Here is a 72089-nt window from a genome sequence, read left to right as displayed (position 1 = left end):
GGGGGTTGTTTTTCACGGGTAGGACTTGGCCCCTTAGTTCCAGTGAAAGGAACTCAATTCTTCAGCAGACCAAGACATTTTGGACAATTTCATGCAACCAACTCTGTGGGAAAAGTTTGGGGATGGCCGCTTCCTGTTCCAACATGACTGCGCACCAGTGCACCACATTAAGACATGGAGCGAGTTTTGTGTGGAGGAACTTGACTAGCCTGCACAGAGTCCTGACCTCAACCCGATAGAACACCTTTGGGATGAATTAGAACGGAGACCTCTTGTCCGACATCAGTGCCTGACCTCACAAATGCACTTCTAGAAGAACACACTACTAAACCTATATATATATATATATATATATATATATACAGCTTAGTTTTATATACATAGCTTTGTTGTTTATAAGAACACATGTATGAGTGTGTGTGTATATATATATATATATATATATATATATATATATATATATATATATATATATATATATATATACACACACACTCATACATGTGTTCTTATAAACAACAAAGCTACATCTTTTTAATGGGTGCCCTAAATTTTGAACATACTTTTCCAACCATCAAAATGATAATGATCATATAGTCATAATGACGCTATTTGGACATAAAGGTATTTTATCGTTGTATGTGTAATGGGATGCAATTTACAAGAACAACTCTTTAACAATGTGAATTTATTTTGGCGTGCAAACACTATGTTAAGCACTAAATAAACTTCTGCCCTTTGCTGTTGAAAATAGCCATCATGTAAACAACTCAAGCACGTTGAATCTTCTGGGAACTTTCAGGACAACAGTAAGGCTGGGAGTGCTTTTCTAGTTCAAACGTTTGAGGGTGGGGATGTGCCTTTTAGATGTGTTGAGTGTAGAAAGAGGTTGTCTATTGCATCAAACCATTTCTGTCCCCACTGATTGGACCAAAGCATTTGTCTTCTCTGGAATTTAAGAAATAAGTATTTTGGCAGCATATGTCCAAACAAAAGTTATTCTACGTTTAGTGATAGAGTGAGACAAGGTCAAAATGAGACTCCCTCAAGGAGTGATTCTGAATGTATCTTATTTTGTGTCTACCCAGAATCAAATTTTCTTCTCAAACATCTGGACCAGTATGTCTTCAAATAGCCTGTTCCTTATGTCCAGTCATCAACGAGTCCTCACTCTTCTTAACACTTCACCACATCCTCATTTCCAGCTGTCTGTGAGTTGTCAAAACTATTTTAATTGAAGGAGACATTCCAAGATATGTTATTATTCAACTCCCTCCTTCTTTCATGTGCATCTGAAATCCGACAACTGAAGCTTAGGACCCTGGATGCATTAATATGTGAAATATTCTTAATATTCTTTTTAAGGCAGCACGAACACTTATTCTAGGATATCTAAATCCACTCTAGGATATCTAAATCCACTAAAGGAGGGAGGGCATTTTCACATTTAGCTCCTAAACTCTGGAATAGTCTTCCTGATATTGTTCGAGGTTCAGACTCGCTGTCCCAGTTTAAAACTAGATTAAAGACGCATCTTTTTAGCCAAGCATTCACATTATAAATACGTTTTATACTACAGTTAAATCGGATCAAAAGCATTAATATTCTGAACAGCAGCTATGCTAATTATTTCCCATCTGCTTTTCTGTTGTTATCTCGGGACACTAGTCCCGAGGTAACTAGTTCGTCAGCTCCAGTTTGTATCCAGCCTCTCATGGAGACTTCAGATGCCCCAACACCTGTGAAGAGACGACTCAACGCCAGCGTTGTTATGGCCTAAAATAATACATGATTGATTAACTTATTCTAACATTTTTCTTTAACATTCTCTTTCTAACATTTTTCAATATACATTTATGAAATGCACTTTCTGTAAAGCTGCTTTGAAACAATGTGTATTGTGAAAAGCGCCATACAAATAAATTTGAATTGAATTGAATTATTTTAGTGTTCGTGATACTGATTTTAAACAACAGTTCAATAAATTAGAAGTTAATGTTTTGTTGTATTTTTTGTCAATGAAAACTATGACACATAATAAAGCCACAGCAGAACGACCCCCATACAGCGTTGAATCCACACCTACCAGATGTGGCCCGGATCTGGGCCGATACTATAGCCGCGTTTCCACCGCTTCCCCAGGAACTAGGAACTTTGGGGTGGTACTCAGTGTGTTTCGACCGCAGGAAACGGGGTCTAAATGAAGTTCCGGGTAAATATTTCCCCCTCCAAATGGCCCTGCTCGCGAGGTAGTACTTTTTCAAAGTTCAGGAACTTTCGGGGGTGGGACTTGGGTGCTGAACATGCCGATTGGTTAAGCTCACGCAGCATTTTATTTCAACCGGCTTTTGTCTTTTGCGAGGTTCGTTCTGCGTTCAGTAAATATCAGTCTTGCTCTTTCTGTCCGATGGCGCGCGTTAATCTCAGCCATCTCACGGTCAATGTCCGTAATAGCTGATAATAACATTTGTTGTCTTATTTTAAATCTAGCTTTACGAGCTTTCAGAATACGCTTTAGTAGCAGTGCTCGTCTCTTTTCCGCCGTTTTGTTAATTAACTCTTTAGTAAACCAATACATAACCAGCAAAAGCAGCGCTGCTTGCATCTCCTCCTATACTTGTTATTGTTGCAGACAGTATCGCGCAAAAATGATTACTGTCCGTCGGTGACTGGGAGGAGCAGTCGCGCAAAGTCCCACGTCTCTGGACTAATTTGCCTAATCTTCACGGTACTTTAGACCGCAGTGGAAACGCAGACAGTAGCAGGTCTGGGGGAAATAAAGTCCCTGTAAAAAAAGTTAATTTGAATGAATTTGCGTTTTGGGCGAATCAATCGGGTGAACCAATGATTCAATGGCCCATTCATAAAGAGAGCCATTTACTTAATTCCTAAATTAATCAGCCATTTGAATGAATCGAATGAATGAATGAATTAGAAGGCTGCATCCGAAATCACGTATACTCTCTTGAGTAGGTACTTACTTAGTAGGTGTTTACTTCACAACCGCTAAAAAAGTATGAAGACCTACCAGTTACGTCACTTTACTGCCATTCACAAATCCTCTCCCATGGCCTCATGGGATGGTAAAGTGTCCGTCGCATACACACATCAGAATCTTGCCGGAGGTAGTAGGTCACCCGGGTACTTTTTGCCTACTCTTTTATGAGTATTCTGAGTTCGGACATACTTATTTGATCACATACTGCTTTTCGCCTACTATATAGTAGAGAAGTATGCGGTTTCAAATGGCTGTGTGTGTATATATATATATATATATATATATACACTGTTAGACATTTATAAGAGATTTTACAGTAACTTACTGGCAACACTGTTGCCAGTAAGTTACTGTATTTGAGATTTACAGTACAATAACCGCATTTCAGTTTACAGTAACTACATGTTACTGTAATTTTGTAATACAGTACTGTTACTGTAAACCTTGGTTAACAGTGCATTAATCCTAATCCTATTCAATAATTAATACTTACTGAATTACATTAATTCTTACATTAATCTATCCTACAGAAGTAATCCAAACAGACAATTATTATGAAATATAAAATTCTTTATTTAAAACATTTTAAGTGCTTTAATTTAAACATGTAAATGTGTGGAAAAAGTTCACTTTAAAACATCCTCGAATCAAATCTTATTTTCAGAAAATCATGTATAAAAGTAATCAGAGTGCATTCAATATCACTTATTTTACATTTTATTTACATTTACATTTATGCATTTGGCAGACGACTTGCATTGCATTCAAGATACACATTTTACATTTTGTCAGTTCTTGCTTTCCCTGGGAATTGAACCCATGACCTTGCTAGCGCCCCACACTATTGTTTGAGCTACAATTTTAAAAACAGAAAATAGTTGGTAGAATACTGTAAATAGTTGGTTGAAGAATACTGTAACTTTGGTGCAAAATACACATATACATGAATAAAATATAAACAAAGAGCAAATTAATTCTGAAACAAGTTATCACAACACAACACAAACACAAGTTTAATGTCTGTACCGATCTGTGCCATCTTCCACTTTGGATGATTTCAAACAGGAACCAGGATTCTGCTCCATTATGGCAAGAAGTCCCTCTAGATAAGAATGATATGAAGTTAGTCATACAATTTGAGTATACACAAACATTTTACACTGTTGGAATTTAATAAAAAATAATAATCCCATTACAATTCATCATAATGGTAAAATACTATTTTATAGACAGTTAACACTTTGAGGTACACCTAGCTCAACGTATGCTGTCTAGTCTAATCCAGTCCTACAATGCCTTCATGAAGATGTGAAATGAAATGTTCAGTTTTTGTTTTAGCTGGTGATTCAATGTTATGAATATTTTGAAGAATGTACTTTGTAGTGATGCTGAACCTGATTGCATATTAGAGAGGTGTCTCTGTTATTAGCTTAACAAAATTGATATTGAGTAAAAAACTAAAGAAAACTGTTAGTACATAATAGTAGCAGCAGCACAAACTACATGCTCCAAAAAAGTAATATTACTGAATCACCTCAACATGATTTCACAAACTATTTAATCAAAAACAACAATGTAACCTTTTATTGCAGGATGGATTACATGTATACTGCATTAGCTTTAGTAAGGTATCCTCAAACTTAATGCTACATTCACACGGGACGCTTCTCATTTACTTTGAATGGTTGACGTCATGCATTGCTGAACTGAATTGTGGGTTCCGTCGCGTCGCTTCACTCACGTTGCAAGCGGCAGAAGTTGAAAGGTGTGTTGGACATCAGCTGTGGCTGGATGCAACCAATCGGCGAGAGTAGCCACGTGCAGGCGAGGAGGAGCTGCAAACGGAGACGTGAAGTCTGACACTTTCTGCTTCCCGCAGTGATGCTTGCACTGTGTTTGCACACTTTATCAGCTGAAGTGAAATAAATGCAATATTTGTCAATGCACAGATGTTTCAGAGACATTTTTTGTCATGTAAAACTTTATAATACAGCGTGTGTTTGTACAAGAATAAAGTTCAACATACAAGCCTAAACTATCAATGAAGTGGGGGTCTACGTTTTTCATCTGTTTTATTTTGATAAACATGACAATATAACAACGCAACTACATGAAAAGAGATTTAACTGTTATAAAAAAGAGATTTGTGCGCATTAGAGGAACTGAAGGTTTTAGAATAAACACGAAACACATGTGATCGCTGTTATGCAGAGAATCTGGCCAATCGTGGAACGGCTGTGTCATCATCAAAGTCCGTGCAGTCGCTCTGGAGAAACTGCACCGGCTGTATTAGCCGACTGCTCTCGAATCGCTCTCGAGGTGCTTTGATGCCATATGTCACTGTCACGTGGCGTTGGCGCTGTCTCAGGTCAGACAAAGTTTCTAACCGGCATGACGCCCTGTGTGAATGCAGTGTAAGTGTCTGTGTACATTACATATCCTATTAAAAAAGTGTCTCACCTAGTCCAAGTTTTTCCATTCAAACTCCATTAGGTGGCGAAGGAAGGATGACACTCTGTTGTTGATTACAGTTGTCTTCCTGTTCACAACTTCCCCGGTCTTCCGACTCACTCTGGTTTTGGTGGTGCATCTTGTTCCCTCCTCTGGGTTTTTCCTCACGAAAAAAACTTAAAGCAAGAGAAAATTAAGAGAATAAAGATATTTTAAATTTCATCACCCTTAGTGCCTTTGCTTTAAATGTTTTTGGTAACACTTTAGAATAATGGTCCGTCATTAAACGGATAGTTCACCAAAAAAAAAAAAAAAGTTAATTGTGTCATTTAGTCACCCTGTTGTTCTAAACCTTTTAAAGAATGTTTGTAAACAGACAATTTTGAGGCACCATTCACTTCCATGGTAGGAAAAAATTACTATAGAAGTGAATGGTGCCTCAATCTGTTAGGTTACAAACATTCTTCATCTTCTTTTGTGTTCAGAAATGTATTCAGGTTTGCACTTGAGCAACATTATTCTAAAGTTTTGCCATGTTTTTTTCATAAATTATATTTCATCTGCCAAAATCATCCAAAAATTGTCCAGGACTGCTTCAATTCCAGAAAATAAAATTATAATCTGTCAGTCCTGGACAAACACAGTTTTGGATTATTTTAGTATAATATAATTTATGAAAAAAAACATGGTACATGGCTAGTTACAGCTAAAAAGAGGTGGAAAAACTAAATAATTGTGTGATTCTGTTAAACAGACCCGACTAAAACATACAAGAAAAACTTTGAATTATCAGTAATATGTGGAGAAACAAAGAGGACTAACGTTACTTACCGTTGTATGAGTTCAGTGTCGCACAGCACAGGCAGGCTCCTGGTATTCTTATCTAAAATGTCAAATAAATAATGTCAATCCAAATGTAAACTTTGTTTGTTAACGACATTATGACAACTAACGTCGTCCTAAATGTACGCTTAATATGCTCGATAAACAAAATCTTCATTGTATTGGTAAAGTTAATTCAATAAACTCACTAACGTTAAGTCTTTTTAAAAATAAAACGTTAGGTTTATGTTACCTCAGTTTTAGTACCAAAGCTGAAGCAAATGATAACCTAACGTTATGTAAAGTATGTTGTCCGGGCCGTGAGCTCTCTCCTCGGGCAGTAACGTTACACACGACGCTGGCTGCACTGGTTCCTAATCTAATTCAATAAACTCATTTTTTTTTTAAATAAAACGTTAGGTTTGCCTCAGTTTTTAACAGCAAAGTTTAAGCAAATGATAACCTAACGTTATGTAAAGTATGTTGTCCGGGCCGTGAGCTCTCTCCTCGGGCAGTAACGTTACACACAACGCTGGCTGCACTGGTTCCTAATCTAATTCAATAAACTCTTTTTTTTTTTCAATAAAACGTTAGGTTTGCCTCAGTTTTTAGCAGCAAAGTTTAAGCAAATGATAACCTAACGTTATGTAAAGTATGTTGTCCGGACTGTGAGCTCTCTCCTCGGGCAAAACTTAGAACGCTGCACCGGTTCCTAATCTAATTCAATAAATTCATAAAACGTTAGATTTACCTCAGTTTTTAGCACCAATGCTGACAAGCTAAAATTGGGGTGCAGACAACCGCGGATAGTACAAATCACACTTACCTTGCTTGTTTGCCGTTCTCACGGGGGATGAAAAAAATCTTCGCGTGGTGTACTGCGGACACAGCTCATATGTTCTCTGGAACCGTGAGTTCTCTCCTCGGGTGAAACTTTCAACGCTGCACTGATGGTTCCTAATATAAATCTAAAGCAAATCCTGTCGATCCCAATTGTGCCAAATAGGCCGTTGTGGTAAATACAGTATTATACTTTATTTTTTAAAAATACAGGAAATCACTGTATTTGGTGTTTGACGTCATAGAAAATACCCATGATGCAACGGGATTTACAGTTATTTACTGTAAAGAGAACTTACAGTATTATACTGGGTGATATATAGTAAATAACTGTACAAATTACAGAAATGTCTAACAGTGTATATATATATATATATATATATATATATATATATATATATATATATATATATATATATATATATATATATATATATATATATATATATATATATATATATATATATATATATATATATATATATATATATATAAAGCAGCCACTATATACAGTAGTAGTAGTAGTAGTAGTAGTAGTAGTAGGGAAGTATGCGACTATATACTTCCCTACTATATATTACTATATATGCAATTTCAAATGGCTGCGTATTTTTTATATTCATATATTGATAAAAAAAACATTAAATGGTTAGTTCACCCAAACATGAATATTCTGTCTTCATTTACTCACCCTCATGTCCTCAACCCAAATGTTTATGTGTAATAAATTCTGTATTATTTCTATAATATGTCTTTCTAAAGCTACTTTTTGCAATGTTTTGTTGTAATGTTTTAATTTGATGCTTTTCTCATTTATCACAATAATGACTTTAAATGATCTTTTGGGGCAAATTTTATAGCCAAATTTAATGTGCGATTAATTTGTACGAGAAAGTTGCAATAACATTGTCAAACATGATTTCAGTAAAAAAATAAATTTACAATTTTCAATCAAACCCATGATCAGTTGAGCTACATGATATATAGAGCCACAAAATACTTAAAGATTTGGTTTATATGAGTTCAATCTCAATAGCGTGAGAAATTGAGAAGTATCTTCAAAAATGTTGAACCTTCTTAAATGTATTGTATGATTATTTGTAACATATCCTCTCATTATTATTTCTGTCCAGCAGAAGAATTCAGTGCCACTATTCCACAGACAGAAGAGAGGATGAATAGAGGGAGCGACGACATAAAGAGCGGAGATAGAGATCTGCAGAGGTAGCACGTGCCCTGTTGACCTTCTCACCGCATCCAATGAAGAACAAGACTGACTAACTATTGAACCGACCTTCCCTAAGCTCCATGGCTCCATGAGTGTGCCTCACCAACTAAAGTGCTAAAAACAACATTTCACGCCGTATTACCCTCAATAACTTTAAAATCCCGTCACTAGAGAACGCCGCCAGATAGTAAATCCTTATTACCCAAATAAGGGTTCTTTTTCACCCAGTGTTACTGCAGTTCAGTGTACTTTAGCTTTATAAACATGGACATGAGATATTTTTGTAGTGATGATACCATAATTTTCCATCCTTGATATTTCCCTTAAAGTAATATATATTTATCCCCGAAATGCCACAGATAGCCAGGTTATGATAAGAATCCTCACTATTAGTGCTAATAATGTGCTTAAGGATTTTAGTCCAAAATTAGTAATACTTTTAAGAAAAATGCACTTAAGGCAGCCGCCATGTTGAGATCACATGACCAGCTGAAATACTATCACTTTGGTAACCACACACTTCTGCTTTTTGATTCTACATTCACAGAACTCTTACTGAGTCTTATTGATAGGGCTGTGGATGTGCTCAGGGTTTGTCGATCACATATATAAACAAAAGCTTTTTACTAACCATGAAATTCCTCTTAGGTTATGGTCTGTTACATTTCAAGCTGCATTAAGATAACAAAGTCTGGCTCGATGCCGTCCCCCGCTGGTCTTGAATCAGCCTACACACAACCAGGACAACAGACTTGGGGGGGAAAAAACTCGTTTTGGATCTTGAGATCTTTAAAGCGCATCTGTCTGGCACATTTTCTCCCTACCGCACCTTGACCACCTGTGTTTATACACCTCTGAGACTGAGCGTGTTGTTTAAAACTGGGCTCTTTTGTGGGGGGTCCGCAGGCGGACGTAGCTTATGGCTAACGCTACGGCACGCTTGAATGGGTGCTTAGAGTGACCTGCAGTGAGGCGAAGGTGTGGAGGCTGAAGATGCTGGAAGGTCATGTGGTGCTGGCTGGGAGGGTTCCTTACGAGAATGTGGTGTGAAAATAAACTTAGCATGACATTGGGCGTGGGGAAGGAAAGACACCAAGAAAGAATTGAATTGATGTGGAATTATCTCTCTAATGAGCTCATCCTTTCCGCTGCCTCCTCCCAAGTGACAGACTGGATGAAAAGCTGTCTTTCTGAAGTGAAAACTGTTTTAAGTTTGAATGGAGAGTAGTTAGCCGTTAGCTAAGTCATATTTGAGGTAGGCCTATGTGTTTGTTTGCCAGGTATTGCACTTAAAGGAACACGTCGACTTTTTGGGACTTTAGCTTATTCACTGTATCCCCCAGAGTTAGATAAGTCCATACATACCATTCTCATCTCCGTGCATGCCATAACTCTGTCTGACGCACCCACCGCTAGCCTAGCTTAGCACAAAGACTGGAGGTATGCGGCTCCAGCTAGCCTACTGCTCAATAAGTGACAAAATAACGCCAAAATTTTCCTATTTACATGTTGTGATGTGTATAGTTACATTGTGTACTAAGACCGACGGAAAATTAAAAGTTGTGATTTTCTAAACCGATATGACTAGGAACTATTCTCTCATTCCTGTGTAATGATCAAGGAATTTTACTGCCTTACCATTAGCAGCCTTAGCAGCGGTGCAATAATATTATGCAGCACCTGAAAGTAGGCTAATTTCTGTCAACCAAACCAACGTGTAACAGACTTCATTGTGATTTATCTTATAATTAGTTTTTTTGTGTACATTTGACATTTCTGTGTGTTTAAATAGGTTTAAGGTCTGCATTATCTGTCTTAAAATGTAGGGACTTTTATTTTGACGGATGTTGTAGTCTACGGAAAGATAGTGAGAGCTCGCGGTTCATCGGAGTGGTTAGGCAGATTTAAAGTTTTCAGTTTGTTAAGCACCCCCCGAAAAGGCATTAGGTGTGTATGTGCTTGTTTACTGTCATTTGTAATGAGTATTTTTGTGTATGTTAATGATAATTATATGAAGAGAGAGAGAGAGTTTGTGTACGAGGTGTTAATGTGCACTTCTTTGCTTTATTTGTTCAGCTAAACATCATAAAGTCTGGCCATCATTCGGACAGGTCCGCTACACAACGTGACAACCTGCTTGCACAGAGAGCGTGCTGGGGACTATTTTAAGGTGATGCATAATATCATTGCGCCACTGGACTTATCTAACTCTGGGGGATACGTTGAATAAGCTAAAGTCCCAAAAAGTCGGTGTGTTCCTTTAAAGGCACAATATGTAATTTTTGACGCTAGAGGTCGCTTATTCAAAACAAATGCGTAGCTTGATGACGCCACAGAATTTTGTGTTTTTGTCTTCACCTCAGCCGGTGGAAAAGAATCCGACGGGACCCGGGCAATGTATTAAAGATTTATTAACGTTACTGTAGTATGAAGCAGGGTGGGGCTGAAAGCTGTTGGAGCGGAACGAGGCTGCTGGAGCGATTGCTAATGAGAGACAAGTGCATCACATGGCTGGAGAGCAGGAGAGCTTTTATAATACCACACACTTCTGCTTACTCATGCGTATGTGGAGTAACTCAGAGCGGTTTTATTATATTAGGTACATTTGAGTGTGTTAAAAGTTATGTTATAATGCTACACTTGTTGCACACTGCAGTATGCTAGATCGATACTTATACTTAGATACTTATTGTTAACCGAGGGTATTTTTAACATAATTCTGGGTTATATTGTTGTCACATTTTTTATTTATATTCCGAGTTAGCAGTTCACACTGTATACAGTTTCGTTTGCAATACTTACTTTAGCGATTTTCTGTGGGCCATTCAAACAGAATGTGTTTCTGTGGTTAAAACTCGAGACAAGCTGTCAGAAATTTGTTTAACCCTCTGGTGCTCTTCGTTTAGGGGTTGCATTGGTTGTCTTCCCGGTCATAAGTGACTGGACACCTAAAAATTAAACTTCCTCCACCCCAGTAAAACCAATGCTATTTATTTTTCTTCAATAATATTTTTTCTTTAAAATTTTGTATTTTGAGATGATTTGACGGTATTTTTTTATATTTATGCAATAATTATGGTCTATTTTCGCATTTTTTAAAAAATTATTGCAGTATTTCAGGTTAAAATAGAGACTAGGCCTTCAAAATACATTTTTTGAAGGCAGATTAGTGCCCTCTTTTGGAATTATTTAAGAAATCATGCAACCATGGGTGTAATCACTAGAGGTCTCTATGGAGAGGCTTGAGAATTCACTAGTTCTCTTTTGAACACATTTAATGATTTTTTTTGTTGTTGATGGATTTGAATATATATTAAAAGTATATGGTGGTAATTTTGGACTGAAGAGAACAAGTGGGAATATTTTTTTACGACCAATTAGCATGCTCGAATCATGCCCTCAATTTTTTGGTGTTTACATACCTAATGCCAGAAAAGTCACCATGACAGTTTCATATTTTTCAAGCTGTGATTTAAAAAAATTCTAAATGTGGTTCATTGGTTCAGTTTTTCATAGTTGTGCGTGTGTGTATAAGTGTGCGTGTGTGTGTGAGTGGATGTGTCAATAACACACTCTTGATGTTTTAGAGTGTCACCCCTTTACTGCTGTGTACTTTTTTTCAGCATCATGGCCGATTTGTAGATTGTACACAAAATATTCGGAGAATTTTTGTGTTTTTGCAGATTTCCCATTAATTTCCTATGGTCGGTCATTTACGACCGAAGACAATGAACGCAAATTTTTTTTCACGACCACTTAGCATGCTCGAATCATGACCCCAATTTTTTTGTGTTTACATACCTAATGCTAGAAAAGTCACCAAGTTTCATATCATTCCGATGAAGCTGTGATTTTTAACATTTCAAAACAGAAAATTTTCCGGTCAGAAATGACCGAAGAGCACCAGAGGGTTAAGAATGTTGATCCAGACAGAAAACACCGATAAAAAACATAGCTAAATTTCCAAGATTTGAGTGAGTTATGACCTGTTTATACCAAGGATGATAACTATAGCGATACCTATAACTATGTTTAAACTACAAATTCAATGATAACAACACAGAGGAACGATATTGCTGAAATCACATCAGAACAATTTTTTTCTAGGTGATGAGCAATAAAACTGCCAATTGACAGCCAATCAGAATCTACCTGACTTGGTGTGTGGACCCTAATATTTGTATCTTTATTGTCATCGCTATTGTTCTTGGTGTGAATGGTCTCTAAAAGCAATCTCTATTAAATCCTAGAAAGGGTCTGTGGCGTTCAACAGCAGTTTTCAGCAAGTATTTTTAGCCGTGGGTCAACACGCCCATAAATGGCTCATGTTGAGGTGCCTCCTGGGAAGGAGTTTTATCAGTAATAAAGTGCCTCATATCAAACCACGGCCTTGCAAAAGGGTTGTTGATTCTCACGGCATCCATTCCACATCAGCTCTGAATAATTGTTTTCTATGGACTGGAACCAAAAGATTAAAACAGAACCCTCTGAGGAGGCTGACAGTCACGACTAGCGTTAAAGGCTAAGCCTTTTTTTTCTTCATTCGGAAAAAGTGACAAAACATTAATAGTATTTGATGGCTTACAATTTGTCCTTAGATGACTTTACATGTTGTTTAGGGTAGCGGATGAAGTATATTTAGCTATAATACATGTTTATGCTAATGAAAAAGAAATATGTTCAAATGCTAGTTGGTGTCCGAAGCTATGTTTACATTGGAAAGAGCTAGGCATTGGATATTTAGCTTGACACTCAGTATCTGTCAGCAAATGCTTTTCAAGATGTTGCTTTTTCATGTAAGACCTTTGGAAACGGCCGTTGAATGATTCCACAACACTTCGAGTAAATCAACAATGTTGTATAGCAGGCTAGCGCTAGCCGTTTGAGTTGAATTCCTACACAAGAGAGGAATTGTGTTGGATATCTGAGGCACTTGTGTGTACCTGAGTCAGAGCGTGAATGCGCTGTGTGTCTGGCCGATTTAATGACACCACTCACTGCCCAAATTACACTCAACTTGCTGTGTACGTTTGGAAAAATAACACTTAAAGCCCTGCAACACTGAATCTCTTGTGTCACATCAAGAGGTTAAATTAGCGCTACATACAGCTAGCTAATCCTGTCGACATACCTGCTTATTTTTTTGCCTCTTCATCTCACTTTTTTAGTTGAACTCTGTGATACACTGAAGGCAAAACTATTTCAATGAACTATGCTGAAAATAAAAACAGCAGAACATGAAGAAAGAGAGGGATATTTGTAAAGGTAAACAGAGAGGCTGCCCTGGGTAAAGTTGTCAACTTTAATTGCTGCTTACAGGAAACTCTCCTCCGAATTACCACCTCTGGATTTAAAACAGCCTCCAGCTAGTCTACAATGGACTAAGAGAAAACTATTTAAAAAACGGCGATAAATGCCATGCTAATTTACAATTTAGGAGGCGTTTTATTATTACAGTCACATTTTTGTTTCACCCGTGGTTATTAGCATGTTGCATTGCAAGGTGGTTTCTAACTGGTCCACCTCCAAGATCCCCTGCTGAAAAGAAATCCAGCTTACCTATAAAACCAACCTATGCGAATTGGCTGGTCTTAGCTAGTTTTAACTGGTTTCCCAGCCTGGTCAAGCTGGTGTTCAGCTGGTTCAACGCATACCAGATGTGGGGCACCTCTAAAACCAGCCCACTAAACCGGGTATGACCAAGACCAGCTAAAACCAGTTTAGGCTGGCTTTTTTCCACAGGGATATTCTAGTCTCTTTAAGAATATGGGATTCATTTGTCCGTGTAATCATTCTCAAGGTGCGTCTAATTACTCATAAAAGTAATTATGTTTTGAGTTTGTTATTATGCCCATATATCTGCGAACATAACTTTGCAAGTTTACTTTCGGATAATCTTATTTTTGTGAGCGCTCAGACGGTGTGTTGCTGTTATGAAAAGAAACCCAGGCTCAGTGAAATAAGCAGAGGCAATTGGGATCCGATCCTAAAACACGTCGCTTACCGCTACAGGAAGAGCTTCAGCTCTGCGGCAGTCTAAACTAAACAGAATGGAGGTTTTAATCCCAGTTAATCTAGATTGAAGGATGAGGTTTACTCTGGGAACTCACTGAGGGCTATCTGACCATCAGCTCTGGGTTTGTCTACGGCCCTCAAACGGGCATAAACATCCTGTTTATGCTGTGAGAGAGAAAGAGAGTGATACATGTTAGAAACACCCAACGCCGTTGTCCGCATGCTTTACCATAAGTGAGAAAAATGACAAGTGAGATCTCACTAATATCACTTTTTCTAAGTATAGATATAGAGGGGTGTGTGTGCTTGTTTATGTGATTTATGAGGACACAAATTTGTATAATGACATGAGCATTACACTGGTATTAATACAGGATACACTCAGGTTAAAAACAACCCAAGTTGGGTTGAAAATGGAGCAACCCAGCAATTGGGTTGTTTTAACCCAGCAATTGGGTTGTTTTTACCCAGTGAATGGGTTAAATGTTTGCTTAAAACAACCCAATCGCTGGGTTAAAACAACCCTAAAGCATTTTTTTGAGTGTAGAATGTTCAGTTTGTACAGTATAAAAACCATTACGCCTATGGACTAACCCAGCAATTGGGTTGTTTTAACCCAGTGAATGGGTCGTTTTAACCCAGCGGTTGGGTTAAAAGTTTGCTTAAAACAACCCAAAAGCATTTTTTAGAGTGTAGAATGTTCAGTTTGTACAGTATAAAAATCATTATGCCTGTGGATTAACCCAGCAATTGGGTTGTTTTAACCCAGTGAATGGGTCGTTTTAACCCAGCGGTTGGGTTAAATGTTTGCTTAAAACAACCCAAAATCATTTTTTAGAGTGTAGAATGTTCAGTTTGTACAGTATAAAAACCATTACGCCTATGGAATGTCCTCATAATGTCCATCACACCAACGCGTGTGTGTGTATGTGTGTGACAGAAAATAGTAGAATTATTAGAATTTGAATGTTACTATAAAAATATGAGAAAAGATTAAATGAAAGTTGCTGCCTTAAATGTTTAATTTTTAAGTAATAAACTTGGATGTTTAAGTCATTTCAACTTAAATTACATTAAACTTACAAAATGAGTTGAATCTTGTATAATCTTATTAAAAAAGTTATTTTGATGGGTTAAAGCAATGTGAAAACATATGTTGTAATATAAACATAATGTAAAAGCAATATTACATTACTTTAAAATTCCTCTGTCACATGATAAATCTGTAAGGCTCAGGCACAATGCATGGGGATCATACTTGAACTTGTGACGTCTGGACCACAAAACTGGACCACAAAAACATGGACCACAAATATTGTTCCTCGTTTTGTTTACATGACAAACTCGTTCATTATTTCCCTTAAACCCCAACACAGCTGACCCGACCAGTGACCACTGTCAGCCTGTGTCCGCCTGAACCAGTGCATGAGACAGGCTAAAGTGACTAACAGGCCTACTTGGCTGGTTATTTCAGCATGCAGCCACTATGATTCGGGATCCCCTTAATGTAGAATGACTGCTCTTTCTAGAAGACTGATATCTTAAGTGTTTCATTTTAGACATTACTGTCAAACGTTCTACTAATGTATCTTCTACCTCAAGAAAGCACACTTTTCAAGTCTTGAGGTGATGTTGCCCCCTTCTGGTGGTTTGTTGGTGCCACTGCCAAACCACAGATTGCTTTTAATGGTGTCTGCTTTAAAAGTAATCATAGGGAAAGTAAACTTCATTTTGATAAAGTTGAATAGAAAACATATTATTATGCTATCAGTGATAGTGCGTAAACATTCTAAAATGAGCTGTTTTCAGCTTATCTGCATTTGAATGTCTGTGTACAATGCTTTCATTGTGATAGGACATTTGGCAAATGACAGGAAATAGTGTTTATGTTTTTATAGGCCTGACTCATTCATTTCAACTATCAGCACTTCTATTTTAAAAGTTTCAGCGGAAATTAAATCATGTTATTTTTTATTCGGTTCACCAGAAGAACACGCTTTCCAACATCCTGAATTCACTGGTAAAATATATGAATCAAAATACCTCAAAATATTTGTGAGATTACGTGAGGTCGCACTCATTCACAGGAGTTTAATATGCAGCGCAGCTTTCAAGATATAGAAAAGCCATTTTTAACAATATAGTCTATGATTCGAATTCCAATTCTTCGTTTTCATAACGTGCCGTTTTGGATTTTTTTCAAAATCCTCAAACGTTCTGCTTATTTGGATTCGAAATGTATCAAAAGCTCAAACTCATTAAACATAGGCCTATATAAATGTTGTTTTAGTTTATGTTTCTAGATGTTATTATGCTAAATGGGCGAGTTATTATCTTTGCCTAATCATGTGTTCGATATTCTGCTATTGTTTTGGCGCTTAAACGGGGATTTCATAAAAAAGAACACATTAATAAAGTAAGATACCTCTGACATTGGTAATGTTGATATTACAAGTGAGTAATTAGTACAGTGATTTGATAAATCAGTTCCGGATGAAATAATTTCTGATTGTCCAGGACAGTGACGAATCTGGATTATTCCCAATATGAGTGCTTTCACTTTACAGCTCATAGAAACGAGAACAATATATAGTGATATACAGTTAAAGAGAAGTGATGACTGGAGAACTCGTGAATTGTTAAAGTCTTGTGTTTGCATAAACATATTCATATGTGGTTTTTTAGTAGCCTACGTTATGCTGGCTTGAAGGTAAAGCAGTGTGCAGTATTTATGTTACGAGGATCTATTGACAGAAATGCAATATAATATACACTCACCTAAAGAATTATTAGGAACACCTGTTCAATTTCTCATTAATGCAATTATCTAATCAACCAATCACATGACAGTTGCTTCAATGCATTTAGGGGTGTGGTCCTGGTCAAGACAATCTCCTGAACTCCAAACTGAATGTCAGAATGGGAAAGAAAGGTGAATTAAGCAATTTTGAGCGTGGCATGGTTGTTGGTGCCAGACGGGCCGGTCTGAGTATTTCACAATCTGCTCAATTACTGGGATTTTCACGCACAACCATTTCTAGGGTTTACAAAGAATGGTGTGAAAAGAGAAAAACATCCAGTATGAGGCAGTCCTGTGGGCGAAAATGCCTTGTTGATGCTAGAGGTCAGAGGAGAATGGGCCGACTGATTCAAGCTGATAGAAGAGCAACTTTGACTGAAATAACCACTCGTTACAACCGAGGTATGCAGCAAAGCATTTGTGAAGCCACAACATGCACAACCTTGAGGCGGATGGGCTACAACAGCAGAAGACCCCACCGGGTACCACTCATCTCCACTACAAATAAGAAAAAGAGGCTACAATTTGCACGAGCTCACCAAAATTGGACCGTTGAAGACTGGAAAAATGTTGCCCGGTCTGATGAGTCTCGATTTCTGTTGAGACATTCAGATGGTAGAGTCAGAATTTGGCGTAGACAGAATGAGAACATGGATCCATCATGCCTTGTTACCACTGTGCAGGCTGGTGGTGGTGGTGTAATGGTGTGGGGGATGTTTTCTTGGCACACTTTAGGCCCCTTAGTGGCAATTGGGCATCGTTTAAATGCCACGGCCTACCTGAGCATTGTTTCTGACCATGTCCATCCCTTTATGACCACCATGTACCCATCCTCTGATGGCTACTTCCAGCAGGATAATGCACAAAGCTCGAATCATTTCAAATTGGTTTCTTGAACATGACAATGAGTTCACTGTACTAAAATGGCCCCCACAGTCACCAGATCTCAACCCAATAGAGCATCTTTGGGATGTGGTGGAACGGGAGCTTCGTGCCCTGGATGTGCATCCCACAAAATTTCCATCAACTGAAAGATGCTATCCTATCAATATGGGCCAACATTTCTAAAGAAAGCTTTCAGCACCTTGTTGAATCAATGCCACGTAGAGTTAAGGCAGTTCTGAAGGCGAAAGGGGGTCAAACACAGTATTAGTATGGTGTTCCTAATAATCCTTTAGGTGAGTGTATATCTACTGATAAAGACATAAGGGGCCCTATTTTAACGATCTGAAACGCAAGTGTCAACGCGCGAAGCGCAAGTAACTTTGTGGGCGGGTCTCGGCGCTGTTGCTATTTTCCCGGCGGGATAAATGGCTCTTGCGCCCGGCGCAAATCTAAAATGGGTTGGTCTGAAGTAGCTTCATTATTCATAGGTGTGGTTTGGGCGTAACGTGAATAAACCAATCCGAGCGTCATCCAACATTCCCTTTAAAAGCAGGTGCGCAAGTTCCATTATGGATTGCTATTATTATGGCGTATTTACCAGGCGCACGCCAGGAGCGGTTCACAGCCGAGGAGACTGATGTTCTTGTAAGAGCAGTGAAAGACAGAGAAGTGAAGTTGTAATGTTGTACATTATGGTAAAGGTGATTTCACAGTCTTTTTTTTTTCAGTCTTTCAGTTTTTTCAGTTTTTCAGTCGATTTTTTTTCCTGGTTCTTGACGGACAAACCAATTTGTCAGATGTCCTTATATACATATATGTCTTGCCACTATTGGGCAAACAGGTCTTATCCTTAATTATTACAATTAGCCTGAATCATTTGTAAGCTAGATTTATGCCTATTTTTTCACATCTTCGTGGCACACCACAATGATTTCCGTCATCTCATGTGTTAATATTTTTTTAGTGTAACAATTTATGATTTGCAAAAATAACTGTTTCATCTGTGTAGATTACATGAGCAAAGTGTATGCGCGTTGTGCAGAATGTGCACGCTATACATTATGGTCAAGCATGCGCCCTTAAAATAGCATAATGAACAACGCGCAACGCGCCACTGACTTTAGACTAGGTTTTTTCTGGTCAGTGGCGCAATTGTTTAATGGAACAGCAAAATAGCACCAGGGATTGTTTGCGCCGGAACACGCCTCCTTTTTTGCGCTGAACCGCCCAGGGAGCGCAAGTTCATTCACTAGTTTAGCGACGTGATTCTGTGGAGGGAAAAGCGCGCTTTGCGCGGGTGCAAAATAGGAATGACACATGCGTCGGTGTACAAAGTCAATTGCGCTGGGTGCAAGATAGGGCCCAAGGTTTTGAATGCTTACTTTCTTAGTTTGAATATTTATCAATTGCAAGTGTATATAAATGAAAACATGAATGGAATCAGTGTTTTGTGTCTCTGTGTCAGTGAGCAGGATATTAAACAGGCTCTATTCTACAACTCAAATGACATGGAAGAGTCAACAGAACTGAAATATATGGCAAACAACTGGAATTAAATCTGCATCTCTTGCATTTGGTTTTACAGTCATATTTTCTCATCTGTCAATAGTAGAAAAAAGTCAAATAGAGCATAAAAAGTACTTATTTATTTGAATATAATTGAGTATTCTTAAAAAGAAACAAATCTCATAATCTATTTTAAATAAAATGCATTTGATCTATAATTTTAACCCTTAAAAACGCATACCTGAATGTCATTCACTACCCTTCTCCTCGTTCATTTTTTTAAGTTAGACATAAACCTTCTTAGTATTCCGCAATCAATTCATTATAAACACTATAACAAGAAAAAAAGAATACAATTATAAAAGAATGCCTGTTTTGTGATTATTATTATTTTTGGTAAAAACTGTATAGGGTCATTAACGACCCGAGGTGTGTAACAGTGCAAGTATATTTTTTTCTGCACAACAATACTTGAATCTTTGAAGACTAAATAAGTGCAATTCACCTTTATTCTACAAGGTGGCGATGTCTGATACACAATGATGGCGTGACGTTTCACGCATAGTTACCGCAGGCAGAAAACAAAAGAATAGGAAGAATCCTCAGCAAAACTTGAAATGGCTCAGCGATTTACTGCAGAGCAAATATTAGTGTCACTTGATGGTGGATCTGGTGAAGAAGCTGTCAGCGATCAAAACATTGATTTTGAAGATGTTGAAAATGATAGTTTTGAGAATATGTTTGAGATTGTGATGAATATGAGCCAGATGCCGAATGTACTGGAAAATGAGCCCTGACGAGGACAGTGATGATGGTATAAAACATCTGCTCAAACTGAACACTTCCAAGCTCCAAAAGGTAACACAATATGCTTTATTTCATTCTTCTGTAATTGTTACTCTAATATCAGGAGAGTTTTATATTATCGCGACAGGTAGAGATCCATCAGTGTTAGATATAGATCCAGGTCGCTAAATACCCAAATGTAATAATTATTGTCGAAACATTCATGTTAAGGGTTAAGAAGAGCTATTTATAGCTATAGAGAGGGAGAGAGAGAGAGAACATAATGTATACAGGCGGCTATATTACACCATGATTTTTTTTTTAAATGTTGAATTGTTCCACAGCAAAGAACCTTTCAGCTCTTTTCAGTCAGACCACATCCTCTGAGAAACTGCACAGGTGTTTGCAGACTTTACTGTTGATTTCTGATCTATCTGAAACCAGTGGTGTGGTTTCTGTTAGTCATAGGATTGGGCTTTGAGCAAGGAAGCATAGCTTATTGAACATCAGGGCAAAAGGACGACCCGTACTGATACACACACACCGTTAAACATGATGAGTTTATCTGCGAGCAACACACTCGCCACTCCCCCTTCATTCTCTCCAGTCAATCTCCATGTCTGATTACCACCACAGATCACATGGAGTCTGCATGCCGTCCGATGTCAAAACAATACCGTCTGTAAGCATGTTCAAGTTCCTGTTTTGTGTAATTCAAGCCTTACACGTCAAGTCACTTTTATTTATATAGTGCTTTAGACAATTCAGATTGTTTCAGCAGCTTTACAGGGATAACAGGAAAATTATTCAATTATGCAAGCAGAGTTCATTTAGGCTCTAAAGCAGCTCTAAAAAAGAAAATAGTGTCATTGTTCAGCTGAAGTCAGTTCAGTGTTGCTTCAGTTCCATTGTAAAGCTCATCAATTATTAAATTAGCTCATTTCCTCTATGAAGCAGTTCTGCTGAAAACAGTGATGTCATCGTCCAGCTCAGTCTTCATCCAATAGTGTCAGTGCAGTGAAATCAATAATATTGTTGAATATTAAGTGTCCCTAACTAAGCAAGCCAGAGGCGACAGTGTCAAGGAACCCAAACTCCATCAGGTGACAAAATGGAGGGAAAAAAACCTTGAGAGAAACCAGGCTCAGTTCTCTTCTGGCCAACGAACGAACATGGTGTGATTATGATTCAGGCTGCATCACAAGTCAGAATTTCGATGGGGAGTGGTAGCATTTAAAATATTTCATCCAGTTCCTTCCTCTTGAAGATTGGATTCATCGTGCCGGCATGTAGCCGAAGCTGGTCATAGATCTGTGCAGGGGACTTGTCTGGTTCTTTGCTGAGGATCTATGCTGATGGCTGTCATGTCGACAAGGCCTTGTCTAGGAGACATGATCTCTGCTGACATTCAGGGCTGCGTTGAGGTCATGTCTAGGTGCAGATCACCAACTGATCCATGGTAAACTCTGGGATAAACAGAGAGACTAATATTAGCGTAGATGCCATTCGTACATCGGGTGTTATGGGAAGTGTTCCCGGTTCCGGCTGACCTAATTTATGCAGCCTAAACAACGGATTTGAATGATAGAAATGTGATAACATTTTTAGTCTAGATTTAAAGGGATAGTTCACCCACAAAGGAAAATTACCCCATGATTTACTCACACTCAAGCCATCCTAGGTGTACATGACATTCTTCGTTCAGACGAATACAATAAGAGTTATATTAAAACATGTCCTGGCTAATCCAAGCTTTATAATGGCGGTGAATGGGAGACCAAAATTTGAAGCCCAAAAAAGTGCATCCATCCATTATAAAAGCCATGCGTTTGTGTAAGATAAATATCCATATTTAAAACGTTATAAAGTAAAATATCTAGCTTCCGCCAGACCGCCTTCCATATTCAACTTATGAAGAAAATGTTACTGGCGCGACGCATGACATTGAACTGCGAGAGGCGTTACACTTTCTGCGTAAGTTGAATACGGAAGGCGGTGCATCGCATCGACGTTTTAAGTGCCTTTTATGCGTCTTGGGAGTGTAAATGTACTGAATGCCAATGGAGGCCTATCTGAAGCCTTTCTCAGCCATCAGCTTTTAACTAAAATATCTTCATTTGTGTTCCGAATGTGAACGGAGGTCTTACGGGTGTCGAACGACATGAGGGTGAATAATTAATGACAGAATTTTCAATTTTGGGTGAACTAACCCTTTAACCCCCCGGAGTCGTGTGGAGTACTTTTATAACGGATGGATGCACTTTTTTGAGCTTCAAATTTTGGGCTGCCATTCACTGCTGTTATAATGCTTGGATTAGCCAGGACATTTTTTAATATAACTCTGATTGTATTCGTCTGAAAGAAGAATGTCATAAACACCTAGGATGGGTTGAGGGTGAGTAAATCATGGGGTAATTTTCATTTTTGGGTGAGCTATTCAATTAAACATAGTGTGTCTGATTCCCAAACAAGACTAGGAAGCCTATTTCAGAGTTTGGGTGCTTAAAAGGAAAAGGATCTACCACCTGCGGCTCCGTTAATAAAGGCCTTTTGAAGCAAAGCGATGCATTTGTTTACAAAAAATATCCATATTTAAAACGTTTTTAACGTAAAATATCTAGCCTCCGCCAGACCGCCTTCTGTATTCAACTTGCGCAGAAAGTGTAACGCCTCTCGCAGTTCAAAACGCTTACGCTACGTCCAACGTCATGCGTCGCGCCAGTAAGTTGAATATGGAAGACGGTCTGGCGGAAGCTAAGTATTTTACTTTATAACATGTTAAATATGGATATGTATCTTACACAAACGCATGGCTTTTATAATGAATGGATGCACTTTTTTGGGCTTAAAATTTTGGCCTCCCATTCACTGCCATTATAAAGCTTGGATTAGCCAGGACATTTTTTAATATAACTCCGATTGTATTCGTCTGAAGGAAAAATGGCATATACACCTAGGATGGCTTGAGGGTGAGTAAATCATGGGGTAATTTTCAATTTTGGGTGAACTATCCCTTTAAATCTAGACTAAAAACATCTTTTTAAAGGGATAGTTCACCCAAAAATGAAAATTCTGTCATCATTTACTCACCCTCAAGTTGTTCCAAACCTGTATGAGTTTCTTTGTTCTGCTGAACAGAGAGTGAAGAATGTTTGTAACAAAGCAGATAGAGCAATCATTGACTACCATAGTATTTTTTTTCTTATTATGGTAGTCAATAGTTGCTCTATCTGCTTAGTTACAAACATTCTTCTAAATATCTTCTTTTGGTTTCAGCAGAACAAAGAAACTAATACAGATTTGGAACAACTTGAGGGTGAGTAAATGATGACAGAATTTTCATTTTTGGGTGAACTATCCCTTTAATCTGGTATACACATAACACATTATCACATTTCTATCATTCAAATTCATTAACGGATTTTTAGGCTGCATAAATTAGGTCAGCCGGAACTGGGAACACTTCCCATAACAGCCGATGTACTTCTTACATCATAAGAGGAATGGCATCTACGCTAATATTAGTCTTTCCGTTTATCTCAGAGGTTACCGTAGTCAGCTGGATCCGAACCGTATCCAGATCAGTTGGTGATCTGCACTTCAACGCAGCCCTGAATGTCAGCAGAGATCATGTCTACCAGACAAGGCCTTGTCGACATGACAGCCATCAGCATAGATATTCTAGATATTATCAACTGGCCAGAATTTTGAGATCACAATAGACATGAAGGACGTTAAGAGCTCGCTCAAGTACTGGCGAACTAAACCATTTAGTGCTTTGTAAGTAATTGGCTAGATTTTAATATAGAGCCAATGCAGTGTTGACAGAACCGGGCTAATATGGTCATACTTCTTAAGATCTCAAGCTGCTTCATTTTGGACCAGCTGGAATTTGTTTGATAACCGTACAAGGCAACCACAAACTATTAAAATCAAGATCTTTATAATAGACTAAAATTTAATAATGCTCATCCAAAGGGGTTTTTGGCTTTGTATTGAGTTATATTGGATTAAATAAATCCATGTCATCCCAAACTGCATGCATTAGGATTTAATAGTCCAACTTTACTTAAATATCTCTTTAACACATACATTACCAAGGCTGTAACGACCATAGACGTTGTCGAGTATTGTTACCTGTAACCACTGTGGTGAGTTCTCTGTCAAGTCTGTTCATGAGTCAAGTCGTTTCTGTTTGCTCACTTTGGATTATTGGATTTCTGTTCATGTTTTGGATTCACTGTAAATAAACTGCACTTGGGTTCTCACTAGTGATGGGCAGACCAAGGCTTTGTGAAGCACTGAAACAGTTGAAGCAAATGTGCCATTGTTTCGAAGCTTCGAATCAATCAGACACCCGTCTCTACGGCGACACCTAGTGGTCACTTGCGTGTGTTGATCTGAAATAACCTTGACAATGATCCATGGAGAGAAAAAAAAAAGTTTTTAACATCTGTCTGACAACTACATGATCTTGGTTTTATAACCTGTAGGCTCGTCATTGTGAAGAACTATAGGTTTTTTTGGTCATGAAAAATAAACATGAATAAAATAAAAAAAGCCACACACTGTGTCACATTTGTTATATAGCATTTTTATTTAAAAATATTAATTGCTCTGCTGTTGAAGGACTTGGCTGACTTCTTTTGTTACATATATCTCCAGCCTTTGAAAAAATCCTCTCACAAATGGCTGGCATGCACAAATATTTTTTAGCAAGTACATACAAATGAGGGAAAATCACTGCTATCACAAAATCTCTCTCCTCTCACAAAACCCCACAAGGTGAAGATGGATTAACTTCACTTTTAAACAGTGGGGAATTAGGTTTATACAGATGTGTGACTGTGGTTTGTTCCCGTCCGTTTCAAGCAAACGCAGTTTCGACAGGCAACACATGATGAAACACTTGAAGCTTCATTTAGCCATAGTCACGTGAAATGGGTGTTTCGAATCACAGTTCGGAGCAGTGTTTCGAAGCATCTGCGCTTCTGGATCTCGGCAAAGTGCCGAAACGTCAGTTTTGCGTCAGCCATCCCTAGTTCTCACTTCAACTTGCCTCCAGTGGACCATATGTTACAGAATAGTCTACCATAACCAGGAACCCAGCAGTTTCTAGCCTCCTGCGCCTTCGCCAATTAAGGCAACCATTCCATAGAGGACTATGTGGAGGACTTTTGTGAATTATGTCTCCTTGTGGGTTTTAATGACGTGGCCCTCAAAGACATTTTTAGATATGGACTAAACAAGCCATTGTGCTCTGGGCTCCCTGGAGGAAAAATCCACTGGTCATTAGACCGATACATAGACCACGCCCTTCTTTTGAATGGCTCCTCGTTTACTGTGGGAACGGCAGAGGAAGAGCCCCACAGTCCCACAGTGCCTGCCACACTTGATATCGTTCACGTCATGCTTGCCATGTCTGATTTCATTCAAGTCATGCCTGCCCTGCCACAGCCTGTCCACATCCAGAGCCAAGCGACATCTCCTGTCCACATCCAGAGCCAAGCGACATCTCCTGTCCACGTCCAGAGCCAAGCGACGTCTCCTGTCCACGTCCAGAGCCAAGCGACATCTCCTGTCCACGCCCAGAGCCAAGCGACGTCTCCTGTCCACGCCCAGAGCCAAGCGACGTCTCCTGTCCACGCCCAGAGCCCAGCAACGTCTCCTGTCCACGCCCAGAGCCAAGCGACGTCTCCTGTCCACGCCCAGAGCCAAGCGACGTCTCCTGTCCATGCCCAGAGCCAAGCGACGTCTCCAGCCCACGACCAGTGTCCAGAGAGGGCTCCAGCCACTGACCGGTGACCAGAGATGGCTCCAACCACTGACCAGCGTCCAGAGATGGCTCCAGCCCCTGACCAGCGTCCAGAGATGACTCCAGCCCCTGACCAGTGTCCAGAGACGGCTCCAGTCACTGACCAGTGTCCAGAGGGCACTAGACCATGACCCCCATAGCTCCACCCAAGAACATTTTGGGAGGGGGCAAGGGGTAACTTGATAAGGCCACGAAGGCCACGCCTCTGTGGCCTCCTGAACTGCCCGTACCACCATGGCCCCCTGAACTGCCTGAGCTGCCATGGCTCCAAGAACTGCCCGAGCCGCCATGGCTCCCTGAACCGCCCACGCTCCACGGTCCAGGTCCGCCCATGCTCTACGGTCCAGGTCCACCCACGCTCCATGGCCCAGGTCCACCCATGCTCCATGACCCAGGTCCGCTCATGCTCCATGATCCAGGTCCGCCCATGCTCCACGGTCCTGGTCCTCCCACGCTCCAGGTATATCCATGCCCTATGGTCCAGGTCAGCCCACGCTCCACGGCCCAGGTCCGCCTACGGCCCAGGTCCTCCCACGCTCCATGGTCCAGGTCCGTCCATGCCCCATGGTCCAGGTCAGCCCACGGCCCAGGTCCGCCCATGCTCTACGGCCTAGGTCCACCCACGCACCACGGCCCAGGTCCGCCCATGCTCCATGGTCCAGGTCCACCCACGCTCCAAGGTCCAGGTCCGCCCATGCTCCACGGCCCAGGTCTGCCCATGCCAGGGTCCATGTCCTGTCCCCCCTGCACAGGCCAGGCCCACCATCCCTCCCTCAAGACCACCCTCCTGGACTTTTGTTTGTTTTATGTTGGTTCTGTTGGGCGTTGAGAGCCGCCCTTAGAGGGGGGATCTGTAATGTCTAGTGTGTTGGTTCTGTTTCATGTTCACTGTCATGTTTCCTGGTTTAGTCACGTTTCCTGGTCTTGTCATGTGTTCCTGTTTGTCATGTGATCATTGTCATGTGATTCCCTTGTCCTCATGTGCTATGTTCTCATTGGTTGTTTTAGTCATGTGTTCTCAGTTCAGTTCTGTCATTGGTTCATTGTTCTGATTATTCACAGGTGTGTCTTGTTTAGTCATTAGTCTTTGTGTATTCAAACCCTCATGTTTGCCATGTGTCCTTGTCGAGTACTGTTATACCTGTAACCACTGTGGTGAGCTCTCTGTCAAGTCTGTTCATGAGTCAAGTCTGTTCATGAGTCAAGTCTTCATGAGTCAAGTCTGTTCATGAGTCAAGTCTGTTCATCAGTCAGGTCTGTTTATGAGTCAAGTCAGTTAATGAGTCAAGTCTGTTCATGAGTCAAGTCTGTTCATGAGTCAAGTCTGTTCATGAGTCAGGTCTGTTCATGAGTCAAGTCTGTTCATGAGTCAAGTCTTCATGAGTCAAGTCTGTTCATGAGTCAAGTCTGTTCATGAGTCAAGTCTTCATGAGTCAAGTCAGTTAATGAGTCAAGTCTGTTCATGAGTCAGGTCTGTTCATGAGTCAAGTCTGTTCATGAGTCAAGTCTGTTCATGAGTCAAGTCTGTTCATGAGTCAAGTCTGTTCATGAGTCAAGTCTGTTCATGAGTCAAGTCAGTTCATGAGTCAAGTCTGTTCATGAGTCAAGTCTGTTCATGAGTCAAGTCTGTTCATGAGTCAAGTCTGTTCATGAGTCAAGTCTTCATGAGTCAAGTCTGTTCATGAGTCAAGTCTGTTCATCAGTCAGGTCTGTTCATGAGTCAAGTCAGTTAATGAGTCAAGTCTGTTCATGAGTCAAGTCTGTTCATGAGTCAGGTCTGTTCATGAGTCAAGTCTGTTCATGAGTCAAGTCTGTTCATGAGTCAAGTCTTCATGAGTCAAGTCTGTTCATGAGTCAAGTCTGTTCATGAGTCAAGTCTGTTCATGAGTCAAGTCTGTTCATGAGTCAAGTCTGTTCATGAGTCAAGTCTGTTCATGAGTCAGGTCTGTTCATGAGTCAAGTCTGTTCATGAGTCAAGTCTTCATGAGTCAAGTCTGTTCATGAGTCAAGTCTGTTCATGAGTCAAGTCTGTTCATGAGTCAAGTCTGTTCATGAGTCAAGTCAGTTCATGAGTCAAGTCTGTTCATGAGTCAAGTCTGTTCATGAGTCAAGTCTATTCATGAGTCAAGTCTTTTCATTAGTCAAGTCTTTTCATTAGTCAAGTCTGTTCATGAGTCAAGTCTGTTCATCAGTCAGGTCTGTTCATGAGTCAAGTCAATTAATGAGTCAAGTCTGTTCATGAGTCAAGTCTGTTCATGAGTCAAGAGTCAAGTCTGTTCATGAGTCAAGTCTGTTCATGAGTCAGGTCTGTTCATGAGTCAGGTCTGTTCATGAGTCAGGTCTGTTCATGAGTCAGAGGTCTGTTCATGAGTCAGGTCTGTTCATGAGTAAAGTCTGTTCATGAGTCAAGTCTGTTCATGAGTCAAGTCTTCATGAGTCAAGTCTGTTCATGAGTCAGGTCGTTGTTTCTGATTGTTCACTTTGGATTATTGGATTTCTGTTCATGTTTTGGATTCACTGTAAATAAACGTCACTCGTGTTCTCACTTCAACTTGCCTCCATTGGACCATACGTTACAGAATTGTACTGCAATTCTGAACAAACTGCATACCTTTTCTAAACTTAATTTTAATATTTTCTAAATAATATTATTAGGGATGCATGATATATCGGCCACCATATAGGTATCAGGTGATATATGTTCATTTTTAATGTTATCGTTATCGGCCTGATAAGAACATTTGTCCGATATATTAAAGCCAATAAATAATGAATTATTTCCTTCAGCTGAGATTAAAGCCAATAAATAATGAATTATTTCCTTCAGCTGAGACACTTCAGAAGCGCACTGTTCACCATGATGGTTTTGAGTTTTCTAAAATATGATTGGAATCACTTCAAAAAGGAAAATACACTTAAGTGCAACATGTGCAGCGCAAGTCTGTCATATAGGCTACATAAAATTATAGTGACAACATTATAATTGTGTGCTTGGGACATGGATTTTAATGGTGAGACGTTTGTTTTTGTAATCAGGCTCTCAAAAATTATATACAAATTTGGATTTAGATTTATCAGCTAATATATTGGTTATCAGCTTTCAAATATAAAGAATTTATTGCTAATCGGCCAAAAATGTTATATCGGTGCACCCCTTTTTATTATTATTAATAAAAATAATAAATATATAAAAAACAATAGTGAAAGAATGTGTTTTTATTCTTGGTCAAAATTGTAATCGATGGAAAACTACTGGAAAAAAAAGAAATAAAGTTAAGACCTAAAAGAAAGTTTCAAACAACAAAGTAACAATTTAATATTAATATATTTAATAATATTTTGAAATGTATTTATTTATTTTTTAACATAAAACAACAGAACCCTGACCACAGCTTACAAGTACATTTCAACACAAACCATACCTGCATAATCAAAAGACGAACAAATAAACAACAACAACAAAAAATAGGTTCATGTTGACCTGCCAAGGTTTTGCAAAAATATATATGTGAAATTAAAAAAGGGGCCCATATCTGATAAAACATGTCCATTTTCCCCTTTGACCAGTAGGTAATATATTCCAGTGAAAGAAAATCAAATATCACTTTATGCCACACCGACATTGTGGCCGGTTTTTCAATATTTAGAAACTTATAGGGAAAAATTTTTACAATGTGAATCAGTTAGCCTACTTATTCAAAATGGAGTTATACTTGATCAAAATCAAGAAAAACTAAATAAATGTAGACAAATGTTCCACAAAAATATCAAACAGCCTTACTTAACACTGATAATAATAAGAAATATTTCTATAGCAGCAAATTAGCATATTCAAATGATTTCTGAAGGATCATGTGACACTGAAGACTAGAGTAATGATGCTGAATAGAAACATTTATTTTAAATTATAATGAAATTTCACAATATTACTGTAGGCCTATTTACAGCTTTGGTGAGCATAAGAAACTTATTTCAAAAACGTCTCAGCTTGCATACCTCAAACTTTGTAAATAAACACTTTAAATATCAGATGTACCTTATATGGCAGTTATAGTTTTGTAACCGTTTTTATGGATATCTGATTATGGCACAAACGGAAATTAAACATCTGGTTATGTGACTACATTAGCCATGTAAAAAAGCTCACGTGAAGTCAAGATAGTTGCATTTTCATTCATAGTTGATAACTTTGGAAGTACATAACTATTTTAGACCCTTCAAACGCTAAAGTATATTTTGCTCACAAATTTTACCGGTGGGATCCATTTCCATTCAACACAACTATTTAGACTGCATATGAGAACCTATATGAATAGTTTGACATGGTTTGGTGACTATCATCAGTGTTGTTAGTCAGAATGTAAGTTCAATAGGAGTTCTACACAACATCCGGGCATTCCACCGCTTGCGCAGAATCGGAATGGCGGAGGTAAGTGAGCTGCGGGGCTTGGGGGAAGAACAACACAAGGATTAAATGTTTCAACCGCTCCGATAGACTTTAACCGCCAGCCGCGCATTAACGGACAGGTTAAGACCCCGGCCGTCTGATCGACCGACTCAGAAAACGGCAAAGATTGACGGTCACTAATAAGGAGGAAGTTAAAATGGGAGCACTCCTCAGCGTTTCGCCACTATCTCTCTGTCTGTACGCGTTCACGAGCGTTTAATTCGCCAGATCGAGCGCCGTACGAAACAACGGGAGAGCTGCGCGAGCGCTGGTGCTGAAGTGTGTCCCAGGTGCGCGCGGAGCAGGACGGATGGCAGGTCTAAACTTTCAAAACTTCAGATACTGTCACTGCCTCCTCGACTTCCCTAAAACTGTTTCCTTCTCGCACCGGTTCGGAGTCACGATGAAAATGTTCAGCACTGACTTAACAGGAAAGCGCCTGAGTGACTAACCGCTGCAAACTTCAGGAAAGCTCAAAGAGGTCACATACAGATGCGTTAATGGTTAGGGAAAACATTCGGGAAAGACACTTTAAACATGTTTGTGGTGCTTAAAAACTCTTTACTTTGAGTTTAGGCGAAGTCTAGAAGTGTCTATGAGGTAAACATAGAGAAATAAGTTACATTTTGTGGTATAATGTCATTTTTTTCTAAGGGAGACTTGTTATATGAGGGGAAGACAGTGTCTAGATCATGTCTCTTAAAAACAGAGGTTCTTCATTGGCATTGTTGGGTCAATGAAGAACCTTTAACGCCCACAGAACATTACCTTTGCACAAAAGTTTCTTTATAGCAGAAAAAGGTTGTTTAGTTCTTCACACTAAGAAATAAATGGTTCTTGTATGGCATCGTTGTGAAAACCACCTTGAGGAACCTTCATTTTTAGTAATACTATTGCCGTTTTGATAAATTTCTTATCACATTTGTACTGTAGGAAATAACTGCTATTTTGGCATAAACTATGTTTACCGCTATTTTTGTAAGGGCTTATATTCTAAAAGTACAATTAGTATTGGAAATATTCTAGATATCTTCTCTTGGAAAAAGTTTTGAACATAATTCACTGTATAAAATATTGAAAAAGTCTTTGAAGAGTAATTAACAATAATTTAGTTTAAACAATGTAATTTTGGTGAAAATGATGGTTTTTGTGGTAAAATTGTGTAAAGATAACTTATGACAGGTCATGAAACTTTACTAAGTGCTTCATTTCAGATGTTCAGAAGAAAGTTGTTTGGTATTTAGCCTTGTAATAGTGGTTGACCTATTTCATTTTTCCACATTATCTTTGTATATACAGTGGCTTCAAAAGGTTTTTAGTAGGGATGCACGATATATCGGCCACCATGTCGGTATCTGCCGATATATGTAAATTTTTTGTTATCACTATCGGCCCGACAAAAAAAATTAGGCCGATTATATTAATAAATAATGGATTATTTCGTTCAACTGAGGCCCCGTCCACACGAAGACACGTTTAGCTGTATACGTTCAAATTTTGTACCGTACCAGCGTTTCGTCCACTCAGATCCGGCGTTTTGGGAGCATGAAACCGATATTTTTTGAAACCGGGTCCCAGAGTGGATGAATCTGAAAACGACACCCTTGCGTTTTCATGTGTACAGCAAATCTGTGTTTTGTGAAATGGTGACGTCAGCACACCACGTCCTGCGTGGGGAAGACTAGAAGGGATACAACTACGGGCACTGGGCATGCGCACATTAATATTGCGTCATTTTAATTACTGTATTTGCATTATTGTAAGGGTATGTTTAGCGTTGGGGTAGATGTAGGCGTTAATAAAACACATCTGGTAAGTAGTAAATTTATTTATTGTTATTTTATTGTGAGATTTTGCCTCACCTCCGACTGTTGCCGTACCCCTTCTAGCCACAACTCTTCTTCTCCGTTTTTAGTGTATTTCTGTGGCAGAATTACAGCGCCACATACTGGCCTGGCATGTATACTACATCGTTTTGAGTCGTTTTCATGCTCTCGTGTGTACGCTGATATTTCTTGAAACGAGGGGGAAAAAAGATCGGATAGGGAATGCTTTGGCTTCGTGTGGACGGGGCCTGAGACACTTCAGATGCGCACTGTTCGCCATGATGGTTTTAAATTGTATGAAATATGATTGGAATCAGTTCAAAAAGGAAAATACAGTTACGTGCAGCGCAAGTCTGTCATAGGCTACATACAATTATAATGAGAACATTATATTTTTGTGCTTGGGACATGGCTTTTAACGGTGAGACTTTTGTTTTTCTAATCAGGCTCTCAAAAATGATATTAAATTTGGATTAAAATTTATCAGCCAATATATCGGTTATCGGCTTTCAAATATGGGTTAGAATTATCGGTCAAAATGTTCATATCGATGCATCCCTACTTTTAAAAATGCTTGTATGCCAATGCTTGATAATAAAAATATAAAACCCAACTGGCATCCGCATACAAATATTATAACATTTTTATTAGCCATTTTTACCAATATTTAACCAACATTTACCAATGTAATTGACTGATGAATTGATTGATATTACATTTTGAGAATGAACTGCTCTCATTGTGCTTTAGCTGTGCGAATGGGCTCCAAGGACCAACGGTACAGTCGTGTAGACATTTTCCACCAGGGCTATGCGGGGCCACTGGAGGCCCTTCCCCGGGCATCCACGTTCCTAGAGGAGCAGGACAGGACCCTGGCGGCCCTGCGGAGGCAGGCAGTAAAGATGGCAACAAAGACCCATTCAGTGAGTGGAACAACTTCTTGCTATGCATTGATTGAGTTAGATTCTTATTAAAAAAACAATTGTTTCGTTCAACTTTCTACAGGGTGGTGAGATGCCCCTCGAGCAACTGCTGGCACTTTATGGGTACAACATGCCTGATCCTGTCCTGGAACAACCGAATGAACTGGCAGCTAGTCTGCCTGAAATGACACTGGACAAGGTCACTATCATTGGTTTACTTTCCTCATTAGATTCTTGAAATGCTCTGAGCTTCATTTGGAAAATTAGAAAGTAACAAATTATGGCTTGTAATTGGAAGTTAAGTCTTGTCATTTTGCAGGTTCAGACAGGTAAAGATCTGCTCTCAGGAGGGGAGGATGTGGACAACCATTCCTCTGCTGATGACCTCCCACTCTCCCTCACGTCCCATGCATCTGACCTCTTACAGTGCCACCTAAGAGGTAGCACCTCACATTTCAATGGCTCTTATTGTACTGTATTTTCCTAAGTGAATATTCTATATGTCAGTGCTAGTTGCCGCCTTTTTCCATCTTTTAAATTTGTCCTGATTTGTCCACACTGCACACACGTCTGGAACTTAATCATGTTTTTCTGTGATAAATCTTGGTGACACCAGAAAAAGACATTTAGTTCCCTATTTTAATGATCTGAGCGCATGGTCTGAAGCATATGGCGCAAGTGCACTTAGGGCTTGTCCGAATCCACTTTTGCTAGTGTAATGACGGAAAAAAAAAAGGTCTGCGTGCCAGTAACTTGTAATTAACCAATCAGAGTCTCATCTCCCATTCCCTTTAAAAGCCAGTTGCATTCGCGCCTTGGCGGATTCACTATTTTCGAGAGGAAAGACTGAACGCTTCTCCAGAGCGGAGAGGAATCCTTTTATTTTTAATATTTAAAAATGTTTGTGTGCTTCTGCACGTCCCTGTGTGTGTAATAAGCAGAGAGTATGCTCGTTGTGGACCCGCCTATAGGCGCATATTACTAACACGCCCTTTAAATAACACAAAAAATACTGCACAGTCTTTTTCAGTTGCCTCAATATAGCAACGCGCCAACAATGCAACTGAACTAGGGCTGGACGATAAAATGATAACGATATATATCGCGAAAGACACGTAATCGATATCAATAAACAATGCATTTGATAAAATGTTCGATAATAAAAAAATTTCGCCGGAAGAAACCAGAGGTTGCAAAGCAAGTTTGGTTGCATGAACAAAGGCACTCACTCTCTGGTAACCTAGCAACGTAGGGAGTGACACGCTAACAGCCAATCATGTAGCAGTATCATGTTTGTTTGTGCACTATCGTTGTCTCGTGTTGGAGTGACGAGTGGAAAATGAGTGCCGCAGCGAGCGAGGAAATTGTTTATAAAACAGGAAAACAAGTTGGATTTTATAAGTCTGACCGTAGTCAGACCAAACTTGTTTTACCACCTTAAGCCTTGTTTATACTTTCGACGTTTGGGGACGTGTTTATACTCCACGCGCTCGCCGTTGTGCTATTCTTTGAAACGACATGGAGAGGTACTCTGCATCAGTGCCTTATGACAAAGCATCTAAACGGTACAAAGAAATAACGGAGGCACTGCACCTTAATGTTAAGAGATAATTAAGTGTTCATTGTGATTTTAGACTTATGTTTACATTTTAATTATTTGAGTGTTCATGGTTGTGTTGACATTTCTGCCTTTAAAACTGAGGGGATTATAATCAGAGGAAGGTTAAGTTTAAAATAAAAATGTGATATATTTTTCTCCTGGTCCTTATTTTAAATAGGTCATAAAAATATCAATAATTATCGATATCGACCGATATGAAACACTTATATCGTGATACAGTTTTCAGACATATCACCCAGCCCTAACCTAAACACATCTCGTTTTCAGACCAGCACACCCATGGGCAAACAGATGGACACAAGTGCATTTGCTATTTAAACAATGTGGTGCTGGACGTGAAAATGATAACTGCGTCAGGCTGAAACTAGCAAAAAACACTTGCATCGCGCCTGGCGCCGCATTGCACCAGGTGTATGCTAGTGTGTGGTATTGTTTTTATGAAAAATGTATTTTCTTTTGTCAAAAATGTTTGGGCTTACTCTGAGCATGTTCTTAATCTTGCCAGGTGATGACAAAGACACTTCAGTCAGCTGCTCCGAAGATGACTCAGAAAGCAACTCTATCCCCTCCAGTGATGGCCGAAAGGTAAAAAAAAATGATTCGTTATAATTAACTATGTTTATATTTTATTCTATTTTATTTCAATGACCAATAATTATTTTAATAATTTTAGCTTTATTTAACAATTATATATAATGGCATTTTAATGGTCCAAGAATAGAGCCCAGTGGGACACCATAGTTAAAAGTATCAGTAGGCTATTCTGTGCAAAATTAATAAAGTTTTCTGACACAACATTTAAAAATTTTATGTTGAAAAACATGACCATTGTTTCTTTTTTCTTTTTTTTAAAGAAATTAATACTAATTAATTTTATCGAAGTGAAGTACTTTTGTAAAGTAACAAATCGGCATGTTAGAATGTTTTCTGAAGGATCATGTCAGCTTTGCCATCACAGGAATAAATTACTTTTTAAATTATATTAAAATAGAAAACAGATTAATTTATATTAATGAATTAACAAATTTTGTATAAAACATTTCACAGTATTACTGTTTTTATTGTATATTTGATCAAATGAATGCACCAATGGTGAGAATAATAGACTTCTTTCAAAAACATTTTAAAATCTTACTGACCCCAGATCTATAAAATAGAATCCATAATATTTTATAACAGTCCGCTTAATGGAAAGAAAATGCAATAATGTGCCATGTTTTGGTTATCAGGACATCATGGTGGGCCCCCAGTATCAGGCTATAATTCCTGCTCTCTGTACACACACCTTTTATGAAAGAGGTGAGTGTCTTTTCTTAGCTGGTGTCCTTAACACTGGCTCCAGGGTTGTGGTTTATTTTGCATAACTGACATGCCGAGTCCCCTGGGACCCACACCTGTTTTGTTACTGTTATCCCCAGCCTATGAAAATGAGGACCAGTTGTTGTGGACTCCAGATGTGTTGTCCAGTCTGGCAGTAGAGACGTTTTTGCTTGAAGTCCAGAGAAAAGACAATGGACCTACAAACAGTCTGACCACAGGAGATATAGTCAAAGACAATGAGCAGGTTTGGTCATTCATATCATCATTCAGATATCATTTTTTCATGCAGTTTGGAAGTGGCTGAACTGATGTGCAAATTATGTACTATTATAGCATTCATTTTTATTTAGAATTTTTATATTTTGACATTGACATTAACATTTAGTAATGTTAGTTGACAGATGTCGTAATGTTAGTACTTCAACATATTTTTCAGTTATTTTCCACGGCAACATTTAATTTAGCTTATATTTTATTTGAGCTTAAAGGGGCTATATGCGTTTTTCAGAAATTTAAACTCGCGACTGACACCTGTGGCCAAAAAACAGAACTGCTCTCATTTTCTGCTCGCTCTCGCAGCGGTGGTGACGTCTCATCTGCAGACAGCGCGGGAAAAAACAACCCGCCAGAAAATAGGAAAAATAGGATACAGGCTTATAGGTGCACCCACTTTTTCAAGATTCAAGATTCAAGATTCAAGAGTTTTATTTGTCACATACACAGTTATATACACAATATACAACTGGCAGTGAAATGTAAACAGGTCCGCTCCATGGACAGTGCAAATAACAGTTACAAGAAATTAAATAGAAATAGAATAAAATTAGAATAAAAAGTATTAACATAAGTAGAATTATAAATAAATCAAGTAAAAGATAAAAATAGGAAATAAGATAAAAATAAAAATATAAAAAATATGTGGATATGATAAGTGAGATAAACTGTAGACTTAAAAATAAGTGGTTAACATAAAATATATAATATGTATATATAAAGAAGTATAATGTGCAAGGTTTATTACAGGTTGTTACGCAGTAACAATAGGGACGTAAAGTGCAGTGCAATTGCAGTATGTGGATGTTAATGTTAAAAGACTGTATGTTTATGTGTGTGCGGGGGTGAAGTGAGTCACGTGACTGAGTTCAGGAGTCTGATGGCCTGGGGGAAGAAACTCCTCCTGAGTCTTTCAGTCTTTGCCATCAGGCTACGGAAGCGCTTACCAGATGGCAGCAGGGTGAAGTGAGAGTTTGCAGGGTGATTAATGTCTCTGATGATTTTAGTAGCTCTACCTCTGCAGCATTTGGTGAAGATGTCCTGCAGAGACGGGAGAGCTGAGCCTGAGATGCGCTCGGATAAGCGCACCACTCTTTGCAGGGCTTTGCAGTCGTGACTGGTGCTGTTCCCGTACCACGCTGTGATGCACTGAGTCAGGACACTTTCTATCGCCCCTCGATAGAAAGTTTTCAGGATGGCTGGTGAAACCCTGAATTTCCTCAGCTGGCGCAGGTGGTACAGTCTTTGCCTGGCTTTTTTCACCTGTGTCTGGATGTGTGTAGTCCAGGTCAGATCCTCGGAGATGTTCACACCCAGGTATTTGAAGCTGCTCACTCTCTCTACCGGTGTCCCGCTGATCATGAGAGGGGAGTATGACCGATGCTGTCTCTTCCTGAAGTCCACAATCAGTTCTTTGGTCTTGTTAACATTCAGAGAGAGACAGTTGTCCTGGCACCATGATGTCAGTTGCTCCACTTCGTCCAAGTATGCCGTCTCATTGTTGTTGGAGATGAGACCCAGGACAACAGTATCATCAGCAAACTTGATGATCGAGGTGGAGCTGTGTGTGGACAAACAGTCATGGGTGTAGAGAGAGTAGAGCAGGGGACTCAGCACACAGCCCTGTGGAGCTCCAACACTCAGGGTGATGGAGGTGGAGGTGAACTGGCCTACTCTCACCGCCTGGGGTCTGCCAGTGAGGAAATCTTCAATCCAGAGGCAGAGAGAAGAATTCAGGCCTAGATCCAGGAGTTTGTGTGTTAGCTTAATGGGAACTATGGTGTTAAAGGCTGAGCTATAGTCAATAAATAGCAGCCTGACATAGTTCCCACTTTTGCTGTCGATGTGAGTGAGGCAGGAGTGAAGGACGTGAGAAATGGCATCTTCAGTCGATCTATTGGGACGATAGGCAAACTGAAGAGGGTCCAAAGTGTCAGGAATGGAGGAGCAAATGTTGTTTTTAATGAGTCTCTCAAAGACCTTCATGACTAAAGATGTGAGAGCCACTGGACGATAGTCATTTAGGCAAGAGGGTTTACTGATCTTAGGTACAGGGATGATGGAGGATCGTTTGAAGGAGGTGGGGACAACAGATGTAGCAAGGGACTCGTTGAATATGGATGTAAAGAGCCCTGCGAGCTGATCAGCACAGGACCGCAGAACACGACCTGAAATACCATCCGGCCCAGCAGCTTTCCTGACATCCACACGTTTGAGTGCCCTCCGAACCTCGTCCTCCGAGACAGAGATCACGTGACCGTTGCTGCTCTGAGGGACTCTCTCTGACGCGTCACTCGCCGGAGTCGCGCTGCCGCGATTACCATCAAAGCGAGCGTAGAAAGAGTTTAACTCGTTCACCAGCAACGGATCAGCTCTCACCTCTGCAGAGGATTTAGTTCCAAAAGCACAGATGGTTCTCAGTCCCTGCCACATCCGCCGGGAGTCGTTGAGTTGGAAATGAGATTCCACTCGGTCACTGTGAGCGGACAAGGTGTCAGTATGCTCATCAGGAGATGTTTGAGTCATAAATGGTAAAATGAAAAGGCTATTGTTACGTTTATTTTGGGGAAAAAGTTGCATATAGCCCCTTTAATATCAATTACATTTTTTTTTATATATATATATTTAAATATTTTGTTAAAAATAGCAACACTGCTTGCTAGACTGATCTATTGCATTTAGTTTATTTTTTATTACAAATTATAGTGTATGATGCGTTTGACAAGTTATATCTTGTAATTCAACTTTTACACACACACACACACACACACACACACACTCACTCACGTGTAGATACAGGGGTTGGACAATGAAACTGGCCAATATAGTGTTGAAGGTTTCATTCCTATAAATGCGCAGTCTAGTGGTCAATCTTTACTGATTTTCATCAGTAGGAGCAGAGTGTGAAGATTGAATTAGCAGAGCAATATCACAGATGTACACAACCCCCTGGAGCCGTATGGATTACTTTTAGAATGGATGGATGCACTTTTTAAGCTTCAAATTTTGGGCTGCCATTCACTGCCATTATAAAGCTTGGAAGAGCCTGGATTTTTTTTATATAACTCCAATTGTATTCGTCTGAAAGAATAAAAAGCCATATACACCTAGGATGGCTTGAGGGTGAGTAAATCATGTGGTAATTTTCAATTTTGGGTGAACTATCCCTTTAAGCAAGGTACAAAGAACGGACCCCAGGACAGCAAGTCTTTGTGGTGTATCCAGGGTAATGTCAGCATACCTCCATGAAGGACGAACAGTAACTGTTGACACGAGGAAGCTGTCTGAAAGGGATGTCTGGGTACTAACCTTGATTGTATCCAAAAACATAAAACCACAGCTGCCTAACTCACTGCAGAATTAAATACATAACCTCGACCCTCCTGTTTCCACCAAAATGTATGCCAATGCCAAATGTCGGTTTCATTGGTTCCAACAGTGCAAATTTTGGGCTGTGGACAATGTGAAACATCCAACTTCACTGTCTTTCCCACATCCGTGGGAGTTACGGTGTGGAGAAGCCCCAAAGAGGTTTAACACCGGACTGTTGCGCTCCCAGAGTAAAGCACTGGGATGGATCAGTGATGGTTCGGGCTGCAATATCATGGTATTCCCTACTGTTCTTTATCGTTGCTTAACTACAAAGGAGTACCGAAACATTCTGGAGCACCCAATGGTTCAAACATTGTACCCTGAAGGATGCCGTGTATCACCATGATAGATGCTCCAATACACACAGCAAGACTTGTGACAGAATGGTTTGATGGACATGAAAGTGAAGTTGAAAATCTCCCATGGCCTTGAAATGTGAATCTGAATATTATTGAGCCCATTTGGGGTTTGTTTTCCGCATAGACCGTAAAAAAATATGGACGACGTGACTTCATTCTCTTTCGCTGAAGAGCCGCTGGAGGTCCGAATATGACGCTGACATCTTGTGCAGATTTGCGGCCGAGTCTGCGCAGTAGTGACCTCGGGACCAGAGTCTGCGCAGTAGAGAGCAGGAAGTAGAGCCGCTATATCAAAAGCCCGTCCATACTTTCGCAGATGCACAACAATTCATTATGTCGGTGTGAAGTAAACAGTTATGGACATGTAGAAATTAAAACTAAAGCGCCAATGTCCTCCCAAAAATCCTGAAAAAAGTCAGTTGGTGCTTCAGTGACGACTTCGCTCAGAGAAGCCGTATATCTCAGCTGTCAATCATGACGTCACACCCTCCGTTTTTATAGCATCAAATAACTAACTAAAACCTAACTTGTTTAAAAAAATGAACACTTGAAATGAAATCTGCGTGATTAAAAACTGCCCTAAAATGACAGAAACTAATTCTGGGGGGAAATTATATGAAGTGTAATTTGATTGTTTTCGTTTGTCTCGTGTCCATTAGAATACACGGCGAGGCGGCGGTTATGAGCTATACTGGGATAAACCACCTGGGGGCGACTGAGACGTTTTGGCTTCAGTTTTTAACACGAGTGCGGCAGGCTTGGTTTTCCTCCACCAGCATCACTTGTGACCTGGCCAGTGGCCACTGTTTCTCTGTTCTGGAAGAGGAATGGCTCAAAATCCCTCTGGCTACTGTGAAGGACTTCTATCTGTCATTCCCAAGACAAATTGATGCTGCATTGGATGCAAAAGGAGAACCTAACCATACTAAGCAATAATTGTGGTCTAAAAACCTGATGTTTCATTGTCCAACCCTTTTATATTAAATATATACAGTGGGGCAAAAAAGTACTTAGTCAGCCACCAATTGTGCAAGTTCTTCCGCTTAAAAAGATGAGAGAGGCCTGTAATTTTCATAATATGTACACTTCAACTATGAGAGACATAATGAGAAAAAAAAGATCCAGAATCACATTGTCTGATTTTTAAAGAATTTATTTGCAAATTATGGTGGAAAATAAGTATTTGGAAAGAATTCTGAGTTGCATCCAAAGAACACCATACCTACTGTGAAGCATGGGGGTGGAAACATTGGGGCTGTTTTTCTGCAAAGGGACCAGTACGACTGATCCGTGTTAAAGGAAAGAATGAATGGGGCCATGTATCGTGAGATTTTGAGTAAAAACCTCCTTCCATCAGCAAGGGCATTGAAGATGAAATGTGGCTGGGTCTTTCAGCATGACAATGATCCCAAACACACCGCCCGGGCAACGAAGGCGTGGCTTTGTAAGAAGCATTTCAAGGTCCTGGAGTGACCTAGCCAGTCTCCAGATCTCAACCCCATAGAAAATCTTTGGAGGGAGTTGAAAATCCGTGTTGCCCAGCGACAGCCCCAAAACATCCCTGCTCTAGAGGAGATCTGCATGGAGGAATGGGCCAAACTACCAGCAACAGTGTGTAAAAACCTTGTGGAGACTTACAGAAAACGTTTGACCTCTGTCATTGCCAACAAAGGGTATATAACAAAGTATTGAGATGAACTTTTGTTATTCACCAAATACTTATTTTTCGCCATAATTCGCCAAATACAAAGACATTCTGAAATTACATTGATGCATTTTCACTAGCGGTCTCATTCTTTTGTTACCTCACTGTAAGTTTTTATTGTCTTTAGTGGGTCATGTTTTGATCTTTCAGTGGTTGCACTTATTCTTTCATCTCTTTTTTTTAGGCTCTTTATGAACTAGTAAAATGCAACTTTAATGCAGAAGAGGCACTAAGAAGATACCGCTTTAATGTCAAGGTTTTCAATGGTAAGACTCTCTTTTTCTACGCCTTTCTTTCTCAAAACTTCTTTAGCAGGCAGAGAGAAACAATGCATCCTGATATGTAGAGCTGCTTAATCTCAAATATTTTGAAAAATGTTCCAGAAGAGCTTTGTGCCTGGAGTGAGGAGGAGTGTCGTAGCTTTGAGCATGGCTACCGTGCCTATGGGAAGAACTTCCACCTCATACAGGGCAACAAGGTGGGTACCAAATTTGTCTCATAACATATATTATTTCCCAGTACGGATTGCTGCTGATGTTTCTACTTTAGAGAAACGAGAGTGCCTTAATCTGTCAGTCTCTCTTATTTGCCCTCACCCAGGTCCGCACGCGCTCGGTGGGTGAGTGTGTAGAGTATTACTACATGTGGAAGAAATCAGAGCGGCATGAGTATTTCACACAGCAGGCCACCAAGCTGGGTCGGAAAAAGTGCAATCTACCATCTGGGAACACGTGAGTGTGTTTTTTTGTTTGTTTGTTTCTTTTTGAGTAAGGACTCTCACACAAGAAACTAAAAGCATCTGCTAAATGCATAAATGTAAATGTAACGATTAAAAAAGTGGTGCAGAAGGGTGTAAATGAACAGGTTATGTGAATCACTTTTATTCTGTTGCCTGATTAAAAGCAAATTAAGCTGAATTAATAAAAATTGGAGGCATATATTTTTTTAGTTAAAGGGATAGTTCACCAAAAAATCTTTCTTCTGTTGAACACGAAAGAAGATATCTTAAAGAATGTTGATATCCAGTTGACGGCACCCATTTGCCTTTCATAGTATTTTTTTCCTACAATGGAAGTCAATGGGTGCCGTTAACTGTCTGGATACCGTCATTATTTAAAATATCTTCTTTAAAAAAATATCTTTTGTGTTCAATAGAAGAAAGAAACTCATACAGGTTTGGAATGGCTTGAGGGTGAGTAAATGATGACAACATTTTGGTGTGAACTATACCATTAAGAAAATTTAAAATTCACACTGAAGGCAAAATCAAGCAAGCTGCGTTAGTTCAGGCAAGCCAGGTAGTCAAGCTCCGCTATCAGCTGATTGGAAAAATTCCAATTCCGCCCATATAGACCTTTTTTCAGTTAGTAAACATTGGGACGGGGTTTTTTTGTGGGCGGAGCTTAGCTGGAGGCAGAACGATTCCCCTGAACGCTTCACTAACGCTAGCCAGCAAGTTTTTTTAAGGTGAGCTTGTTTATAAACAATGACTGGAGTAATTGTATCTGAATATGTAAGGTCACTCTCTGTCCGGGACCGTGACTGTTATTTAAAAAAAAATAACCTTAATGGACGGAACCAGATTGACCGACCCGTACACGCTCACTCAATGGATGGACGATCTGACAGCATTACCTCCGGTTGAGCCATTACACCCAGGGCCGGCCCACGGCATAGGCGGAATAGGCAAATGCTTATTTTTACCTTAAACTTTATGCAAGCAGCTGTTCTGGGTACTCCGTGTGATTTTATTAAAAAATCATGGCAGTTTTTTTATCAACACATCGCTTTTTTAATAGCCTAATATTTAAGACTACAAGACTTAAAATACACAGATTTAACAGATGAGTTTTGTGTCGTACGATCCGAAGTTCTGCCTAGCCAGCGCCTGGCACACACACTCACTCCAGTCCGCTCGTTTTATTTCGTTTAACCACAGCTGTCGTCGTTTTTTTGTGTGGCAGTAGTAACATGTATGCGGTAAAATTTCAATTTGGAGCCTGTACTCTGTCGATTCTGGCACCGAAAAACACAACAAGATGACATTTTGAGCTCCGACTCTGTGCTGGTTTGTATTGTCCGCCTCCAGTTTTTCCTTTGTTTTGCCTCCAGCTAACGCTGTGACTTAATTGTGACGTCGGCATAAAAACGGTCTATAAGCTGATCCGATTCCTATGCACTTAATTGGCAACTCTCAAACAGGGCGCCTTACTTAAGCGTAGCTTCAGTTCAGTCTGCCTGCTTGGCTGCTTCCACTGCACGCTGCTTTGCAACCCACCTCCACCCGAGCTCCTCCTTAAATTGTGTTTAACTCTGTTCTCATTGATTCATGCTCTGTTCTCAATGGGGGGTTTACGCCGCCCTCCCTGTTTAAATGGAAGGTTGTCCCCAGAAGCTGCTGCTGTTCGCTGTCTTGGCTTTTCATGGTGTTAATGAAAAGGATGAGGAATTTAGAACAGAGCCATATCGCCAAATGTAAATTTGGCAAAATATGCCAATAATAAAAGTTGACTAAAAGTTTGTCTATGGTGTTTTTGACTTAAGTGGACCTGAAAATGTTTAAAGGGTAACTAAACCCCAGCTCAGAGCTTAACTCAATTTTTGAAAAATGCTGGAAAAGTGGGCAGAGCCCAGCGGAGACAGAGGGGACGAACCAGAGCGGTCATTCTCCCCCACCTTCACCTGAAGTGGAGGAGGGTTAATTGTCTGTAGACACAGACCCAGAGCCTTATCAATGCGAGCCGCTGGTTCCAACTGCGTTAACTCCCGATGCCGACGATGCTAGTGAAGCAGCAGCGCAAGAGAACTGACCTAATCTATGAACAGTCAAATCCTTATACTAGGGCTGGGTATCGATTCAGATGTTCCGATTCGATTCGATTTCGATTCCCAAGCTCTCAAATCGATTCGATTTCGATTCTCAATTCAATTTCAATTCAACTCAATGAATATAGATTTAATTCAAATAGCCTACTATATTTATAAAAAAGAACAGTGAACAAGTTTACAAGTGGGTAATTAAAAAGAAATTAAGAGCCACAAACCTGTATATTAAACTCTTTTTATTTTAGGTACACTTGGGTAGGCCTACATTAAAACAGAACCCATCTCTATATTTCAAATGCATACAATTATGTTAAATACAATCCAATTTTGTTTTTATGGATATTTTGATACACATGATTTTCAGCAATTTTCAGTAAAGGACAAGCATTTCTTGCGATTTAGCCGACCATCATTCAGACTTTTTTTTGGAGGATTCACTCGTTTTTATGGAGGCTTTTTCCTCCAGGGGCGTCTGAGCTTTGATTCATGCCCCGGATGATGCATTATATTTCGTCACTATCTGTTATTTGCGTGGCTTCCTTAGATGCGATTGCCATTCGATTTTATCTTAACGACAAGCATATATGCGATACCGGGCAGGATCGACTGGAAACCCCCGGGAAAAAAAATCGATTCTTGGCCTTGAGAATCGATTTTGAATCAACCACCTTTTAAAAAACAATTAATCGAAAAATCGCTTTTTTTGCCCAGCCCTACCTTATACTGAATGCCACTAAAAATAGATCAGATATCTGATATACATACGATGTATTTTTCATTCAAATTAACTGAATCAATAAGCAGCGCAGGACCAATAAGTTCAGACCTAAAAGCCTATTATAAACGGATTTCCTCAAATAAAAGACTATATATGCCAGCAGGTTACAGTATTGTTGTTTGTTACCGCGGCAACCACTTGCGTGTCAGGGTTTGAAAGTGCGTCTCATGTATGAAAATGATCTGTACACATGTGTCAAGTAAGTTTCATTCATAATGTTTCTACTTCATGTAACATGACAGTTCATACTGGAGTGAAGCCGTTCTCATCATGTGATTGGGGAAAACATTTCTGAGGGCGTGGTGAGCTCGTGCCAGGGGCGTGTTTAGTCAGCCGTTGGAAGCATAGATATCCATAATAAAGGCTAGATGTCTTATGGCGGAGTCTCTAACGTCATCACCGGCGGCCATCTTGTCACAGGCAGGGCTCTGTGGTACCTGATGATCTGCATGAACACAAATACTCTTATCTCACTGAAATCTTGACGGATTTACAAATGATTTGGTTTCTTACAAACGTTATTCATGGGCTATAATTATGGATGCTTGAACAAATTATGAATAATTTTTCATAAGTATGCAGTGTCATAACTACATCTCTGACGTTTATAACAAACCAAACAGTTTGAAAATCGGTATAAAATTGAGCAAGTTATGGTTATTTTAAAAGTGCAAGCACCCATGAAAACAATGTTACGAGTGAGCGAGCTGACTGTGACAAGATGGCCGCCAGGTGCGGACGTCGACCTCCATTGGCCAGCAGCGCGCACGAGACATCTAGCCTTTATAATGGATATCTATGGTTGGAAGAACCATCCTACGTCACGATGTATCACAACGTCCAATAGGAAAATTCAACTGCAGCAGCCACCATTCATCCTTAAGAGGGCAGCACTTTGGCGTTTTTACACTATATTTTATAGAATTAAAACACTTTATACCCAAATGTCAAAACATTTACTCAAATCAATGAACAGCATTAATAAAGCCCCAGTATTACAGATCATTAACTAAAAAAAGTTGGTTTAGGGTTTGGTTACCCTTTAAATAATGATCTGATGATATTTAAATGATTTATGCGTCTCATAGAGAGGATGCTGAGCCAGATGGGGATACTGGCGATGTGGAAGGTGCCAATCAAGGTTTGCCAAGTAGGTCTTCCATTCAACTCCAGCCTCCATCGCCACCTGCAGTCATGGAGCTGGATAAACAAGGTACGCATTACTAGTTCTTGGATATTATACTTACTTTTCCACGTGCATATGAGTTCATGGAATCTTCCATTTGAGGCAAGCTTCTTAATTTCTATTCATTTGCTTATGTCCAGCATAAATGCATTTGTTCTTGTTTTTGGTCTGGATGGTCAAAGAGTTATTTGTTTCATTGCTGTTTTCCATCTGCCAGCATTTTTCCTATTGTGTTTGTGTTCTTTTATGTTCCGTCACCTTTCATTTGGTCGTACAATCCAGAGGAGAGCCTGAATTGCGCAGCTCAGTTTCAGGGTCGTCCACGACGGAAACGTACACCACGCTTCCTATTAAAGCCCTGAGCTTGCTGCTCACAGACAGCCTAAAACTGACAGACACACAGGTAAAAACAGAAGTGGAGATGTCCCAGGAAATGGATCATTCCTGTTATGTTGTACATTTTCACTTTTTTTATTATATAATTTTTTTTAAAAATGCTAATCATATTAGGAAGTCAAATAGGCTGATGTACTAACATAAAAACGGGCTCATTAAAGGTGCTGTGTGTACATTTTTTATATATTATTTTAAATATGTTTTCAGATATTTAGGAAACATGCCGTGTCGAAAAATCAATTTTTGTTTTGGACTGTGTGACTCCACCAACTACCAATTTTCCCAATAGTATCGACACCCTGGGTTGTGAAATGGCGGAAAACACAGCGTATTGTAGACATGGAAGTCAGCAAACAAACTAGGTCAGGGATCGCAATATTACATACTTCACCTTTAAGGAATATTGCTGAAAGTATTGCAAGAATTTATCATTTATATTAATCAAAATATTCTACACACATTTTTTTTTATCACTTTAAAATATTCCGCTCTGTTAGATAAAATTACAGAAATGTGTATGATATCAAAATTTCACAACTTTATCTGTTTACATCAGTGTTGTTTTGTGTGATATTTTAACCTAGCATTTATTTTTTTATATTTTCAGTTTTCATTTTAGTTTAAGTTTTAATGATTTCATGTGCTTTGTAGGGGTGTAACGAACCGTTTCGGTACAGGGCTTCCGGTACGGTACACGTGTACCGAACGGTTCCGAATGCAATCTTTAACAGTTAACAGTCGGCTTGTTTTAAGTATGGAACATACTTCAATCCGAGTTCCCACACAAACATATTATGTATAAAATAATATATTTTAACAACGAATTGGAGAAAAAACATGCAAACGCAAATGCATTTCATGCAAAAAACTTCCTTATGTGAAGTTTACATGTTTGCATACAATGGGCCTCATTCATGAAATAATTTGCGCGTAAAATGGACATTTACGAAAACTCTCCTCCAGATTCACAAACGCTTCGTATACCACGGATTTGGTAGTTAAACGTGTGTATATTAATGAATTCCAAACATTCATTAATAGGACGCGCGTGCACACTCATAATTTGCATAATCCCCGCCCATGAGTTACAACTGCAAATGACGTGTCCAGGAACGCTGTGGAATCTTCTGGACTTCTTTCTCAGGTTTGGCTCCAGTATTTTGCATAAATGCTAAAAAGACTAATTGGCCTATTCCTAGCAATAAATATTAAATTATCATGTGTCCATCAAAGCATTTTAGCCAGCTAAAAATGCCTGGTGCTCTTCTGAAAACGGCCAGCTGGTGGCGCTTGAAAACGCTTTGAAAGGGCAGCGTTTTTCCATCTGAGATACTTCGATTGCTATAAATATGATACAGAATATCCATGGCAGTATCTAGTATCTCATTTTGAAGGATATTTCTGAATGTAAAAAATGCAGTAAAAAGCGATATTAACTTCTCCATTATTTTTGTTCAGTCGGTGTACAAGTGGGATGATTGGTCCGTGTAGTTTTTGTCCCGCCCCTCCTCCACTGTGATTGGACGGCCGGGTAAAAAGTGACAGTGACGAGCGCAGCGCTATTACCCAACGTTGAACAGTAAAAAAAAAAAAAAAAAAGACCAGGCAAATCAACTCTTGAAATATTATTATGGTACACAGTGCATCAAAAGGCAATGTCGTCAGTTTGCCTAAATTAGACACAGAAATTAGACACTAAATTACACAGAACGTTCAAATGTTTTACGCACCATTTACACGTGGTAGGGAGCAGGTGTATATTTATTTCGTGCCAACTAACATTTTGAAAATACGAACATTTTCGTGAATCCGAAAATTTACGTCAGAGCGGCTTTTACAAATTTGTTCTGCTCGTGTTTCATGAATGAGGCCCAATGTGTTATTTGAGTGTTGATTATTATATCTAAAAATAAATTGCAGCTGAATAGTTGCTAATAGTTGCTGAATAGGCAAATAGTTTGGGCTCTGTTGTTAACCTTTAATATTATATTAATGTGCAAGTAAGGGCTCCCTATATAGTTTACAGCATTATCTGTAAGAAACTTTTAGTTATAATTTAATTAATTTAAGGACAGACACAATTTCTTCAGTAAACCACTGTTTAATAACAATAAATAAAAAGCAATTTTATAAAACTGCTGTACCGAACCCGTATCGAACCGTGAATTCAAAACCGAGGTACCGTCAGTTGTGTGTATTGTTACACCCCTAGTGCGTTGTCTTTTTATTATTATTTTTTAAATATTTCTATTTATTTTTATTTCAGTCTTAGTATTTTTTGTAGGCTACTTCAACTTCAACTTATTTCGGTTAGTCAGCATTCAAATTTTCTACGTTTTTCATCTAATGTTTGTAAATGATTTTATTTCAATTAATGAAAGCGATTTTAATAGTTAACAACAGCAACAACACTGGTATGATACCAAAAAAAAGATTTTTGTCAAGTGCCTAACTTTAGTTTTTTGCTTAAACCCTATTCAGTTCCATCCTGTTCATTTCTTTATTTCCACCCTGTTATAATTTCATACCATTGTGAAAATAATGAAGCTATAATTAATTATGTTTAAGTGTCTGAACGTGACCAAATCATAGTTTTTTTTAATCTGGTACTGCATAACAGGAATGACCCAAACACTACAAGAATAAACAGAGTGGAAGTAAAAAGATTTCTTTGTGCATGCGGTTTAAATTGCAAAACAGAAACTCATCATACATCAACTTGTTTATTTCTTTACGGTTTCCCCCAAATGCACGACCATTTTATCTTGATATGCCTGTTTGTTATGTTTCCAGGTTCTGAGCGAAACATTGGGGAGCTGGAACTATGTGCAGGTTCTTGTTCTAGCCCACAGGGGGAGCCGTTGTTCAGACAATTTTCGCCTCTCACACAAGCGCTCCAGACGCCAGACAGAGCCTCCCCGTCCACCCAGCTTTACCTCTCCTCGCTCCCCCTTAGCCACTCCTTCCCTTCTTCCCAGCCAGACTCAGGGCTCCTGGGAGCAGGTCTTTACCAGCTACAACCGGGGTCTTTTCCTGAAGATCCTGCACCTGCCTGCTCGGAGTACGTTGCCTCACGGAGGCTTCAAATAGACTTTTCTTCGCCTTCCTCGCCTGTCCCATCCGTCCCAGATTTTGGAGTACTCAGTAGCCTCTTGTGCTCACCTTCCTCCATCTGCCCCGCACCCATCCAACACAGCAACTCACCCGTTCAGCGAAGGGAAACATTCCAGATCTAAGCAAATGTGATGACTTGTCATTCACCTGGAATTTGCAGTTGTTGCTCTTCAGGCTACTCCAGAAAAGCCTGAAATAAAGGGATAATTCAGCCCAAAGTAAAAATTCTGTGGTCGTTACTCACCCTCATGTCATCCCAAATCGGTTTCAACATTGTCCGTACAGTAAAAAAGTAAAAGGGGTCCAAAACTTAAAAGCTCCAAAACATACATAAAGGTAGCATAAAAGTAATCCGCTACTGAAAGTACACTACTTTTATCTAATGTTTAGATCACTCACGCACACACACACGCACGCACACGCACACACACACACACACACACACACACACTATAGCATTCTGTAGAAGAAAGTACGTCATACAGGTTTGGAAAGACATGAGGGTGGAGACATTTTGACAGAATTTTCATTTTTGCCTGAATTATCTCTTTAATCAAGGAATGTGTTCAAGAATTCCTCATTTAAACCATGTTTTCTTCTACTACTAAACTAGTAAACAGGTGTTTTAGGGAGCTGGTTGTCTCTGTCAGACTACTACATGCAATGAAAGTGTTTTTAACTACCTAATTGTAAGCTTCTTTGGAAATCTGTGAGGATGTTTGATGGGCTCATTTTATAGCAACTGTGCATTAAATTGCTTTTCATTGCATGTAGTTCTTATAAGCTCTCAACTTTAATTTTTAAATCGCTTATTTTCGTTAAAGCATAAAATGTTTTACTTGTAAAGAAGATATCATCACAAATGAACTACTAATGCAGTTGCTTCGTCCTTTCATTTGTTGCGATTCTGGCTTTCCCGTTGTAGGTTCTCTTTGTGCAATAATAAATAAAAAAAACACAAGTTCCTCAGGGGCTTCGATCGGTTCCCTCTCGGTCTGGTCCGTCGGTACTGCAGTACTAAGTGTTGAAGAGGGTTTTTGAATGGTTTATGAATATACGCTCCACATATGCTTCGCCAACAAATCCTCTAAGTTTCTCAGGTTTTGCAGCCAGTTGTCTTTGTGTGAAGCCACAACCTGTACTACCCAGAATCCTTTGCTACCTGGAGAAACCGGCACCGTCAAATCTAGTGTAGTACCTCATTTGTGACTGGACTTCTGTTATTTAGGATTTAAAAGAATCCTGTATTACCCTCCACATCCCTTTATATGCTCAGCTTCAACATGTTTTCTAATTGGCTTTAAGTTTTGTCTATAGTTTACACAAGGTTCAGAAGATACGAAAGGGAGACAAACACTGCCTTGACTTATTTTACTTTTTTTTTTTTAAAGCAATTTATGTATTACTGCTCCTGTTATATTGATTTATTGTCCCTGTTATTATATTTTGTAAATAATAATAATAAAAAATTTAAAACAAACTCTTTTTTAATTACTAAGATAAACCCCTTGTGACAACTAGTCCCAGACTCTATATATATTAGTATGTATGTATATGTGTGTGTATATACAGTGGGGCAAAAAAGTATTTAGTCAGCCACCAATTGTGCAAGTTCTCCCACTTAAAAAGATGAGAGAGGCTTTATATCAGTATAAAAGACACCTGTCCACAACCTCAAACAGTCAAACTCCACTATGGCCAAGACCAAAGAGCTGTCAAAGGACACCAGAAACAAAATTGTAGACCTGCAACAGGCTGCGAGAACTCCCAAACCAGCCCTGGGAGCGAGAACTTTTTTCTCTGTTCTTGCGGAGTATGTAGCGGCCTTGAATCTGCAATAGGTAAGCAGCTTGGTGTGAAGAAATCAACTGTGGGAGCAATTATTAGAAAATGGAAGACATACAAGACCACTGATAATCCCTTGATCTGGGGCTCCATGCAAGATCTCACCCTGTGGGGTCAAAATGTGTGTGTAAAAACCTTGTGGAGACTTACAGAAAACGTTTGACCTCTGTCATTGCCAACAAAGGGTATATAACAAAGTATTGAGTGAACTTTTATTATTGACCAAATACTTATTTTCCACCATAATTTGCAAATAAATTCTTTAAAAATCAGACTTTTATGGATTTCTGATTCTGTCGCTCATAGTTGAAGTGTACCTATGATGAAAATTACAGGCCTCTCTCATCTTTTTAAGTGGGAGAACTTGCACAATCGGTGGCTGACTAAATACTTTTTTGCCCCACTGTAAGTGTATATACACCGATCAGGCATAACATTATGACAGGTGAAGTGACTAACACTGATTATCTCTTCATCACGGCACCTGTTAGTGGGCGGAATATATCAGGCAGCAAGTGAACATTTTATCCTGAAAGTTGATGTGTTAGAAGTAGGAAAAATGGACAAGCGTAAGGATTTGAGCGAGTTTGACAAGGGCCAAATTATGATGGCTAGACGACTGGGTCAGAGCATCTCCAAAATTTCAGCTCTTGTGGGGTGTTCCCGACCTGCAGTGGTCAGTATCTATCAAAAGTGGTCCAAGGAAGGAACAGTGGTGAACCGGCGACTGGGTCATGGGCGGCCAAGGCTCATTAATGCACATGGGGAGCGAAGGCTGGCCCGTGTCGTCCGATCAAACAGACGAGATACTGTAGCTCAAATTGCTCAAGAACTTAAAGCTGGATCTAACAGAAAGGTGTCCGAATACACAGTGCATCGCAGTTTGTTGTGTACGAGGCTGCATAGCAGCAGACCAGTCAGCGTGCCCATGCTGACCCCTGTCCTCCGCCGAAAGCGCCAACAGTGTGTGAGCATCAGAACTGGACCACGGAGCAATGGAAGAAGGTGGCTTGGTCTGATGAATCAGGTTTTCTTTTACATCACGTGGATGGCCGGGTGCGTGTGTGTCACATACCTGGGGAACACATGGCACCAGGATGCACTATGGGAAGAAGGCAAGCCGGTGGAGGCAGTGTGATGCTTTGGGCAATGTTCTGCTGGGAAACCTTGGGTCCGCCATCCATGTGGATGTTACTTTGACACGTACCATCTACCTAAGCCTTGTTGCAGACCATGTACACTCTTTCATGGAAACTGCAAAAATGGTTCAGGAATGGTTTGAGGAGCACAACAATGAGTTTGAGGTGTTGACTTGGCCTCCAAATCCCCCAGATCTCAATCCAATCGAGCATCTCTGGGATGTGCTGAACAAATAAGTCCGATCCATGGAGGCCCACCTCGCAACTTTCAGGACTTAAAGGATCTCCTGCTAACATCTTTGTGCCAGATACCACAGCACACCTTCAGGGGTCTAGTGGAGTCCATGCCTCGACGGGTCAGGGCTGTTTTGGCAGCAAAAGAGGGACAAACACAACATTAGGAAGTCCTCATGTTATGCCTGATTGGTAGTGTATTAATGTTTTATGTTGTCTTTTTTTCCATCAAGTTATAATGACCATTGACATCACAGCTGACGGCTTGTTATATATCTGAGGCATTTTCCTGTGCTCTGTTTTCATTTGTAATTACAGCATTAGGTGATGTAAATATATGTAGACTGCTAAATAAAGCTATTTAGTAGCCTATTGTCAACATCATTTTCGAACTGCTGCTATAGTTTTAATGTGTGGCCTGTCGGTGTCCACTAGAGGGCAGGTTAACATACAAATTAAATGCCAGGCAAGCGAATAATGAAAGCTGAACTGAGGCACAAGTTTAGGTTAAAACCCTAAATCCTAGGCTTGACCTTTAAAAAACGTTGTATTATTAATGAATAGTCATCTGCCATTATCCTGATATCAACAGCGATCGTTTTATAAACTAGCCTACATTATGAAATAATCATTTGAACGTCACCATTAATGAATTATTCGTGAAAATATTAAAATATTTGCTTTACCCTGGGGAACCAAGTCATACTATTTAAGTTATTTACTATGTAATGTTATACAGTAACGTTTCCATAACGTTCTAGCAGCCACAAATTGCTGGGTAGGCTATATACAGTATGGGTTGTGACGACTTTCACGTGTTAAAAATAAGTTAGGCTAGGTGTTCCCTTAAATTTAAAATACTTTGTGTCATATATCATATTCGCAGAGGTGTGTTCAGGCAGTAAACTAAAAATATATCTATAAAATATATCTATCTATCTAGGGTATTGCATTATCATGCACTTGTAAATCACAACATGGCCAGCAACATATGTAACAATCAATGTGACAGATAAATGTAACATAAATAATAGGCCAGGTTCATATTTATGAAATTATAGATATGTATAAAAGTATGTGTGTGTCGTGTTCCAGCTCAAAGTGCAGATTTATCCAGGCGGCGCGCGTCTGCGCAGGCGCGCCCACACTGTCAGCTCAAGGTGTGGACACGGCGCGAGTGGGAACACAGTGTCATTCTTTTGGAAAAGGAGTGGATGCGTCCTCAAACATCAGCCTGGAGGGGTGGACACAAGTCTTTTCTTTAACAAGAGCAATATGTGCACCAACGCAACACTGCCGTCAGCCTTTGAAGTTCTAGATATATAAAGTCGTAAACCGCGAGTATTTCACCGTCACCTATGAGCCGGAGTGAAGCACGAGCAGCGCAGGTAGAACAGCAGAGCCGGAAGAACTCGCAATACTGGTCGCGTTCAGTTTGTTTTTCCTTCTTCCAAGTGGATTATCTGTGACATTATCACATAAATGAAGTGACTTTTAAAGTACTAGTTTTAAAGTGCATCCGAGCCAAAGACATTATGACGGACTTGAGGAAAAAGAGACTCTTCGTCCTGGTTGACGTGATGTGTGTTGTTGTAGGTAAGCGAGTTCAATGTTTCAACGTTCAAGTTCATTAATACAACTTTAGGCTACAAGTTGTCGTTTGAGGGCTTTCACTACGGTTTTCAGTTCTTTAATGGAAGTTGACTTTTTAAACAATATCTTAGGCTATGTAACCGGGTTGTTGACAAATAACATAGACGGACATTTTTTAATCAACAAAGTGATTTTTGGAGAAATTTATTTTATAAGGGACCAAACAGCTTTTTCCAGTTTGTGCTAAACAATATGTAAATATTATATAAAAACATGTTTAGTTTATAATTTTGCCAGTATCATTTATACTAATGGTTATTAGATCATTATATTTTTATTGTTAGTGTTACCTAACTTTAAAATTATTTCTGAACATTGGTTATTACTAGACATTTAAACACAAAATATGTATTTGTTGTGAGAGTCAACATTGTCCATTATATATGTGTGTGTGTGTTTGAGATCAATTATAGCTTGTTACATTATAGGTCATAATATGGCAACTACAAATATGAGAGTCAATTATTGTTTTTAATCAATTTTTTACTCTCTTTTGATATTTTGAATCAGTTTTGTTTTCCCGTACAACCTTGCAAAATTGCCTTGGCTTTGCACTGAACTGCAATATATATTTACTATTGTTTTCGACTTTTGCCAATATTTCATGTATAATATCTTGCTTATTGCAAAAACAGGTGCTTTAGGTGACAGACAGTGACCATGTTCAACATGTTCAGTGTGTTTGTGTCATGCGGGCCCTGTCGTTAGAATATTGTCATATTTAAATATATATTGGGAGGTGTGTTCTCTGTGTTGAATGCTGAGTTGCATTCGTAATTGCTTCTTTTCCTGGATTTTGCACATTCAGGAAGTTGACTATTTGTTTATGGAAATGTGATCCAAGCCTGTCAGTATTTCCCACAGAGTTTGGCAGTCTGTTGTGCCACAGAAATGTTCCTCATCTTGTATTTTTGGCTTTATTTAGGGGTTTGCTTGCAGATCAACTGTGAGGCAAACTCAATGACCATAAACATACTGACACAGTTACATGTATGGAAAGATCTGACTTGCCTCAGTGCTAAAGTGAGTGCGAAGCATCTTGACCATTACTTCCTTTGGAAACATTGTGTTTGGGCCTGTTTTTCTTAACCGCATGAGGTAACCCTTATACGAGGAGATGAAGTTTCTGCACCTGCCCTTTGAAGTCCTTTGTGTCTGTTCTCCAACCTCCAGCTTTGGATTTCATGAGGGCTAGAATGTGCCCGCGGCATGATCCTTCACCTTTACCATGGTGCACGTGTCTCCATCTCGTTTTGAAATTATCTGTCCATGTTGTCAGGAATGGACAATATAGTCTTGTCTAGTCTCTCAGGGGAATCAGGTAATGATGTATAGGACATTTCTTACACTATATTACCAAAAGTATTGGGACACCCCTCCCAATCAACCACTTCCTTGATAAAATCAAGCACCTAGGCATGCAGACGCTTCTACAAACATTTGTGAAAGAATGGGTCGCTCTCAGGAGCTCCGTGAATTCAAGCGTGGTACCGTGATAGGTTGCCACCTCTGCAATAAGCCCATTCGTGAAATTTCCTCACTACTAAATATTCCACGGTCATCTGTTAGTGGTGTTATAACAAAGTGGAAGCAATTGGGAACAACAGCAACTCCGCCACGAAGTGGTAGGCCACGTAAAATCATTATCAACTCAATATCTACTACAGACCTCCAAACTTCGTGTGGCCTTCAGATTAGCTCAAGAACAGTGTGTAGAGAGCTTCATGGAATGGGTTTCCATGGCAGAGCAGCTGCATCCAAGCCTTACATCCCCAAGTGCAACACAAAGTGTCGGACACAGTGGTTTAAAGCACGCCCTGGAGTGACGACTCACGCTTCTCTGTCTGGGTTTTGGCTGTTACCAGGAGAGCGGTACTTGCCTGACTGCATTGTGCCAAATGTAATGTTTGGTGGAGGGGGGATTATGGTGTGGGGTTGTTTTTCAGGGGTTGGGCTTGGCCTCTTAGTTCCAGTGAAAGGAACTCTTAATGCTTCAGCATACCAAGACATTTTCGACAATTTCATGCTTTCAACTTTGTGGGAACAGTTTTTTTTGTGGCAACTCCATATTAAACCCTACGGATTAAGAACGGGAAGTCATTAATGTTCAGTTCATGTAAAGACGGGCGTCCCAACTTTTGTATACCTTGTATTTAGGTTATAGGAGGGTCAATGACATCCTTAAAATCTAGTTTAAATGGATGTGCCACATTCTTAGTAATGTACTCTTTTATTCATGTGGATTTCATATGATTTTGAAATGCCTTTTTTAGCAAATATTTAAACGTAATCACTCTAAAAAATGTCATGTGGTGTTGTTATAGTAAACTAAGACTATATATATATGTCATTAATTTAAATAAAGCAGGACATTTTTTTTTTGTTTTCTTGCCAACTGATGTAAAATAAGTTGAAGGTGAAGTACTACAATTACTAAAACTGAAATAAGCATAAAGTTAAATAGTAGAGCTGCTTGCACCACATGACAACTTGCTCATCTTGCCATGTGAAAAAGAGGTCAAATTATCTGATTTTTTAAGAGATATTGAAGGTTCTCAAAGAGTTTTACATGAGAAAACCAACAATATTTTTCATACTTAACAGAATAGTTTACCAAATATTACCTTCCGTCATTATTATAAACCTAATAAAGAATTTCCAACTACCGTTTCTCAGTTAGGACAACTTTCTGCAAAAATGTCATGCACTGTATGTATGGAAATAAGGGCACAGCTTAGAAACCCATAACTACATTGTGTATGAATAATTTGGTTTCTGATTGATCTACAAGGACATAAAAGAGAGCCCAAAGTCCTATAAATTTGAGATACGTGGCCTTGAGGTAACGAAAGTAAAGAGAGTTTTACTGCAGCACAGGTGGAATTATTCAGTCATATTCAAATAAATATCAGCCTCTCAAATTGCTGTAGTAACAACAGAAAGTCCCAGAATCCAGTTGACGGAGTGTTTCTGGGCCTTAATATCCTTTCCCAGCCTTGTATTTGACATTCAATCCAGCCCACCACCCTCTGCTTCTCTTTTCCCTCTGTCTAAGTAAACTTTCCCTCCACACAAACAGTCTGGCTTTTGGTTTCGCTCACAGGCTAACGGTGTGTATTTTACTGCTGCCTGTATGCTGGTTTCTTCGTGACATTTTACATCATCAGTCATTGAGTACTGACAGAAAAAAAAAAGAGTTGACATATGATATTCTGCCTCTGTTCTACTGTACTGATACAGCAAGTCAAAGCCACAAGGTCAGCATTTAACTGCAGTGAAAGTGAAATTGGTGAGAATTATCTAACCTTATCTGTGTCAATATAAGCTGAACATTTGGCTCCGTGCTCAAGGACTTTCCAGGCCTTCTTTCCAGGTAGTGTGGTTTGGTTTAAAGTCGGTGTTTTTAGTAAAGCTCTTTATTTCTTAACATTATATTGTGCAATTGTAATGAGGTCAGGGGAATTAGGTTTACCCGCACGGCTAACCCCTCTAAACCTCACTCCGATCTGGGTCACAGCACCAATGCAACCCCTCTGGTTCTACTCGCACCACTCCGAGTGGGATTCAAACCAGCCTCTACCGTCAGTCGCTAGAGTGCCTCTTGAGGTCAGGGGAGAGAGGTTTACCCGCACAGCTCTTACTAGCTGGCCTCCGTTAAACTCACCCCTCTAAACCTCTCTCCCATCCGGGTCACGGCACCAATAGCTGCGTTTTCACTGTTGGGCCAAAATTCATGCTAGTGAATGCCAGTCGTGTTTCCACTTTCACTTCCGGGGCTTGATCGGGCCTCCTCGGGGCCAACAGCCAGGCGTTACTGGCCGAATACCTTGGTCCAAAACAGGCCAACTGGGGCTTGAGGAGTGGTCATGAACAAAAGCGGAGTTTACCCGAGTCAGGAGAGGGTCAAAACTACTGTTCCTTTCCCATGCTTCATATCAGACTACCAGCTAACTTCAACATTTAAGACCTTTTTTAAAACTATTTTCATCTAAAAACTCCCTTTCAGATGCAAATGAGTGTCTGAAATAGCTTCCGATTGAGATCCGATGGGGATTCTAATCACTGTATGAGGTAGAAATACATTTACATGCGACGCTAAAGGCTACTTATACTAACCATTGCCATATACATACACATGGTTATGAAAAATACCAGAGACTGCTTGAAGAATTTAAACAAATCATATGTGATTATAATCATGTATTTATTTGGTTTCATGTTTCATCCGTCTCTTCCTCGTCTGCAATGCATCCGTATATTTCATCAATTATATATTGTCCGGTTAACTCGTATAACTCATAACTCTTGCTTTCTGTCCGTGAGCTCCCTCTGTTTCTCTGGGTGAAAGGATAATAGTATAGTAAGATCACTCAAACCGCATAATTTTGTCGAAAATTAATAGAAACTCCCATTCTTTCTAAAGAAATGTGATTTAAATGTATGATATTTTATCAATATGTTTATAGCCTTCAGATTTAAAGCCTCAATGGAGTTGTATTGTGCATTTCTGTGATCACAAATAAATGGAAGTAGGCACGATTGAATAAGTATTTGTTCTCTTTTTATGCGAGATGATAAATACCAGTTTGATTCGGAAATATTGATGCGCACTCCTGACACATTATTAAATGACTGTCCTGCAGTTTTAAATAGCGTAAATCAGTGGTCACCAACCTTTTCAAGCCAAAGATCCCTGACCTCAGCCTTGATGAAAGGCAAGATCTACCTAGATTTTTCATGGCCGATTCAGTTTTTTTTTTCTCGACACCATCTATCGTTTTTTTTCTTTGTTTAAGCAAATTTATTTGTTGTTTCTTTGCTCTATAAACGACCGAACTGGCCTTAAAAAATAGCCATTTGAAATGTTAGGCAACCACTGTATTCGAATCACGATCCAAACAAAGATACACACATGTATCATAAGCAGTGTTTTTTATTTAAATTGCATAATTTCAAGACTTAGAGCAAATACAGAATGGTCTGACTTTAGGTTTGTGAAATTGTTACATAAGACACACCTGCACAAAAAAAAACTAAAAAACAGATGGACTGAATAAAAATGCTAATTCACTCTCTGACAGTAGATGGTGCTTATGGAAAAGAAGCGTTTCTTTGGGTAGCCTGCTGTAAAAATGCCATCGAAACTATTCTGAAGACAGTGAGTTTCATTCAGAGATGCATTCATGTAACCCCCCTCCCCAATTCAATATTTATATTTTTCTTACTATATTTCAAGCATCCCTAACAGTTATCTTGCCGGGCCTTTTTTATTTATACCTGGTCCACTTCATGTGTTTTTACAGATCGGAGATCTCTGATTTATCAGAACGATTCCATTTACACTTGGTCACATAAATGTGTCTCCGCAAAACGGATATACATCCGATCTACAATTCCCACGCTATAAGCATTTTTAATGGAGTTCACGTCACCGAAATCAACAAATATGAGCTGCATTTTATTGATCAACAGCTAATTTCAAAATCAAAGACCGTAATAGGAGAGAGAGTGGCGTAAGCACTAATCATTTAGTTTATTTACTTTTAATGACGACGATTGTGTATTGAGCGTCTGTAACTTTGACTTTCATTCGCTGTGGTTTGCTGAAGAGATCTTTAGCTGATCGTCTGCGGCAATGCGTGCTGCAGTAGCGCCGTCATATCTGGCTATAACATTGGTCGATTTGTGCGGTGCGAATTTTGAGGTTGCAGCGAATAAATTTTGGGAGCAATATGGAGCGATTTCGAGCCTTGATAATGTGTTTGTAACGCTTTACACAGAGAGGCCGGATAGCTGGCCTGAATGGTTGTAGCCAAGTGTAAGCAAAACTTGCGTATCTGATATTAAACAGGGGTTTATTATCAGCGTCGTCGATCCCACGCACACATGGGGCAATTTGCGAAACACTCCACTAACAACCGCGTTACTGAACAGAAAATAAACCGTGCAACGTGCAACAGAAATATTACATGCATACATGCGATCTCCATCCGCGGACTGCACCCGGCCCGGCCTCATCATCAGCGAGTGTGTAAATGCGTTCTGCCTTAAAGGAGCAATACCTAATTCTATTTGTTACATGATGTTACTTATTTTTCTGTTATTTATCGGGAGCTACCGGGACAGTGATAAAGATCTACCAGGACCGCAATCTCTTGCGTCAGTCGCTAGTGCACCTCTTGAGGCCAGGGGAGTGAGGTTAACTCACACAACTCTTACTTGCAGGCCTCCGTTACACTGTTTTAACAGATACCTTTTTACATTTCATTGTATTGATATTTTAACAAGTTCCACAACACACAGGGATACTTGTTATATTGCTTACAGGACCTGTATGCAGATCCTTTTATCCAAAGTGACTTACGCATGAGGAATGCTACAGTGAGCGATTCATGCAAAGGAATAACGAAACATTACTGCAATACAACATTTCATCAAAGGACAAGCTAGGGCAGAGAAAGTCATTGGCAAAATCATTCTTCCAGCAAGGAACAGTGAATGTTTTTACTGTCATATCATTGCATAATAACCTATAAAGACATACTGCCGCATGATTTGGATTCGTTCCCTAGAACTACTGGTTAAAAAGGAAGAATTACAAGTAAAAGTGCAGGCTGTAGGAAGCGTCATTGGTTAAGCTTGTTCAGAACCGTCTGTGTGAGATAGCAATGAAATTGCTCACATCATGAGACTATTAACTTAATGATGCTGTTCCATTAATCACAGAAACTATTTTTAAAGCAAAACACATTTGCTAATAGTGTACCAGCTAACCGGTTTCCCACGAAATGTCATACATTTCCATGGTTTCCAAGAGTGTAAATCACACGCTAGCATTAGCGTGGGGAGGTAGAGGGCTGGGACGGATAGACTTTGGTGTATGGTGAGAGAAAAGAGGAGGAGGGAGGGTGTTTCTTCTTGAAGTAGGATTCCAGACTCTCCTGCGAGGTTGTACGCTCAGCACATAGCTTCCAAATGAGTCAGGCGGCCTTGCCAAACTACAGCTCGGGGAGTGCTGCCGGCAGACAGACCGCCCTCAAAACTCTCACTTAAGGGGCGACAGGCTTGTATTTTCACAACACTTATGACGGTTCTCCAGAAAACCCACAAAGAAAGTCAAGAACATCTCATTTTCATCTTCAGAGTAGAAACCGAACGTGATCGTTGTGGGTTCAGATGCTATGAACTGGGTTTTCAAATGTTGAAATGAAGCCCGAATGGATCAAGTTATAGGTGTTGAAAGCCTGCAAATGAGTTAGAATACAAGCGGTCAATAAAAACATAGGGTGTGTTTGATAATGAAAGGTGGTGAACCAATGTCAGGGTGAAGGTCACAGCCGACCCTGTAAGAAAACAGGCTACTCCCTCACCGGCTGTGGTGTAGCCAAAAACAAATGGGTTTTTCGCCAGGGCTTTCAAGCCCCGTGACATTGGAAATGCACCAACTCTTATGTCCTTGGAAGTGCCGTTCAGATTTACTGTAAACGTATGAGCTAACAGTTTCACAGAATTTCAGTTTCTTGGACCAACATCGTGTTGGGAAAGCTACTTTGAAACTTAAGCTTCCAAAGTTACAAGCTACTCATAATTTGAAAGTAGTTAACCATGTAAAACCTTGGTTAACCTTGGTTTTTGTTGTTGATTATTCAGTATATTGAATAATGGCTCCTAAAGAATGATATAGGAGAATATGGACGGATGGGTTTTTCTAAAATAAATGATCTATGGATAATCATGTAAAATTGAGTTGCTTCAGTCCAGTAAATGTTCGTCTTGGAATATCACTAACAATGTAAAAATTATTCTTGCGTTTATTTGATAAAAATCAGTAAAGATTTCACAGCAAAAAGACGTATGCCGCAACCTGAAGTTGGAAAGTTTTAGAATTTTTTTTATGATTGAAAATAGCTGATCTACTGTTAGCTGATGTTAAAGGTAAGGTTCACTTAAAATTTTAAAATGTGTCATATACTTTCCCTCTATGCTTTTTTTCCCCCTGTGGATTTTTTTCCCTTAAAAAAACACAGTTATTTATAGCAGTGTCCAAGCTGCTCATTTCCCTTCAATGAAAGTGAATGGTGACCAAGATTTCAAGTCAAAAACTACTCCAATAATACACAAAAGCTGTACCCTGGTCCCTATTCACTTTCATGGGAGGAAAGCGAGCAGCTTAGACATTCTGATAAACTTCTACTTTCGTGTTTCATCGAAAAAATGTGAGAAAAAAAATCTTTTTTGGGTGAACCTTCTCTTTTGTTTACTGAATGAAACTGTTGGTTTGGTCCAGTAATGGCTCTGGCATTCATCCAGCGGTGTGAGTGGAAGCATTTCAAACTGTTAACTCAGATTGCCAGCAATTATCCTACATAACTGCACATCAGTTAGAACCAAATAAAACTAAGTTCAGCCCTGCATATTTATAGTGTTTGTGAAGGAGGGGGAGGATGCTCCAAACAAAGAGAAAACTGTGAATGAACGAGGTGGAGACTACAGGAGTGGCAGGCTCAATTTTGTCTGTGGGATGGGCAAAAGGATGTGAATCTCCAGTCCTTCAACACTTAAGCAATGACCAACCCAGAAACATTTGACTCTCTCCTCACCCTCTTAATTTAGTCTCTCTCTATATTGCTTTTTTGCAATTAGGGTTGCAATGGGCCTGACACATTTCCAGAAACTTTCAAAAAAAATACTGGAAAGTTTCCAAAAATCCTGGAAACTTTGCAACCCAACTCTGTTAAAATATTACAATGACTTCCAATTTTCCTTTAGGAGCATGAAGTCTTTCATACTCCATACACAGTCATGTTGTTCCAAAACTAAATTATGAACGCAAAAGTAGATGTTTTCCAGGATGTTCATGCTGCGCCACATTCGATCAAGCAATGTTGTTATTGTTAACTAAATCTAAAACTATTACAAATCGGGGTTTGTTAATTGAAATAATGCTGAAATACATATCTATATAAATATTTTGTGGAAAAATTAACTGAAATAGAATACGTTTTTTTGAACTAAATTAAACCTGAAATAAATGTAAAATAAAAAATATAAATATTTAAATAAATAAATTAATAAATCAAAATTACAAAGCCATATAACATTGCTAAAGCAAATTAAATCCTAGAATAGTATATAAATAATACTAAAATAACACTTAAAATTCTTCAATCGTAAAATGCTTAATCTTAATTTTAAATTGAGTAAACTTGAAATGTAAAGTTGTACTAAGTGACAACTTGGATATTTGAGTTGACCAAACTTAAAATTAAGGCAGCACGAACATTTACTTTTTTCAGTGTGCTGTTAAAGGGATAGTTCACCCAAAAATGAGTTTCTTTGTTGTGCTAAACACAAAAGAAAATATTTTGAAGAATGTTTGTAACAAAGCAGAGAGAGCAACCATTGACTACCATAGTAGGGGAAAAATACTATGGTAGTCAATTGTTGCTCTTTCTGCTTGGTCATACAGGTTTGCAACAACTTGAGGGTGAGTAAATGATGACAGAATTTTCATTTTTGGGTGAACTATCCCTTTAAGCAAGATTTCCAGTGAATAATTACTATTTACATTTCAAGCTGTTCCTGACAAAAAACTATAATATGACTTAGGAAAACTTGGAATATAGGGCACAAGTTTTATTGTCTTCTTTGATTTGAAGCCCATCCACTTTTGTATTAATGAGAGCATGAACATTCTTCATACATTCTTCAGCTTTTTCCAAGTCCAACGGACGTGATGTTTGGTAAATGACAGACTTTTCCAGAGTTAGGAACTATAGTACATTGATTTCACTTGCATAGCATGAAGGGGGGAAAAAACAATCCATGGACTCATTAAAGGAGCTCATACAAAAATGGGGTCCCTAAATGTTTTACAGGAAATTTCACTTCCTGTACCTTCAAATGGAACTAATTTGTTTCAGAGAATGCTTGAAGGGTGACGGCTGGTGGCTGTTGAGACGAGGTTCGCTTTTCACTGCAGCCCCAATATTGCAATGTGTTGGGTTTCAACCATGACTTTCTTCGAGACTTCTCGCCCTCTCACTTCTACTCTCCCTGCAGTCCTGTTTCATTGCGTAATTAAACGGCCGCCAAGCTCGCACCTGCCAGCTGAGGCTTTGAACTCAAACCGTTTGAAGTTCTTCCACTTTGACCACTTTTAATGTATCTTATTCTGGCTAAATCCCCTGGGAACACGATCTGGAAAATATTTCAGAAGTAATACTGATGAATTTCACTGATGAGTACCAGAATATACTGCTTGGCCTTTTTAAATGTAAAGTTGACATTTCAGACTAGATGTCTAGGTGTTTTAATTGTGTTTGGCATTAATCAATGACAGTTTGAAATAAATAAACTACTCCTCTGGGTACATTTTTCAGTTTTCCATTGACTATAAAAACCTGTAGTAAAAGCCTTTCTTGCAGTTTTACCCTTCTTTTTGTTTCCTAACAACGTGTCTCAAGAGTTGAAAAGTCTGGAGAGGAAAAAGGAAAAATGAGACTCCGTTTTATTGGGTATTTATTTTCATTTGTTTGGAGATTATTCAGCTGGAAAACATACAGAAAAGGCCATCCAAGCTCAGCTCCAGATCCTCAAAGTGTCTAAATCTCAACGGAGTGCTAAAACTGTAGTCATTGTTTGGGGTCTCCCTCAACAGGATGATCAATGAGGCCTGAGGGAAAGTTTCTTTTTTTTATGCATTGTTCGTAAAGAATAAATATCCTTGATGGCAACAAAACTAGGGGTCAGTAAACAGTTTTCAGCAAGTGGATCACTTCATTTATAGTGAACTATTTAAGGTAATGTTTAAAAAAAAAAAAGGTTTGAACCAAACAAAAAAAAAAACATAATTGTAAATATTTTCACAAAACACTTTTTTGTTTGTTTTGTAAGGTGCAAAGCATATTTGTAAACATTTAAAAATACTTTGTTTTTGTTTAGTAAGGTGCAAAACAAAATAAACAGAACATATTTGTAAATATTATTTATTGAAACATTTGTTTTTTGTTTAGTAAGGCGCAAAACAAAAGAAAACAAAACATATTTGTAAATATTTTTTTAATAAAACACTTGGTTTTCTTGTTTTGTAAGGTACGAAAGAAAACAAAAAAAATTTTAAATATTTTTTTAAACTTCTTTTTTTGTTTTGTAAGGTACATTTTTGTAAACATTTAGAATAGTTTTAAAGAATAAGGCACAAAATTGGCCCACATCTGTTTTGAGGCCTGAATCTGATTTAACGTTAGTTAGTTAGTTAGTTAGTTAGTTAGTTAGTTAGTTAGTTAGTTAGTTAGTTAGTTAGTTAGTTAGTTAGTTAGTTAGTTAGTTAGTTAGTTAGTTAGTTAGTTAGTTAGTTAGTTAGTTAGTTAGTTAAAACACTTTTGGTTTATTTTGTAAGGTGCAAAACATAATTGTGAACATTAAATACTTAGTTTTTTTTTGTTTGTTTAGTGAGGCACAAAACAACATATTTGTAAATATTTTCAAAAAACACTTGTTTTCTTGTTATGTAAGGTACAAAAAATAAAACAAAACATTTAGAATCATTTTAAAGAATAAGGCACAAAATTGGGCCACATCTATTTGAGGCCTGAGTCTGATTTAACAGTAGTTGTTACTTTGACCTGAGGATACAAGTTGACCCAGGTTTTGTACCTAAATACATTTGTGAATCATTGCTCCAGAATTCACAGTTGTTAGTTCAATAATATACAGTGTAATAATAATAATGACTGTTTTCGGGGCAAGGTAACATGAGCAGTTTGTTTTTAATAGTGCACCACTGAGGATGTCAGATTGTGTGTGTGTGTGTGTGTGTGTGTGTGTGTGTTAGTTAGTTAGTTAGTTAATTAGTGCTGTTACTAAAAAACAGTTTTGGTTTATTTGTTTTGTAAGGTGCAAAACATATTTGTGGACATTTAAAAATACTTAGTTTTTTTGTTTGTTTAGTAAGGCGCAAAACAAAAGAAAACAAAACAAATTTGTAAATATAAAAAAAAAAAACACTTGGTTTTCTTGTTATATAAGGTATGAAAGAAAACAAAACATTTGCAAATATATATAAGAAAACAAAACATTTCAAATAATTTTAAAGAATAAGGCACAAAATTGGACCACATCAGTTTGAGGCCTGAGTCTGACTTAACAGTAGTTAGTTAGTTAGTTAGAGTTGATTGACCTGAGGATACAAGTTGACCCAGATTTTGTACCTAAATACATTTGTGAATCATTGCTCCACAATTCACAGTTAGTTCAATAATATACAGTGTAATAATAATAATGACTGTTTTCGGGGCAAGGTAACATGAGTATGTTCATCAGTATGTTTTTAATAGTGCACCTCTGAGGATGTCAGATTATGTGTGTGTGGTCACTGTCCAGACTACAGTGTATGGAAATACAGTGTCATTTCAGACACCATTGTTCTTTGTTTTTAGAATACAAAGACTCTTATTTGTTCTTAAGTGACTCTCTATGACTCTATTACACTTTGTCTGTGGTCGTGACAACATGGTCTCAAGAATACTGACTTGTTTTGGAAAGGTATTGTGCACCAGTGCATTTCAACTTTTCTTAAAGATTTACGATTTAGTGCTAAAGCTTTAGAATGAAATGTTTAGATGTCACTCAGCATCAAGATTAACTTGCTAAAGTGATTGGTGGTTCTTTCATATGGCCCAACACAATTCAATCTAGTATATAAACCCTTTTCTCTCCGTCTATAAACTAGTGACAAAAGACAAGCTTGTTGTTTGTATCTTTTTTTTCAATGGCTCTTGTAGAATAATATTGAAGAATAAACCATGTGTAAATATCACAGCGAGCCAAGAGTTAGATTTTGTGATGACTTGACCGTCTGTCTCACAGATCCTCTTGTACAGTGTAATACCGCAGTGGTATAAATGGCTCTTCAGCAATCCTGGATTTGTGTGGGATGCTGCTCATCCATATTTAGACATACACTGAGTCAACCAGAAGTCCAGAATCCTATTTTTGGCCTGTACTACCAACAGACTGCGTGTTTTCCTGCTGGTGTAGCATCTTCCTGACACTCCGTCCCTGATGCTGACTGGAAGAAACAAAGTCCTTTACATTCTTAGCCTGCCTAAAATATCTACACAAATATATTCCATTCATACAGCAGAACATTTTCTGGCAGTTAAGATATGCAAACTTACTAGAACACTGTGTAATGGAATTACAGGAAGTAGAATGGCCCTTACTGTTCTCTTCAGTTGCTGTGGCTTAGGATCACATGGTTGCCGAGTGATTTTGTAACCTTTCCGAAAGTCCCAAGGACATTTTCCATTCATTAAAGGATCGCGCTGTGGTTGCATTCAGACATGTGCATCTCCAGCCACATCAGTCCACCGGCCAGACGTTGTGGAAAGGATGTCTGGGCTGTGGGTGTGTACGGGCGTGTTTATGATATGGCTCTTAACATGTTTTGAGGTTAAGACGGTGTGGTCAGGTGACTTCCTCATAGCTGTGGGATAAATGTGTTTCCGTGTGACTGGAAAAAAGAGGTACTATAAATCACTGCTTCCATGACTGAATTTCGATGGTGTTCTGAGTTCTACTAAAAAAGGCTTGATTACCACGGTTTTCGGTTCGGTTCGGTTCTGATGGCTTGTCAAATCAGTTTTTTGCTATTCTATTCTTAGGCGACAGGAACAGCAAGAGGTTAAGCAGAATAAAGACTATTTTTTTATTGCAATACTCTTTCTTTATTTGACTTAAAAGAATTGAAAAACCTACCTTAAACTTAAAACTTTACTTTAAAAAAAAAACCTTGTATTCCTAGTGTATTGAACAATGTAAAATAAATGTATATAAAGATTTACACTGGCAGCTCAGAGCTGTACAGCAGCATTTACGTATGAAACTGAATGAATAAATGTAAAAATAAAACACTACATAGACTTCACTATAAAATATACATTGATTCTTATTAAAACTACTGTATTTGTTTTTCATTCAAGAGCAGTGAGTGATTTTCTCTGTCTTTTGTTGTTGTATTAACATTAAAGGGATGGTTCATTCTAAAATGAAAATTGTCATCGAGAAATGAATACAGGTTTGAAACAATATTAGAGTGAGTAAATAATGACAATTTTAGAGGTGAACTGTCCCTTTAAGGACCGCGTGTTCACTACTGCCTGCGCTGCTGTCAATTTAATGGTGCGTTCACACCGGACGCGAATCGCTCAAGTTGAAAAATCTGAACTTTGGCAGATATTTCGCGCCGCGTTAACCAATCAGGAGCTTGCTCTAGTAGTGACAACAATGAGGAGAAAATCTGTATATTAATATCTGGTTCAGACAATATGATTATCACTGTGATAACATTTAAATGACATGAAACACAACCCAGTCTCTTTTTGTTAAATGCAAGTTTATGTATGATCAATAATACAAAAGTATAAGTAATGTATAACAAGCTATACATGAAATAAAGCAAACTATTCAGTCAAACATTCAAAGTCAGTGCTAGTAGGCTAAAGTTACAACTGCAACGTACAGTTATAGCTTAAAAATATAAAGTAATGAAACTTCTCTTTGCCCTCAGCCTAAACGATTTGACAGGGAACAAATTATAGATCCATGAGACCAAAGATCGGCCGTTACAAGACGAATTATAGCTCGAGACACACCACAGAGACATCAGAGCCAGCGGCAGACGGCAGAAGGACTTGCCGAGGAAAGGTTGCCCTCGCCGGCTTTGACGAGCGCTGAGCGCCGCTGTCCGCTGGAGCTCACAACTCCGAAAACGGCAGATAAAATGTTCAAATAGGCACTCTTTATACAAATAAACCACAGATTTGAGCTTTAAACAACTACATTATCGACTGAAAAAGTCTTAAAACTACATTTTGTCACACATTAACAGTAGATTTTAACAAAAAAAAGACATGTAAACACAGCCCATGTCAGCCATTTCTCAACGAGACGAGCCGCTGGCGGAAGCCCCGCCCATGACGCGAATTCGCGTCTGTTGTGCAGTGAATGTCACGCGCGATTGAAGCGAGTAAACTCAAAATGTTCAAGCGCCCACCTTCGTGCGAATCGCGTCCGGTGTGAACGCTACATAAGACCTCCGACACACGCGATTTTACTTTCACTTTAGACATAACCGACTGTGTTTATGTTAACCTTGTGTGTATTTGACAGTATTAGCGCAGTAAGATGACTATTTAGTCCAGTAATCACATGTTTGACAGGCGTTTAGTGCGCGCGCTCGGAAAAGCGCAAGGCTTTAAAACGCATGCAAATAATGAACTTTCGTGATTGTGAATAACTAGGGTTCCGTGAGTATAACTCTACCACTAACGTGTGATGTGAATGTATGTCGAGTTGTTCAGTATTGGGATGGAGGCAAATGATAGAATTTGTAGAAAAACAATTAATTAAACGCGTATTGAACCGTGAATGCCGCACCGAACGGTTCAATATTATATTGAGAATTGTGGCATCCCTAAAGGCCACAATGGATAAAAAAAAAAAAAAAAGTGAAATATGACCCAGACAGGTTCTTTCCAGGTTTCAGGAGATTCACCCCGTATATTCTCCACATTTGACAACTCCTCATTTAGTAAGCAGATATGTATAGATCTCTATGTATTTATTTTCTTATTGTCTCTTCTTATTCCTGTAGCTTCTCTGCCCTTTGTGATAATGAATATCGCGTCACAGCCATACGAGCGAGGCATCTACTGCCAGGACGAGAGCATCGGGTACCCTCTAAGAAATGACACCATCACGCACGTGACGCTGGCTGCGGTCACCATCACCTGCACTATCATTATCGTGAGTCCCTCATTCATTCATCTCCATCATCCCTCCCATGATCTCATCCTCCCTTGAGTCACATGCTGATCCTCAACAAAGTGTCCGTTCATGACTCTGCACAGAAGTGGGTTTTATTATGCACAACAACACGGCATTCTGTACTCATGGACTCGTTTGACACATTTATGGCAAACCTAATGTAGCGTAACCATTTTGATACTTGTTGAAAGCTACAGAAATGCATCCCGTTACTAAACGTTTACCTCTTCTGTTCTTCTAGATATCGTCAGGTGAAGCGTATCTGGTGTACAGCAAGAAAATTCACTCCAACTCTACATTTAATCAATATGTATCGGCCATCTATAAGGTGCTGGGTGCGTTCCTATTTGGGGGAGCTGTCAGCCAATCACTGACGGACTTGGCCAAGTACACCATTGGGCGACCACGTCCACATTTCTTAACAGTGTGTGCTCCCAAAGTCTGCAAAGGATTTGTGGCTGTGATCAACTGCACTGGCGACCCACGTAATGTGACTGAAGCCCGGTATGTCCCTCATCATAAATCTTTTTGTCCGTTTGATTTCAGTGAATTTCTCTGAACTATGTGTTGTTTTTGTCGTAGGTTGTCCTTCTACTCAGGTCACTCCTCCTTTGGGATGTACAGCATGCTGTTTCTAGCGGTGAGTGGTGTAGAAATCGAATGCTTACCTGCTAAATATCTAACCCTTGGGAGTTTTTGTGTTTTTGTGACCAATGGCAAATGGGGAAACCTGTTTAAAAATAGCATTATTTCTGCAGTACAGTTTGATTTCACTAGAGGTGCTAAAATGACAGATTTATTTCATTTAAAATTTTGTTTTTTATGAAACTTTGTAAAGTTTTTGCTGTTCACTTGCTGTGTAAACACACACAAAAAAAAAACATGGAAATTATTCGAAAAGGTTTAATGGTCCTAAAAAAATAGCCATACTTGTACTTGATCGCATTGTAAATTAATGGGAAGCCAAATTCATCTAGTGGAAACGTTTTGTACTGCGCCCAAACAAATTCTTACTGAAAGCTAATTTGTTTAACCCTCTGGTGCTCTTCGTTTAGGGGTTGCATTGATTGTCTTCCCGGTCATAAGTGACCGGAC

The 72089-nt window shown here is 39.1% G+C and overlaps 2 protein-coding genes and 1 long non-coding RNA gene across 4 annotated transcripts in view; 2 read left to right on the top strand and 1 right to left on the bottom strand.

The window, feature by feature from the left end:
- Positions 1-3552: 3552 nt before the first annotated feature.
- LOC307120573 lies at positions 3553-7354 on the bottom strand. Its single transcript, XR_013815815.1, has 5 exons — positions 7098-7354; positions 6281-6332; positions 5459-5625; positions 4740-4910; positions 3553-4100 (listed from the first exon to the last, which is right to left on the bottom strand). It is a non-coding gene; the product is annotated as an uncharacterized lncRNA (long non-coding RNA).
- Positions 7355-30559: 23205 nt separating this feature from the next.
- Positions 30560-51754, top strand: mier2 (mesoderm induction early response 1, family member 2). 2 transcript variants are annotated; one of them, XM_079807477.1, is made up of 13 exons: positions 30560-30575; positions 33170-33342; positions 33425-33541; positions 33662-33782; positions 35469-35548; positions 36193-36262; positions 36382-36527; positions 42177-42258; positions 42376-42470; positions 42593-42723; positions 46685-46809; positions 47065-47185; positions 49972-50108. In XM_079807477.1, exons 2-12 carry the CDS (start codon positions 33178-33180, stop codon positions 47142-47144), a joined length of 1212 nt encoding a protein of 403 aa, XP_079663603.1. In that variant the 5' UTR covers positions 30560-30575; positions 33170-33177; the 3' UTR covers positions 47145-47185; positions 49972-50108. The 2 variants fall into 2 exon arrangements, with proteins under 2 accessions (XP_079663603.1, XP_079663602.1); XM_079807476.1 differs by lacking the exon at positions 47065-47185 and having other exon boundaries at positions 49972-51754.
- Positions 51755-54644: 2890 nt separating this feature from the next.
- The window catches only part of plpp2b (phospholipid phosphatase 2b), a 22096-nt gene continuing 4651 nt past the window's right edge, over positions 54645-72089 (top strand). Inside the window, exons 1-4 of the mRNA XM_079807019.1 lie at positions 54645-55106; positions 70822-70973; positions 71236-71498; positions 71577-71634. Coding sequence (XP_079663145.1) covers positions 55046-55106; positions 70822-70973; positions 71236-71498; positions 71577-71634 — 534 coding nt within the window. The 5' untranslated portion in view covers positions 54645-55045. The remainder of the gene's footprint in view (positions 55107-70821; positions 70974-71235; positions 71499-71576; positions 71635-72089) is intronic.

The sequence above is a fragment of the Gobio gobio genome (assembly GCF_949357685.1).
Source record: "Gobio gobio genome assembly, chromosome: 24".
Classification (NCBI taxonomy): Eukaryota; Metazoa; Chordata; class Actinopteri; order Cypriniformes; family Gobionidae; genus Gobio; species Gobio gobio.
The sequence above is the reverse complement of the archived record's forward strand: the minus strand, read 5'-3'. Positions and strand labels throughout refer to the sequence as shown.

What these genes read in the sequence shown, in the direction of transcription:
- mier2 (XM_079807476.1), top strand. Translation starts at nt 33,178, where the DNA reads ATGGGCTCCAAGGACCAACGGTACAGTCGTGTAGACATTTTCCACCAG. An exon ending in CTTACAGTGCCACCTAAGAG is followed by an intron (nt 33,783 to 35,468) that starts GTAGCACCTCAC and finishes TAATCTTGCCAG; the next exon opens with GTGATGACAAAGACACTTCA. An exon ending in CCTCCAGTGATGGCCGAAAG is followed by an intron (nt 35,549 to 36,192) that starts GTAAAAAAAAAT and finishes TTTGGTTATCAG; the next exon opens with GACATCATGGTGGGCCCCCA.